Here is a 66,751-nt window from a genome sequence, read left to right as displayed (position 1 = left end):
GCTGATCACAACAACTCCCCCTTCTCTACACCTACCCAGACCCTGGTAAATTGTCCTCTAGTTTCTGACTCTATAAATTTGCATATTCTTGTTATTTTATATCAGTGAGAGCATACAGTATTTGTTCATTTGTTTCTGGTTTATTTAACTCAACATGATGTCTTCCAGGTTCATCCATGTTGTCATATGTATCAGGCTCCTTTTCATGGCTGAAGAATATTCCATTGTACGCATAAAGCACATTTTGTTAATCCATTCATTGCCTGATGGACGTTTGAGTTGCTTCCATCTTTTGGCGGTTGTGAATAATGCCTCTTGTTTAACATTGTGCAAATATCTGTTCGAGCCCAGCTTTCAGTTCTTTTGAGTATTTCCCTAGAAGTGGGATTGCTAGGTCATATGGTAATTCTATAGATAACTTTTTGAGGAACCACCCCACTGTCTTCCACAGTGGCTGCACCATGTTACCTTCCCATCAACAATTAATGAGTGTTCCTATTTCTTCACATCCTCCCCACACTTTATTTTCTTTCTCTTTTTTAAAAATAGTAGCCATTCTAGTGAGCGTGCAGTGGTCTCTCTCTTTGGCTTTGATTTGTATTTCCCTGATGACTAAAGCTGCTGAGCATCTTTTCATGTGCTGTTTAGCCATTTGGATATCTTTGGAGAAATGTCTCTTCAAGTCTTTTGTCCATTTTGTAATTTGGTTGTGTGGTAGTTTGAGACTGTAGGTACTCCAGAAAAAATCACATCCTTAGAGTTAATCCATTCCTGTGGGTGCGAACCTACTGTAGGTGAGCACTTTTGATTAAATCCCTTCAGTTAAGGACCTTTGATTAGGTGACTTCAGTGACCCAGTGTGGATCTCAATCCTCTTCATGCAGTCCTTTATAAATGGGATGAATATGGACAGACACACAGAGTAAAAGCCAGAGAAGCTCAGAGAGGAACCCACGGAAGCTGAGAGAGAAAGCCACAGATGGAGCAGCCAGGAGCCGAAAGCAACAGAGCCAGAGGAGAAGGCAGAGACGGGCAGACTGTGACAGAGGAGTCCAAGATGGCCGACAGCCATTCTTCAGGAAGAAAAACATCGCCTGAAAAGCCTTGATTTGGACATTTTCACAGTCTCAGAACTGTAAGCTTACAAGTTAATACATCCCCATTGTAAAAACCAACCCATTTCTAGTATATTGCCTTGGCAGCCTTTAGCAAACTAAAACAGTTTTGTTTTTTTTTGCTTTTTGTTATTGAATTGAACAATTTCTTTATATCATCTGGATATTAAACCCTTATTGGGGAAACAGATGTAACTCATTCGATTGGGCTCCCACCTACCACATGGGAGGTCTGTGGTTCAGTTCCCAGTGCCTCCTAAAGAAGATAGCAAGTTGGCATGACAGGCAGGTGCGACAAGCTGACACAAGAAGATGATGCAATAAGAGATACAAGAAGGAAAACATAATAAGAGACATAACAACAGGGAGCAGAGGTTCCTTGTGCCTCCTAAAGAGGACAAGAGAATGGCGAGCTGACATGACAAGATGACACAATAAGAGACACAAGAAGCAAAACATAACAAGAGACACAACAAAGCAGGGAATGGAGGTGGCTTAAACGATTAGCTGTTTCCCTCCCACATCGGAGGTCCCAGGTTCCTGTTGCCTCCTAAAGAAACAAAGATGACAGACACAGCAAGTGCAAACAACGAGGAGGTGGGGAGAGACAAATAAATAAAATAAATCTTAAAAAAAAAAGACCAAAAAAAGTCTATAAACCCTTATTGGATATGTGGGTTCCAAATATTTTCTCCCATTCTTTAGGTTGTCTTCACATTCATAATGAAGTCCTTTGATGCAAAACATTTTTAAATTTTGATTAAGTCCCATTTATCTATTTTTTCTTGTGCTGCTCATGCTTGGGGTACAAAGTCTAAAAACCATTGCTTGAGAAGCAGATGTGGCTCAACTGATAGAGTGTCCACCTACCATATAGGAGGTCCAGGGTTCGGTACCCAGGGCCTCCTGGCCTGCGTGGTGAGCTGGACCACACGCAGTGCTGCCGCGTGCAAGGAGTGCCATGCCACATAGGGGTGCCCCTGTGTAAGGGTGCCCCACGCACAAGAAGTGTGCCTCTCAAGGAGAGCTGCCTTGCAAAAAAAAAGCACAGCCTGTCCAGGAGTGGTAGTGCACACATGGAGAGCTGACACAGCAAGATGACACAACAAAAAGAGACACAGATTCCCAGTGCTGTCTGACAAGAATGCAAGTGGACACAGAAGAACACACAGCAAATGGACAGAGAGCAGACAATGGAGCGGGGAATGGGGAGGGAAGGGGAAAGAAAGAAATAAAAGTAAATCTTAAAAAAAAAAAGAAAAGAAACTATTGCTTTACTCAGGGTCCTGAGAAAGGTCCTGAGGATGCTCTCCTGTATTTTCTTCTAAGAGTTTTATATTCTGGTCTTATATGTAGGTCTTTTGATACATTTTGAGTGGTATTTGTATATGGTATGACGTATGGGCCCACCTTCATTCTTTTGCATATGGACCTCCAGTTTCCCAGCACCATTTGTTGCAGAAATTGTTCTTTCCCAATTGAATGGACTTGGCCTCCTTGTCAAAAATCACTTGGTCATAAACATAAGGATCAATTTCTGAACTTCTATTCCATTGGTCTATATGCCTGTCCTTGTGCCAGTACCATGCTGTTGTGATTACTTGGTTTTGTAATAGTTCTAGAATCAAGTCCTCCAACTTTGTTCTTTTTTCAGGCTTCTTTACCCATCCATATAAATGTGATGATTGGCTTTTCCATATTTGTATTTCTGAGATTGTGTTGAATCTGTAAATTGCTTTGCATAGAATTGACATCTTAACAATATTTAGATGTCCAATCCAAGAATATGAACTGTCCTTCCATTTATTTGTCCTTTTTATTTGTTTTAGCAGTGTTTTGTAGTTTTCTGTGTACAGGTCCTTTACAACCTTAGGTAGACATTTCTAGATATTTGATTTTTATTTGCTAATATAAACAATTTTTTTCTTGATTTCTTCTTCAGATTGTTTGTTTCTAGCGTATAGAAACACAACTGATTTTTTGCATGTTGTTCTTGTACCCTGCAACTTTGCTGAATTTATTTATCAGTTTCAGTAGCTTTGTTGTAGATTTTTCAGGACTAACTGTATATAGGATCATGTCATCGGCAAATAGGGAAAGTTTCACTTCTTCCTTTCCAATTTAGATTTCTTTTTTTTTTTTTCTTAACTGCTCCGGCTAGAACTTCTGGTGCAATATAGAATAACAGTGGTGACAGTGGGCATCCTTATCTTGTTCCTGATCTTAAAGGGAAAACTTTCAGTCGTTCACCTTCACCATTGAGTATGATGTTAGCTCGAGTTTTTCATGTACGCACTTTGTCATATTGAGGAAGTTTATTTCTACCCCTAGTTTTCTGAGAGTTTTTATCAAGAAGTGGTGGTGGATTTTGTTGAATGCCTTTTCCCCATTAGTTGAGGTGATCATGTGTTTTTTTTCCCTTTGTTTTATTAATGTGGTATATTACATTTAATGATTTTCTTATGTTGAAGCACCCTCCCCTACCTGGGATAAAACCCACTTGATGGTTCTTTTCATGTGCTGTTGGATTTGCTAGTATACAGTTAAAGACTTTTGCATCTTTATTCATAAGGGGCATTGGTCTGTAACTTTCTTCTCTTATACTATCTTTATCTGGCTTTGGTATTAGTGTGATGTGGCCTCATGGAATGAGTTAGGGAGTGTACCCTCCTCTAATTTTCTGGAAGAGTTCGACCAGGATTGGTGTTAATTCTGATTGGAAGGTTTGGTGAAATTCACCTGAGTAGCCATGTGCTGTTGGGTTTTTCTTTGCAGAGCGGTTTCTGATTACTGATTCAATCTCTTCACTAGTTATTGGTTTGTTGAAATCTTCTATTTCTTCTTGAGTCAGTATAGGTAGTTTGTGTGTTTCTATGAATTTGTCCATTTCATCTATGTTATGTAATTTGTTGGTATACAGCTGTTCATAGTATCTTCTTATATTATTTATTTTTGGGGCATTGGTAGTAATGCCCCCTTTTTCAGATTTGATTTTAGTTGTATCCTCTCTGTATTTCTTTGTCAATCTAGTTAACGATTTGATTTTGTTGATCATTTTGAAGAACCAACTTGTGCTTTTATTGATTGCCCCTGTTGCTTTTTTAGTCTCTATTTCATTTGTCCCCACTTTAATCTTCATTATTTCCTTCCTTCTGCTTGTTTAGGTTTACTTTGCCTCTCTTTTGCTAGATTGTCCAGCGGTGAAGTTAGGTCTCTGATTTAAAATCTTCTTTCTTTTTTAAGGTAAGGATTTAGAGCTAGAAATTTCCCTCACAGCACCACCTTTGATGCATCCCATAAGTTCTGGTATGTTATGTTTTCAATTTTCATTTTTCAAGATACTTCCTAATTTCCCTTGTGATTCTTCTTTGACCCATTGGTTGTTGAAGAGTACATTACTTAAGTCCCACATATTTGTGAATTTTCCCATTCTCCCTCTGTTATTGATTTCTAGCTTCATTCTATTGTGGTCGGAGAAGATACACAGCATGATTTTAATATTTTTTAATTTATTGAGAAGTGCGTTCTGACAAAACATACAGTCTATCCTGGAGAATGATCCACGTGCACTAGAGAAGAATACGCATTCTGCTGCTTTTGAATGACGTGTTCTCTAAATATCTGTTAGGTCATTCGAGTTTGCTATTCCTGTACTGATCTTCCGTCTAAATATTCTATACTTTATTGAAAGTGGTATATTGTAATCTTCTATTTATGTAGAACCATCTATTTTCCCTTTCAAATCTGTCAATTCTCCTATCTATTGGGGCTCTGCTATTAGGCACATTATTTATTTATAATTGTTACATCTTCTTGTTGAATTGACCCCTTTTATCAGTACATAATGACTATCTTTGCCCCTCATAACTGTTTTGACTTAAAGTCTATTTAATCTGATATTAGTATAGCTACCCCAGCTCTCTTCTGGTTATTATTTGCATTGTATATTTTTTCCATCCTTTCACTTTGAACCTACTTATGTCTTTGAATGTATGATGAGTGTCTTGTAAACAGCATAGAGTTGAGTCGTGCTTTTTGTTTTTAATCCAACCTACCAATCTCTGGCTTTTGACTGGACAGTTAATACATTTACATTTAAAATGGTACTTTTTTTCTGCCATTATGGTATTTTGTCTTTGTAAGTCTCACTTTTTTTTTTAAGGAGGTACCAGTGATTGACCCAGGGACCTCATACATGCGAAGCAGGTGTCCAACCAGTTGAGCTACATCTGCTCTGCTCATACATTTTTTTATTCCTAATTTTGCAGTCAAATAGCTATAACAGGATATCTTATTGCTGATTTAATTTGCCTTTATCTGATTACCAATAAGTTTGAACATTCTTTGCGTGTGATGCTTGGAAGAGATTCTGTTTTATTTTTCTCCTTGTAGGGAGACTGCTTTCTCAACAGCATCTACTAAACAATTCAACATTTCCCCATTCGGTTGCAAGTACCCACTTAATCATATAGTAAGTTTCTATATTTATAAATAGGCCCACTTGTGAGCTCTCTTTTTCTATTGATCTATTGATTCTTTTGTCAGGGTTTGGGCCAATATAACACTGTTTTATTTGAAATGACTTTGTGGCATGTCTTAATATTAGTAGGGCAAGACTCCCTCTTTACTTTTATTTTTGAATAAAATTAAAATTAATAATTTCTGGACCCTTATTTTTCCACATAAATTTTAAAGAATGCTTATTGAGTTCCTAAAAAATTTCAACTTATATTTTGATTTGGATTTCATTGAGTCAATGGGTCAATTTGAGGAATATTGCTATCTTTATACTTTCAAGTCAATCCCTCCAAAAACGTGAAACATCTCTTCCTTTATTCCAATAATCTTCTATATCTTTTATTAGTTTTAGGTTTACCCTATTAATGTCTGTATATTTTTGATGAAGTGAATCACTAAATAGTTATAGTTTTTATTGCTATTTTGAATGCTATATTATTATATTTTCCAGTTGATTTTGTCTGCTATAGCAAAATGCTATTAACGCTTTTAAGTTTACCTTATTGTTAACCTTGCTGATCTTTCTTATTAGTTTTTTTTTTTAGAAACTTACTTATTTCTCCCCTGCCCTCATTGTTTTGCACTCACTGTCTGCTCTCTGTGTCCATTCACTGGATGTTCTTCTGTATCTGCTTGTCTTCTCTTTAAGCGGCACCAGGAACTGATCCTGGGATATTCTGGTTTGGGAGAGAGGCATTCAATCTCTTGTGCCACCTCAGCTCCCTGGTCTGCTGCATCTCTTATTGTCTCTCCTCTGTGTCTCTTTTTGTTGCATCACCTTGCTGTGGCAGCTCTCTACGTAGGCCAGCATACTGCACAGGCTGGCACACTGCACAGGCCAGCACACCGCACAGGCCAGCACACCTGCGCAGGCCAGCACTCCATGCAGGCCCGCTCTCTGCTTGGGCCAACTTACCATGCGGGCCAGCTTGCCTTTACAGGAGGTCCCAGGAATCAAACCCTGGACCTCCTATATGGTCGATGGGAACCCAACTGCTTGAGTCACATCTGCTTCCCACTTATTAGTTTTAATACTCTACTGATTCTGTTGCTTTTTCCAAGACATCATCTACCAATAATAACAGTTTTATCTCTTCCTTTCTTATCTTTACCCTTATTGTTTTCTCTTTCCTTAGAGCTTTGATGGGTGTAATAGTCAGTCAAAGGGGTGCTGATGCAAAATACCAGAAATTGGTTGGTTTTTATAAAAGGTATTTATTTGGGGTAGGAGCTTACAGATACCAGGCCATAAACATAATTTCCATCCCTCACCAAAGTCTATTTTCACATGTTGAAGCAAGATGGCTGCCAACGTCCGTGAGGGTTCAGGCTTCCTGGGTTTCTCTCTTCCAGGGTCTTGCTTCTCTCTGGGTTCAAGGTTCCTTCCTTTCCAGAGCTTGTTTCTTCCTGGGCTCAGGGTTCCTCTCTTCCTGGGGCTTGCTTCTGTTTCCTCTGTGAGCTTACTTCCCGGGGCTCCAGCTTAAGGCTTCAGTATCAAACTCCAACATCAAAACTCCAACATCAAAAACCCTCAGTTCTGTCCTTCGCCATGCTTTTTATCTGTGAGTCCCCACCCACCAAGGAGTGGGGACTCAACGCCCTAATGATGTGGCCCAAACAAAGCTCTAATCATAACTTAATCATGCCCAGGTATAGACCAGATTACAAACATAATCCAATATCTATTTTTAGAATTCATAACCATATCAAACTGCTACAATGGGTTCTTCTAGTATTATGTTAACCAGCAGTAGTGATAGTGGGCTTCCTTTCTTCTCCTAATCTTAAATGGAATATATGTGCAATTTCTCCATTAAGCATATTTTTGGTTTTTGGCATATAACTTGTACTAAATTAAGAAAGTATCTTTCTCCTTGTTTACTAAGAGGTTTTTTCTAAAAATCATAAAGAGGTATAGCTTTATCAAATGCTTTTTTTTCTGTATCAGTTGAGATAATATGATTTTTATCCTTTAATCAATATAATAAATTATGTTAGATTTTTGCATGGTAAATTTTCCTTGAACACCTGTGATAAATCCCACCTGATAGTCTGTGATGGTTAGGCTAATGTGTCAACTCGGCCAGGTTATTGTGCCCAGTGGTTTGGTCAGGCAAGCACTGGGCTAACTGTAATACAAGGACATTTATGGGCTTTAGCCATCAGTGAGTTTACTGCACAGATGGCTGATTACATCTACGATCAACCAGGGAGATTGCCATCAGCAATGAGTGACGTTTTATCCAATCAGTTGAATGCCTTAAAAGAGGAAGTGATTTCAGCATTCAGAGAGAATTTCCCACTTCATCTTTGGACAGCCAACGTCTCCCAGAAACTCATCAAGGACCTTCGCTGGACTTTCATTGAAGCCCCTGATTTGTAGCCTGCCTGCAGAACCTGGACTTGTGCATCTCCATGGTCATGTAAGAGAGTCTTATAAAATTTCATACTATTTATAAATATCTCCTGTTGATTCTATTCCAGAGTACCCTAACTAATACATAGTCATTTTAAAATACATATATAGTTTTGGATTTATTTAGTTAATATGTTATTTAGGATTTTTTTTTTGCAACTACTTCATAAGTAAAATAAGATTATAATTTTCTTTTTTTTTTTTTAGGTAGCAGGGCCAGAGATTGAACCCAGGACCTCTTATATGGGAAGCTGGCACTCAACCACTGAGCCACATTGGCTCCTCTGAGTTGGTTTTCTCATTTGTTTGCTTGTTGTTTGTTTTGTTGTTGTTGTTGTTTTTAGGAGTTACTGGGAACCGAATCTGGGACCTTGCATGTGGGAGGCAGGTGCTCAACTGCTTGAGCCACATCTGTTCCCTTCTTTTCTTTAATTATCCTTATTTGGTATTAGAGTAATGGTCTACATGAATTGAAAATGTTGATGGTGTTGAAAGCATCCCTGGGTCTATGATTTCTCATGGTAAATCAATGATGTGGATTCTGATTACATTTTTTTTTTAAAGATATTATTTATTTATTTCTCTCCCCTTTCTGCCCTTCCCCCGTTGTCTATTTTCTATGTCCACTTGCTATGTGTTTTGTGTCCACTTGCATTTTTGTCAGGTGGCATGGGAATCTGTGTCTCTTTTTGTTGCATCACCTTGCTGGGTCAGCTCTCCACGTGTGCGGCACCATTCCTGGGTGGCCTGCACTTTCTTTCGCGCTGGGCAGCAATCCTTGCGGGGCGCACTCCTTGCGCATGGGGCACCCCTACACGGGGGACACCCCTGCATGGCATGGCTCTCCTTGCACGTGGCAGCACTGCACATGGGCCAGCTCACCACACGGGCCAGGAGGCCCTGGGTTCAAACCCTGGACTGCCTATATGGTAGGCGGACGCTCTATCAGTTGAGCCACATCCACTTCCTGATTACATTTTGACTTCTCAAATAGCTAGACTGTAGAGCAAGAAGATATTAATTATTTCCCGTGGGTGTGAGCTATATTTTCCTGTGTGAATTTATAAGTTGGCATTCTAGATCCTACCTCAGGCAGTTGTTTTAATTTCTCAGGTGGCACTTTCTAATCCTGGATAGTGAAAGATCACATATAACTGCCTTCCCTTAGATGACACAGTGTACTTGCCAGGCCTGGCTGTCCTCTACAACTTGCTTTATTTGCATCCTCTCTGGCCATTGTGATCACCTGTTTCTTTTCTAGGGGCTCATGAACACTCTGTTTAATAATCCATCTTAAAATTTTGCTGGCAAGCAACTGGAAACATACTGGTTTTGTCTTTTTACCTTCTTCAATACTTAACTATCTGCAATAAGTATTGATAGTTCTATACTTAACTATCTGCAGTTATAACCATGGTTTCTCCACAAATACTCACAGGAATTCTGCAAACAGCCCCTTTCTACCATATTATAGCATGCAACCAAAAAAAAAGAAAAAGGAAAGTAGCAAAAATCAAGCTGTCTTAGATAACTATCAATTTACCCATGCATTCATCCTCTCAACAAACATTTGTGACTTCCTGGGCAGAGCATGCTTCGTAGCATTTGAAAGAAATAGAACCCAGAGCTGGAGTGGTGCGGTGTTGGGGGAGTGTGTGGTAGATACCATCTACAAGAGGAAACAACCAGCAAACAGAACAACGGTATGACTGTATCACATTCACAGCCTGGATGCCAAATGCTTAGAGAACATCCATTCACTTGGTCAACCAAGGTTTAGTAAGAGTTTAATAGTTAGCACAAAATAAAAGAGAGCATGGTCAGTGTGAACTGGAGTTACTCTAGAAAAATTTCTTGAGAACAGCAATCTTAAAATTGGCGTCTTCATATCTCTAGGGGCAAAAGAACACTTTCGCGAGGACTCAAGTTCTAGTGTGACCGACCGTCCCAATGACTGGCTTGGTTTTAGCTCTTCAAGTCCTCCGAGGAAACCCCTCAGCCCCTGTGACTGCGCCTCGACTTCCATATTCCTTCCTTCCTAAAGTTGCTATGCCCGATATTTTGCCTGATTTTCCCACCACCTACCCATGAATAAGCGCCTTTCCCCCACTTTCCAGAAGCCACACCTCTCACCCATTCCTAATTTTATTATGACGAGTGGTTGCCCTGGAGTGGGAAAAGCTTCAGGGCACCAAGAAGGGAGACAGTTAGAAATATCAGTATCAGCAAAACCACCTTTAACCAGGCATGATAAACCCTTGGAAGGGCATCTCATCTTTCACTTATATATATTCTATTAAGGGCAAATCCTGGCATTGAAAACAAGATATTTTGGCCTTTGCTGGGATAGTCTGGATTCAGATTTGCTATGGAATTGAGCAGAGGTAGTCATGAGAAATTTTTTAATGACCTTGACTCTTCCATCCCTTGGCCGTTCTCTAAGGAAGCACCGTTCCTGAGGGGAGGGGAGGCCCAGCAGTGCCAATCACAGAGGGCGTCACTCTAGACCACAAGGCCTTATTTCATCCATGAGACGAACTCCAGGCAAGGCCCATGCCTGGTCTGTCAATTCATCTTAAAATTACAGTATTCAAACAATAAGGACATAGAAGACAACACTATAAACCAAGTAAGTCCAATAGTTATCTATAGACCACTCCATTCAACAATAGATTTTACATTCTTCTCAAGTGCACATGGAACATTCTCCAGAATAGGCTACATATTAGGTCATAAAACAACACTCAATATATATAAAAGTACTGAAATCATATAAAGTATGTTATCCAACTACATCAGAATTACATTAGAAATCAACAACCAGGCTAAATTTTGGAAATTCAAGAATATATAGATATTAAATAACACACTCCTAAATAATTAGTGGGTCAGAGAAAAAATAACAAGGGAAATTATAAAATATGTTGAGATAAAGGGAGGGAAAAAAGCCCCACACCATACCACAATTCATGGGATACAGCTAAAGTAGAGCTTAGAAGGAAATGTATCTGTGTAAATGCCTATATTTTTTTAAAAAGAAAGCTCTCAAATCAATAACTCAACCCTCCAACTGGAAGGAAATAAAGATTAGAGCAGAAGTAAATGAAATAGAATACAATTGAGAAAATTAATAAAACCAAATGTTGGTTCTTTGAAAAGATCAACAAAATTCGTAAAACTTTAGTTAAACTGACCAAGTATAAAAAGGAAGACTCAAATTACAAAAATAAGGAATAAAAGAGGGGACATAACTACCAAGCAAATAAAAATAGAAATGATTTAAAAGGAATACTATGAACAACTGTACACCAGCAAAAAGAGATAACTTAGATGACATGTACAAATTCCTAAAAAGACACAAATTACTGAAACTTACTCAAAAAGATGTAGAAGGGAAGTAGATGTGACTCAAGCAATTGGGTCTCGCCTACCACATGGAATGTCCCAGGTTCAGTTCCTGGTGCCTCCTAAGGAAGATGAACAAGATAGAGAAGTGACATAACAAGCTGATGTAACAAGGAGACACAATGAGAGACACAACAATCAAGAGTAAAGGTGGCTCGAACCATTGGATGCCTCCTTCCCACATGGTAGGTCCCAGGTTTAGTTCCCAGTGCCTCCTAAAAATAAGACGAGCACACAATGAACAGACAGAGCAGACAATAAGCACAAACAATGGGGGGGGGAATAAATAAACAAATCTTAAAAAAAGAAGATATAGAAAATCTGAAGAGAAATGTAATGAGATTGAATTAGTAATGCAAAAACTTCCACGAAGATGAAATTTGAAATCATGTTGAGTGAAATGAGCCAGACACAAAAGGGCAAATATCGTGTGATTCCACTGATATGAAATATCTGGAATAAGCAAATTCATAGAGATAAAAAGTAGACTTCAGTTAACCAGGAGCCGGGGGCAGAGGGGAATGGGAAGTTATTGTTTAGTGGGTATGGAATTTCTTTTTGGGGTGAAAAGAAGGTTTTGGAAATGGATGTTGGTGATGGTAGCACAACATTGTGAATGTAATAAATACCACTGAATTTACACTTAACAATGGTTTAAAATATAAATTATATATATATATTATCACAACAGAACTATATGTACATTATCATAATAAAAAAAATTAAACCCTCAAGATACAAACAAAAAAACTTCCCATGAAGGAAAGCCCAGGCTCAGATAGATTTGCTGGTGAATTCTACCAAATATTCAAATAAGCATTAATACCAATCCTTCCCAAACACTTCCGGAAAATAGAAGAGAGAACACTTCTCTACTCATTCTATGAGGCCAGTTTTACCCTGACACCAAAACCAGAAAAAGACATCACAAGAAAAGAAAACTACAGATCAAATCCCTTATGAATATAGGCTCAAAGATCCCTGACAAAGTACTAACAAATCAAATCCAGCAATATATTGAAAGGATTATACACCATGACCAAGTGAGATTTATAACAGGAATTCAGGTATGCTTAACACCAGAAATGCAATTTATGTAATACACCATATTAATAGAATAAGGGACAAAAATCATCTCAAAAATGCAGAAAAACATTTGAGAAAACCCAACACCCTTTCATGATAAAAACCATTTGGCAAATTAGAAATAGAAAGAAACTTCCTCAAGCTGATAAAGGGCATCTATGAAAAACACACAACTAACATCAAACTTACTGGTAAAAGATTGAATGCTTTCTCCGGAAACAAGATAAAGATGTCTACTCTTGTCACTTCTATTCAATGTTGTAGTGTAGGTTCTAGCAAGGACAGTTAGGCAAGAAAAAAAATTTTTAAAGGTAGGAGGATTGGAAAAGGATAAGTGAAAGAATCTCTATTAGTAGATAATATGATACTATAAATAGAAAATCCTAAGAAATCCACTAAAAGAACATGAGAACTACAAACATATTCAGTAAGGGTGCAGAGTACAAGATCAGTAGACAAAAATCAATTGTATTTCTATCCACTAGCAATAAACAACCAAAAATGAAGTTAAGAAAATAATTATATGAATATTAGCATTAAAAAGAATAAACTACTTAGAAGTAAATTTAACAAAAGAAGTTCAAGATTTGTACACTGAATACAACAAAATGTTGCTGAAATAAATTAAAGATCTAAATAAATTGAAAGACATCCCATAATAATGGATCAGAAGACTTAATGTTGTTCAGATAGCAGTTGTTTCCAAATTGATTTATAGATTGAATGCAATGCCTATACAAATTTCAGTTGGCTTTTTTGCAGAAATTGACAATCTAAACTTAAAATTCATATGGAAATATAAGGGACCCAGAAGAGCCAAAACAATTTTGAAAGAAGAAAGAGCAAGCTGGGAGGATTCACATTTTATGATTTCAAAACTTATTACAAGCTATAGTAAACAATTTCTTACTGGAATAAGGATAAATCAATGGAACAGAACTGAAAGTTCAGAAATAAACCCTTACGGGAAGTGGACTTGGTCCAGTGGTTAGGGCGTTCGTCTACCACATGGGAGGTCCGCGGTTCAAACCCCGGGCCTCCTTGACCCGTGTGGAGCTGGCCCATGCACAGTGCTGATGTGCGCAAGGAGTGCCATGCCACACCGGGGTGTCCCCCGCATAGGGGAGCCCCACGCACAAGGAGTGCCCCCCCGGAAGGAGAGTCACCCAGCGCGAAAGAAAGTGCAGCCTGCCCAAGAATGGTGCCGCACACACGGAGAGCTGATACAACAAGATGATGCAACAAAAAAAAGAAACATGGATTCCCGAGTCACTGACAGCAACAGAAGCAGACAAAAAGAAGAACACACAGCGAATGGACACAGAGAGCAGACAACAGGGGTGGGGCTGGGGCAGGGAAGAGAAATAAATAAAATAAATCTTAAAAAAAAAAAAGAAAGAAACCCTTACATTTACAGTTTTGGTAAGGAGAATAATGCCCTGCCTTCCCAAATTTTCACATCTAATCCCCAGAATCTGTGAATATGTTAGGTACACAGAAAAGGAAAACTAAGGTTATTAATCAGCGAACCTTAAAATAGGGAGATTATCCTGGATTATCCAGATGAGATCAATGTAATCACAAGGCTCCTTAAAAGTTGAAGAGAGTAGCAGAAGAATTCAGAGGCAAGGCAGATATGACTACAAAAGAATGGTCATAGAGATGTAACAGAGCTGGCTTTGAAGATGGAAAAGGGGGGCTGCAAATCAAGGAACGTGGAAAGCTGGAAAAGGCAAGAAAACAGACTCTCACAGAGCCTGCAGAAAGGAATGCAGCCCTGCCAACCTCTTTATTTCAGCTCAGTGAAACTCATGTTGGACATCTAATCTACAGATTATAAAATGATACATTTGTATTCTTTAAACCACTACATATGAGGTGATTTGTTATGGAGCAATAGGAAGCTAATACAATATCAGTTACTTTTTGACAAGGGCCAAAAAGGGGGAAAGAATAGTCTTTTCAACAAATGGTGCTGGAACAACTGAATATCCACATGGAAAAGAATGAAGTTGGATCCCTACCTCATACCATTTACAAAAATTAAATCAAAACGGGTCAATGACAGAGGAGCAGGTACAACTCAGTGGTCTGACACCTGCTTTCCATGGACAAAGGTTCCATACCTGGTACCTCCTGAAAAAAAAAAAGGATCAAGGACATAAATATAAAAGCTAAAATTATAAAAGTCTTAGATGTAAATACAAAGTAAATCTTTGTGATGTTAGGTTAGGCAATGGTTTCTTAGATATGACATCAAAAGCTTGCAAGAAAAGAAAAGAAAAAAGAACTGGACTTTATCAAAATTTTGTGCTTCAAAAGAGACCATCAAAAGAGTGAAAAGATAACCCACAAAATGGGAGAAAATATTTGTAAATCATATATCTGATAAGGGATTCATATACAAAATATGTAAGAACTCTTACATGCAACACTATGAAGACAAAAAAAAAAAACTAATTGAAAGATGGGCAAATGATTTGAATAGACCCTTCTCCAAAGAAGATAAACAAATGGCCAATAAACACACACACAAAAATACTCAACATCTTTAGTCATTAGGAAAATGCAAATCAAACCTACAATGATATACCATTTTGCCTCCCTAGGATTGCTAAATCAAAAGACAGGCAATAACGTGTTAGCAAGGAGGAGGAGAAGCTGGAACCCTCATACCTTACTTGTGAGATTGAAAAATGGTGCAGGGAAGCAGATTTAGCCCAATGGATAGGGTGTCTGCCTACCACATGGGAGATCCAGGGTTCAAACCCAGGGCCTCCTGACCCATGTGATGAGCAGGCCCACATGCAGTGCTGATGCGTGCAAGGAGTGCCATGCCACGCAGGGGCGTCCCCCACGTTGGGGAGCCACACGTGCAAGGAGTGCGCCCTGTAAGGAGAGCCGCTCTGCACGAAAAAAGTGCAGCCCACCCAGGAGTGGTGCTGCACACACAAAGAGAGCTGATGCAACAAGATGACACAACAAAAAGAGACACAGATTCCTGGTGCCACTGACAAGAACACAAGCGGACACAGAAGAACACACAGTGAATGGACACAGAGTAGACAACTGGGGGAGGGAAGGGAGGAGAGAAATAAATAAATAAATAAATAAATACATCTTAAAAAAAAAAAGAAAAATGGTGCAGCCAATTTGGAAGGGTTTGTCAGTTCTTTAAAATGTTAAATATAGAGTTACCATAGGACCTAGCAATTCCACTCCTAGGTATCTACCCAAGATTTATAAATGAAAACACATGTTCACACAAAAACTTGTACAAGAATGTTCACAGCAGCATTATTCATAAGTGCCAAAAACCTGAAATGATCCAAATGCCCATCAATATTGAATGGATAAAAAAAGTGTGGTTTATCTATACAGCGGGATATTATTTGGCAATAAAAAGCAATAAAGTACTGATACATGCTACAACATGGATGAACCTTGAAAACATGCTAAGAAGCCAGACCCAAAAAATCTAATATTGTACGATTCCATTTTTATGTAATGTCTAGAACAGGTAAATCCATAGAAACTGAAAGCAGCTTTGTGGCTGCCAGAGCCTGGGAGGAGGGAATGGGAAGTAACTGCTAAGGGGCACCGGATCTTTTTTGGGGGAACGAATATGTCCTAAAATTAGACTGTGGTGATGGTTGCACAGCCCGTTGAATATACTAGAAAATATTGAACTGTACACTTAAATGGGTGGATTGTATGGTATGTAACTATATCTCAATAGAGCTGTTAAGAAAACAGTTACTAAAACCTAATAAATATATGCCAAGCAGGGAGAAGAAGCCACTGCTCAGAGAGCAGAGGAAAAAGGGGAAGCTGAGGGAGGCCCAGCCCAGGAAAGCTCTATGGCTGGTGAGAACGAGGACATGAGGAGGTAGTGGGGGCTCGACAGTGTATGGGTGCAGCACAGAGGCGGGGCTGAGGGCCCCAAGTGCACCCAAAACCTTTGCAGGCTTCACAGTTTTGGCAAGGGCTGGCCTTTGCACACTTTCTGGAGATTCTATGACATCAGCACCCAAGCTGTGTGACACAGGCACTAGATGCCAGGGAGAACTGCCCCTAGGGAATGGGGCCCCCAGCTCCCAATGGGGCTGGCGGCCCGCGCCGCCCCTTGCACAAAGTCCCAGTCTCCTAGAGGCTTTGCACCTACTCGTCCCACTGCTACTCCCGCTGCTGCTGCTGCTGGGTGCGACAAGCCATCCCAGCCACCAGGCTGAGGCGGAGGCCTTCGGCATCAGCAGCAAAAGGGGTCAGGGGAACCAGAGTGGCCCAAAACCAGGATGCTTGCAGAATCCCTGATTCAGGCTGAGAACGGAGATCTGTAACACGGAGGACTTCTGCTTGGCTGAAGCAGGATTGAGGACAAGGTTCAGACAGAAATCTGGGTCAGCCTGAGTTTAGGGTGACAGATGCCAGGGGCAGAAGGAGCTAGATCCACAGTTGGGCGACTGTGTTCTTCTCTCTTCCAGGTTCCCTCATCACTGAAGTGCTTGATGAAACAACAGCCCAGAGGAATCCTCCCTGGTAAGAGCTCAGGGTACCAGGACGCCCTCAATTCCTGGTCCCATCCAGCTCCCAGCCCCCAAGTCCACTCCACCCTCTCTCACTTTCCACTCCTCTCCTTCCCAGTTCTGACCTTCCCTGAGACGTTTTGCCAGCTCTTCTGATCCTAAAGACTAATGTGGATTTAGGGCCTTGGTGAGCTCAGCCTGGAAGTAGGCACACAAAGCAGATAAAAGTCCCCCATGAGAAGTTCAGGGATCACTGCAGTCCTTCTAATTCCCAAAAATGGAGAAATGGCTCTAGAGCTGAGGTCAAGAAAATCACAGATCATAGACCTGAAACCTAGGACAGCTAGAGACCACCTTGATCAATCCTCTCAATTGTGGAGGGAAAAATGGGGCTGGAGAGGGTAAGTGATTTGTCTAAAGACATTGCAAAAGCGAGGAGCAGAGCAGGAATGGATCCATTCACCCATGGTCTTGGGCTCTGTCTCCTCCACAGATCTTATAGGCTATGTCTTCTCTGCCCCATCCAGAAAATCACTGCAGCCCCACAGCTCCCAAGGGACAGCTCCAGCTCTCCGTCCTCATCCACCCCTCACCAATGGCTGACGGCCAAGGAGTGAGGGGCTGAGCTTCGAACCACGCTCCTGCCTGAGCACCCCAGAGAGCCTGGTGCTCTAGGGACAGGGGTCTCCCTGGCCAGCTGCCAACACCTGCTCTGGGCTGGAGCCACACTCTGTGCCCAGAAGGCGGCCTTGATTTCTCGGCCACGACCAGCCTCAGAGACACTGGTCCTGCCCCTGCCGGGTCTCTAATCCCTGGTGCTGTTGTTCCAGTCCTTTCTGGATTCAAGGCAATGTTGCCTCAAAACAAGGACAAGGCGCTGCTACAGAACGCAGTGTCTGGGCCGCCCCCTGAGGGCCTCTCACCACGTGTGGACTCCTGTCCCCTCACCCCACAGCCTCTGTCTTCTCCTCAGTCACGGCTGTCCTCCCGTTTCTCCTCCTCCCCTCAGTCCTGCCTCCCCTGCTATCCTCTGCCTCAGTCCCACCCTCTCCATTCACAGTTCTACTCTTCTGACTCAAATTCGGACTCTTTCCTACACCCTTACTCTTGTTCTCTCCCGAGTTCCCCCACTTTCTTTCACCAGAGTCCCCCCTCCCCCTCCCTCCTGTGTTCCTTCTCGCCCCCTCACACGCCCTCCTCGCCCTCTCAGCCCCAGAACTTCTCTCTCCCCCACTCCCGCTGCCAGGCTCCTTCGCACCCCCCCCAAGACGGAGCTAGCTCCACCCTCCCTTCCCCGAGCCCCAGCCCGTCTTCTCCTGGGGCCCACTCCAACAGGGAGACATGGCCCTGGCATCAGTACAGAGACACCGGGGTCCCTGGGGGGGGAGGGGAGTGCGTGGCAAGCAAGAGGGACCCTGCGGAGTTCAGGGACCCGGGGGCCCTGGCCCACGCCCTGGTGGTCCAGCTGGGGCACCGCCGCATCGCGCACGACCTGCAGCTCCTGCTGTTGCAGCGCCTGTGGCTAGGCAAAACCGGCCAGGCCCCCGTCGTGGAGTATCCCATATGCCTGGTGTGTCTCCGGCCCCGCAGCCCCTCCTGCCCCATGCCCAGGTACCGGACTGGGCCCAGGCTGCTTGCTTTCCCCCAACTACTGCCCTGTGCACAGGGCCAGGAGTCGGGGCCGCTCCGCATAGGAATTGGCTTCGGCCTCCGCCTGCCTCGGGGCCAGGCCAGGGCCTTGAATCTGTTGCCAAAAAGAAGGTCGGAGCGAGTGCAGCCCCAGGGCGGGGCCACTCAGGCCAGTGGGCATCCAGCCCGGGCATCTCAGGCCCCAGCCACGCGGTCCCCAACATTTCCAGTGGCTCGAGCCCAGGCAGATCCAGCCCCAGGCCCACCCTCGCAGAACGGGAGCCTCAGGTCTCCAGGCCTTCAATCACCAAACTCCACCCGCTGCTCAGGGTCTCCACCCCAGGCACCAAATCAGGCCCCTGCCTCCCCAAAGCCCAGGGCTTCCCCTGTCCCAAAGAGGCCTGCCTCTCCAGAGCCCTTTCCCCAAAGGTTTCCATCCTAGTTCCAGAGCCGCGGAGGCTCGCTGGAGCGCCCCCTCCAAACCCAGCCCTTCCTGCCAGGCCCCAGATCTCTGGGGGCCCCGGAGATACTCTGAAGGGCTGGCTGGCTGGGGGCCAGGCCTCTTCTCCAACCTTGAACCCTGGGAGCCCCTTGTGGAGTCTGCTCTCTCCTGGTTGAAGAGGACCAAGGACACAGGGGCCTCATCCAGCCTTCTGTGTATCCAATAAAGCCTGACCCTGCAAAACTTGTGTTTGTATCCTGCTGAGCAGACCGAATTGTGGCTGTACCTACAAGGGCGCCAGTCCCCAACAGGGCCCTCTGAAGGGTATTCAGAGGAAATGGGGGGGGGGGGGGCCAGAAAGCCAGAGCCATGTCCTTGAGGAGGGCAAGGACCCACGAGGTCTGAGCACCTGAGATGTACAGAGCTCTGCCAGGCCCTTCCCAGGGAAGTCAACTGCCTGGCACAAATTCTGTCATCCCCAAGATGAAGCGACTGGACTCATTCCTCTGGATGCACCTTGGGTAAACGCAAACGCCTGCTGAGGCAACCAGTTCTGTGAGCAGGGGCTTCTCCTTGCAGGGAAGGGCGTTCCTAGCAGCCATTCACAGGGGAATACGCAGGTACTAGGAGACCAGAAATCCTCAGGACCCCCCAGTCTGCTGGTGCAGGAGTGGGAGTGGGAGCGTGACGCCACAAGAAAGGTATTGGGAGGCTCCCACCGATGCCACCCGTGGATGACAGGTGTTTTGCTAAGGTGGACAGAAGAGGTTTCCTCTTAACAGAGCAGATCCTGGGTTTGAAGCCAGGGTTGACACGGTTAAATGACAGTTTATTGCCAACACCGCCCTTCCCCATTAAACTAAGACTCAAGGATGCCCCCTCGTTGACCTGTGACAAGGCCGGACAAAGACCCTCCACATTCCCATTCTTTGCCTCATAAATGCCCAGCTGAACTGTTCGTGCCCACTGACCAATTACAAACAAATGTGCACCGCGCTGCTTAAGCGTCTCTCCTCTCAGACCTCTGAACTCTAAGGGCGCCTCCCAGAAAACAGGCTGCTTCAGCATAAAATATTCTCTGATCTGCTCACGCCAACCTCTCATCCACTTCCCTACATCCTCTGTAAAGGAAAACCTTTGGGGCCTAATTCTTATTGCAAAAGATTCCTCTCCCGCTATTGGAATGGTCCCTTTCCGCCTTACAGTAATCCTTTTGAATAAAGTCTCTCCTTACCAAACCCGGGTTTGTTTTTTTACTAGACTTTTGTCTGATTTTAAAGTCCGTACTGCCTCTATAAGGCAAGAGACGCGGGTGGCGCGTCGCGGATCTGGTGCGCGACCTTGGGCAAATCAGTTCCTCTCTGGGGTAAAAGGGGACGGCTACGCGAGTGTCAGCCTATCGCCTTCGAAGCGACAACAGCCCGAAGCCAAAGAGCTCTTTACCAAAGGTTTAGTAACCTTCACCAGCCCGAATCAATTCCCGTAACCACCACGGACGCGCCTTTGAATGAGGGGCGCGCCCCTCCAGGCCCGCACAGAGACAAGGGAGTCTGTCGTCACAAAGAGGCGACGACCCAGAATCTCGGTGCCGGCGTTCGCTCACCCCGCGGCCGGCTAGAATGCTGACGCGTAGTTGCTATGCTGCGCGTGCGCGGAGCAGGTGCGCGTGCGCAGTGTGTGTATAGGCGACGGGGAGCGGGTCGTAGTTAAGCGACTCGGAGTCCTTCGTGTTGTTAGAGTTTTGTCTCGCAGGTGTAAGAGGAACCGGGAGTGTTCCCGGCGGCGACTGGACCAGGCTCGGCAGCGGCCGGGGCGGGAGTCGGAGGCCGAGCGGGGCATGTCCCGCGGGCCGCGCTGCAGGTGGTGAGGAGCGCGGCGGACGGGATGGGCCGGCGCCGGGCGCCGGAGCTGTACCGGGCTCCCTTCCCGCTGTACGCGCTGCAGGTCGACCCCAGGGCGGGGCTGCTTATCGCTGCGGGCGGTGGAGGCGCCGCCAAGACAGGCATAAAGAATGGCGTGGTGAGTGCGCGGGCCGAGGGCGATTCTGGGGTGGCTGGGGGTTGTGGGGGCGGCCGCAACGCACCTGCAGGCTTTGCCCATCCTCCGTGGGGATCCCTGGCAAGCCCGGCGCTTCGGCGCGATTGTCAGCCGAGAACTAACACTCCGGGCGGGTCAGACTACTAGGGTAAAATGAAAACCTCACGCAGCGCTGCGTAGGCAGGGGCGCTGCAGCTCCAGGGGTCTTAGCCTGTCCTTTTCCGGGGAAATCAGATGGACGTGTGTGCCCTCTAGCAGCAGCCCGAGTTGCGCCTTTGGCCTTAAGGCCAGGTTCCTTCACTTTTCTGAGCCTCACTCTGTTGTTCTGTAAACTGGAGGTAATAATCCCAGCCCTGCTTGCTAGACAGATACAGATAAGGCCTGAATAAGATAAGGACTCGAGAAAGCCTCCCAAACTGGAAAGTTCAGCAAGCACAAAGGTCAGGCATCAGACTAGAGGGATGAAAGATTGCCCTTGACTTGCCTTGTGATCACCCTGAACCTCGCTCATCCTGGTTTCCTCTCCTGCAGCACTTTCTGCAGCTTGAGCAGATAAATGGGCGCCTGAGCGCGTCCTTGCTACACTCTCATGACACAGAGACCCGGGCCACCATGAACTTGGCACTGGCTGGTGACATCCTTGCTGCAGGACAGGATGCCCACTGTCAGCTCTTGCGCTACCAAACCCATCAGAAGAAGGGCAACAATAAGGCAGAGAAGGAAGGTGAGGAATCCCCTCTAGGGTTAGATGAGTCCAATCATTCCCAACCCGGTCCCTCTAAAGAAGTGTGCCTGGAAGGGGGCTATGATCGTGGGCTGGTAACTGGATATTCACGTGCCATGTAGAGAGAAGCCCAGACTACAGTGGAAACTTAGAACCCAGCAGGCTGTTTGTGTTGCAGGTTCCGAGGAGCAGGGACCTCGACAGAGGAAGAAGACTGTCCCAGCACAGCAGAAAGCTGGAGCTGAAACCCACCAGGAGGGGGTTGAGCTCAGTGTCGAGAACTTGCAGGCTGTGCAGACAGACTTCAGCAAGGATCCGCTGCAGAAAGTTGTATGCTTTAACCACGATAATACCTTGCTTGCCACTGGAGGGACGGATGGCTACGTTCGTGTCTGGCAGGTGTGGTTTTAGGGGGTTGAGGAGGATGAGTATCAGGGGCAGCAAGCCAAAATTGTGAGACGCCGAAGGGGGGGTTGGGGAAACTTGTGAGTGAGGCCTGTCGAGTGTGACCGTGATGAGAGAAGAGGGGAGGAGATCATTGTGCTCTTGCTGGGTACCTGGGCTAACCGTGGTAGGGCTCTGGCTGCAGGTACCTAATCTGGAGAAAGTTCTGGAGTTCAAAGCCCATGAAGGGGAGATTGAGGACCTGGCTTTGGGGCCTGACGGCAAGGTGAGGAGGTGGCTGATGGGGGTGGACACAGGGAGAAAGTAGGCGGTTTATGCTGCTTGCCCAGTACGTGGATTGATCCCCTAACTCCTGTCCTTGGAATCTTTATTCCTGACTAGTTGGTAACTGCAGGCTGGGACTTTAAGGCCTCCGTGTGGCAGAAGGATCAGCTGGTGACACACCTGCAGTGGCAAGAGAATGGACCCACCTTTTCTAACACGCCTTATCGCTACCAGGCCTGCAGGTCTGAAGACCCTAGGGAGTAGCTAAAAGAGGCAGAGCCCAGATGTGGTCGGGGGAGTGGGAAAAGGTGCAGGGGCAGCTGGGAAGGACTGTGGCCTCGGTGGATGTTAGCCCGGGCCTGATGAGGTTGGGTAGGACCCAAGGAGCTGAGCGGCCCCTTTCTGCCCCACCCCCACCCCCAGGTTTGGGCAGGTTCCAGACCAACCTTCTGGGCTGCGACTCTTCACGGTGCAGATTCCCCACAAGCGCCTGCGCCAGCCCCCACCCTGCTACCTCACGGCCTGGGATGGCGCCACCTTTTTGCCTCTTCGGACCAAGCCATGTGGCCAGGAAGTCATCTCCTGCCTCAGTGTCAGGTACAAGGCTTGGCCGGATATGCGGGTGTGGTTGGCAAATGAGGGTCACGGCACGGGCCTCCAGGGCAGTGAGCACTTTATTGCTTGTTGCAGTGAATCGGGCACCTTCCTAGGTCTGGGCACCGTCACTGGCTCTGTCGCCATCTACATAGCCTTCTCTCTCCAGGTAACGGGGGAGGTGGGCACAGCCCCAAGGGCTCTTTGGGGTCGGGACTCCAGCCTGCCTCTAACCTGAGTATGCAGGAAGGAGTCTGGCCCAGTCTGTAGGGGGAAAGCCTCCTGGGGGCAGGGGACTTGTTTCCCAGCGGGAGGGTTCCCAGCTGGGCTCCCCGTCACTAGTTCTCCCTCTCTCCCCAGCGCCTCTACTATGTAAGGGAGGCCCACGGCATTGTGGTGACAGACTTGGCCTTTCTACCTGAGAAGGGCTGTGGTCCAGAGCTCCTTGGCTCCCACGAAACTGCCCTGTTCTCTGTGGCTGTGGATAGTCGTTGCCAACTGCACCTGTTGCCCTCACGGCGTGAGTCACGGGGGGACGGGAGATTGGGGGGGTGAGGATAGAGGGGGGAGATACCACTGCACCTTCAGGTATAGCAAAACCTTGCTCCCTGGAGAATGGGCTGCTTGACTGTACCATCCACTCCCTGCTTGAGTGGCACAGGTCGAGGGTCCTGTTCTTCAGACCGTGAAGCCCTTTGCCTGCTGATGTCTCCCCTCCCCTCCCACAGGGACTGTTCCTGTGTGGCTGCTGCTGCTGCTATGTGTCGGGCTCATTATTGTGGCCACGCTGCTGCTCCAGAGTGCCTTTCCAGGCTTCCTTTAGCCTCCTGCTCCCTGGGAATCGTGGGTCTGGACACTGTCACCTTTTAGACCAGAGTGGAGGCCTGGACCCCCTTTGCTCACTCCATGTGGGCCCACAGCTGGCGCCACCCCTGGTGAGACTGATGGGTATTGACCACCTTTCCCAGTTAAAGCTGGGCTGTGGCCTCGTGACTCTTTGTCCTGGGAACCCTGCATTCATCACCTGCACATCCACCCAGGACAGTGGTGTGAGAAGCCCAGGCCGCAGTGCCTGCCTCCTTCCCTCTGCCAGCCAGAGGCTCCAGTCGAGCTTGTCTGTCTCCAGAAATATGTGAAGATGCCCAAGCACCTGGAGGCACTGCTGTCCTTCCTGCAGAAACGAACTTCTCTTGCTGTCACTGCCTTGTGGCTAGCTGCTAGCATTTGCTGGATCAAAGACTGGCCTGGGACTTGCTGTTAGGGAAGGAAGGGGCAAAAGAAAGACCAGGTAGGAATTCATGGGGTAGTGCCAAGGCAGCCAGGCTAAGGATGCAGTACGTTCCTGGATAGTCTACCGCAGCCTTGAGGAAAAGGAAAATGAACCTCAGCCTGTTAGGAAAAACTGGTATTTAATAAACAAAGGAAGACTGAACTAAGACCCCAAACAGTGCTCCTGTCAGCTCTTGCCTCCCTCAGAAGATGGGAGAGCCCCGAGGCTCAGTAGGTCCTCTGGGTGCTGGAAGACGGCCCTGGTGTACTGATGCAGGAGGCGGCTCATGTAGCAGTGCTGCCAGGGGAGCAGGCCCTCGAGGAAGCCGAGGTGCCCGCCGTGGGCTGTGATGAGCAGGGCAACATGGGGCGAGTGTTGGGCAGCCTGGAGGGGAAAGGCTGGGAGAGGGGGCAGAGAGAAGGTCAAGGGCCCTGGCCTTTCCCGAGGGCCCAGGCTTTCACTTGGAGCTCTCGGTCCGTTTACCCCGAGGCCCACACCTCAGCACTCAGGCGCTCACCGTGAGCTGGGGAAAAGGGGTCATCTGCTGCATTGAGGCAGAGCACAGGGACCCGGATGGCATCTACCTTGGTTCTTGGGCTCGCTGCTTGGTAATAGGCAACACAGTCTTGATAGCCAAAGGCCACAGCTGTGTAGCGCTCATCAAACTGGCGGATTGTGCGGGCCTGGAGATGGTAGAGGGGAGAGGCTGGGGTGACGTTAGGAAATAGGAAGGCCTTAGAAGTAATTTGGGGGAAAGGGGGAGTGGTTGAAAACCTATACCTGTAGCACAAAGTCTACATCCACCACCTTTTCAATCGCCCTCCTGTTTCTGCAAGAGAGCCGGTAGAGATTTGGAGTGAAAAGACTTTAATCTTCCAAAGCCCCCTACCACACCCAACCTTCCTCCTGGACTGGATCTAGAGCCCCCAGCCTGTGTCCTACCTCATGAGTGAGGAAGCCCAGACGCAGAACTGACCTGAGCACAGGAGAACCTGGCATGTCTGTGGGCCGGGCTACCTGCCTGCTGCTCCCTCCCCACTTGCTAAGAGCCTACCTGTCCACAAATTGGCAGAGGCCAGCAGTGATGTGCCGATTGAAGAGCCATGAGTTGAGCGGAGTTTCCAGGGAGCGAGTAGTTGCAAAGGAGTCCCAGCATGCAGACAGAGTCAGTGCTGCTACCACTCCTGCAGCCTGCCCGGCCTGTGCCAGGTAGTTGAGCACCAATATCCTGCGGGGTTGGACCAGTGCCATGGAAGAAGGGTTTGCCTTAGTCAGTAGGAACAGAGGGAGAGGATGTGAAGGAGAAAGATGGCCTTTGGGTGTAAGCCGTGCGGCCTTACCCTCCAAGAGAGATGCCCACAGCCAGCAGTGGAGCTTGGGGGTACCGGTGCCGTATGTGGTTCACAGTGCTCTCCAGATCTTCGGTGTTGCTGGCACAGAAGGCCCTGGGGGTCTGGGGACAGACCGGGTCATTGGGAAGGGAGGGAGGGCCTCGTCAGGAGGCAGACAAAATGGAAGGGGAGGTGGGCCGAGCCCCAGGGCTAAGGAGCGGTGATGGGGGTGGGCTGGGGGCTGCTGCTGGGGGCTGGGAGGGAGAAGGGACTCACCCGCAGTTCTTCCCCACGGCAGCCTCGGTTATTGAGTACGACTGCCCTGCGGCACACGGGCTTGTCTTAGCCGGAGCCTCGCCCCGAAACTCCTCTCCCCACACCCGTGTCTGAACTGGCTGCCTCCTGCCCCCATTTTCAGACATTACCCACCACCACGTGGGCTGTGCCCCCCCTTACCTATAGCCAGCCCCCAAGGCTTGGTTAACTAGGTCCAAGATATACGTTGCCTGGCTGCTGCCGGTGATGCCGGGAAGCAGCAACACGATGGGCTGGGTGGCGCGGTCGGGGTACTGACTGCTGCCATGCTGGTCAGCCCAGTCCAGCAGGAGCTGTCCTCCGTCCGGGGTTGGGAGGACTTCACTGGGATGTTGGAGAGAGGGCACACAAAGGCGTGCTCAGGAACTTGCACTTCACAAGTTTTACCCCAAGCTCTACCCACAGGCCAGTCATAGCTTGCCAGCGGCAGGAGAGCCTGCTGCCTGCCAAGCAGTAGCTGTTAACTAGGGGCAATGGGGACACAGAGGGCTGAGATCACCTGGTGGCCGTCCAGCTACACAGTCCTCCCATGTGCCCGCTCTCAGTCTCCTAACACTGAGGCAGGTGGGGCAGCGATCACTGTCTTAACAGAGGCAGACAGGTAGGGGGCCCCTGGCTGCCTGGGCTTACCGTTCACCCCTTCTGTCTCTTCTCACCTCCTGTAAGAGACTAAGGGCCGAGGCTGCACAAAGACCCCAAAGATGGTTTGTAGCCGCCCCTCGACACACCACGGTGTAGGGTAGAAAGTCTCCACAGTGACTGGGCAGTGTCGCTCCAGAAAGGCCAGAAACCGGGGCCCAGCCACTAGCCGAGGTCTCTGTAATCACACAGCACAACCTGCCTCAGCCCCTGGCTCTTGCACCCAACCCCAGACGGAGTGTCTCCCTCTGCACAGGCCAGCCTGGAGGGCACTGCTTGGTCCCAGGGTAAAAGAAGTCTGGAATGGCCAAGTCACCTCTAGTAATAGCCAGAGGCCCGAAGAACCCTGGAGTGTCACCACTCCAGAACTGACCCCGCACTGGCTCAGAACCGGGGCCAGGAGCTGCTGCAGCTGACTGGGTGCTGGCTACTGCACCCAGCCATCCATGACCCATACCCAGCCTGGAGAGAGGCAGGTAATACAAGTGGAAAGTAAACAGTGCCCAGTTGGCCCCGGCAGGGGCTGGGATTCTGGGCAGGGACAGGAGGAATGCAGCACTGTTCTACTTGTGACCTTTGCCGTGCCGTCTTCCCAAGACCACTGGCCGCTCTGGCTTCTGACCTCAACATCCCGTGGGCTGCAAATTCCTCCTGTTCCCGAATGTTAGTGCTACTTGGCCCCCCGCCCTTAGACCATCCTTTAAAGAAAGGATAAATCCTCAGCTGAACAGATCTGTCTCTTCCTCCATTCTGGCCACGGGGAAGGCAGCAAGGATTGGCTGGCAGGGACAGATGAGGTCAGTGGGCGCTCGGTCCTGACTTCGACCCCTGCGGCTCGGTTCGTCTGTCTGGACATCTAGGGCCCTGAGAGGGCCGGGCCGCCTCGGCTTCTGAAGGAAAAGTATGCTGTACGAAACCAAAGGCCTCAGGCTCACTAAGGAAACCGTTTCTGTAGCAGGCCCTAAGATCTGGAGGACCAGGCTGCGCTCCCTTCTCAGTCCCAGTACTAAAAGGGACTGGGCAAGAGAGGCCACGTTGGTAGGGTGACTTGTACCCTGGTCCCTAAGCCCTAGAATACTAATAGCCCTGCTTCCTTGGGTGCTCTCCGCAGGCACTGGGAAAGCACAGCCTTATGAGGTGGATATTCTATACAGTTAAGTGCTTTCTCCACAGCCACACAGTAAGGGAGAAGCAGGATTGACTACTCTAACGATACTGCCTCTAATACTAGCAGTAACATTTGAGTGCTCATTCTTCGCCACGATTTGACCCCATGATCTTCACAACAGTCCCTCGAGGTAGGAACTTGTCAAAAGTCCCAAAACCCACCAAAGGTAGCAGTGGCAATGCTGGGGATTCGCACCCAGGTCTGTCTGATTCTAGAGCCTGTGCTCTTGGACACTATACTAAATTGCCAAGATATTTGAGTAATCAGTTTTTAAATCTTTGGTCAAAAACTCAGTAGCATAGAACAAGGTGCTAATAAACGAGTCCACAGGGTTGGTTTGTGAAGATTAGGTGGTTTCATTTTAACTCTAATAAAGTGTTTCATGACTCACTCTTGAGAATTAACATGCCATTGGATGAATCAGTACCAATTCATCACTGCTGCTGAACAATCCAAACTCCATATCCTCAAGGCCTCCAGAATTGCACTTTTCCTGCATTTTAACCAGTATTTGGAAGTCAAAGAAGGGTTTGGAGTAAAAGGTGGCAGGGGTCTCTAACTTCTCTGTGGCAAGTAAAAGGAAATAGTTAGTTAGGGCTAGTTCTGGTCAATATTTGGGGTCAGACCTCAAAAAAAGGAAAAAGGGTCTGTAATGACTGGCTTTTCCACATCAGACATAAGGTGAGGGTTGTTACTGAGTATTGTGAGGTTTTGGGTTTTAATTGTTTTAAGGAAGACATTTTATAAACAATACATGCTAGTGTAGAAAGCTCTAACAATACAGAAAAGCCTTGGTAACATTAAAATCCCCTCTAGATCTTTTAAAAGGAGGACTTGAATCAGTAGGTTTCTTGTTAGACTCTGGTACCTAGAACAGAGTTTAAACTATTTAGCTTTTTCTAGATACGCAAATTATGTATTTTATTCAACTTTCAGTGAGAATAAAATCTCCCAAGTTCGTGAAAATCAACCTCTTTAGACTTCCTCATTGCACTAATCATGGACAGTCTAGAACTTGAAACAGGGCTGAATGGGCCAGGACAGTTACGGAGTCTCCACCAGCTCTGAGCTAAGCAGGGACCCTCAGCCTGCCCTTAAGGGGAGCGAGGTGGCCCTGCTGGTGCTGGGGGTTAGCGACCACCCCACGGGCCTCCGGTCCCTTCATTCAGTGCCCCCAGACCATCTAAAAAGGAAGGCGTAGTGCGCACGTCTCCCTGACACCTCAGGGTGCCTACCACCCCACCTTCCCCCAAGTGTGTGCCCACTTTCTAGGCAGCAGCAGCCCTGCAATGCCCTGCAGGCCCAGCTGGCACGGGGAGGGCGCGGGCTGCGGAGAACAAAGCAGGCAAAGCCCGGCCTCTCCATTTGCTGCGAACCGCGCAGTGGAGCCTAGCTGGAGGAGCACGAGAGGGAGGGGGCGAAGGGGAGGGGGCGGGGGCGGGGTCACACGACGTCAGAGTGCACCTGGAGCGGCCCTGCGGGCGACCCAGCCGTCCCCGCTCCGGCAAAGGGCTCGCCTCGGGCGGGAAGCCGCGCCCGAAACCCGAGTATCCGCAGCCCGCCGGCCGGGGCGCTGGGCCCGCACCCACCTGGGGCACACAGGCCCAGTAGTAGCCCATGTAGAGGGCAGCGCCAAGACCCAAGAGCAGACAGCAGGACTCTGTCCAGGGGCCATTCTGGAGGCCCAGGGCTGAGGCCAGCATCGCTCCCCGGCTCTCGGCTCGCTGCAGCTCCGGGACTTGAACCTGTGCGCGCGCAGGTGCTCGCCGGGCCCCGCGGGGGCGCGCGGGCTCGGGGACCCAAGCCCCGCCCCTCTCCTGGGCGGCTCGCGGCGGGGGGTGCGCGGCCGGCGGCCCGCGCGGAGCCCGCCCCGGGGCGCCCCGGAAGGCGTCCCGCCCGCGGCCTCGGCCTCGCGGCTCGCGCCCGCCCGCCTCCCCGCTTCCCCTTCCCGGTCAGGGCGGCGCCACCCGGGCCCGGGCCCGCCGCGGCCGCCATCTTGGTGAGGGGCGCCCTTCGCGCCTTCTCGCGGGGGCTCGTCCAGCCAACGGGCCAGGGTCCCGCGGCCACTCCCACCCAGGACGCCGCCCTTCCGGGGCGATAAGCCGCTCCGTCTCCCAGAGCACGAGCATTCCCAGCGACCCCAGACCAGGCACAGCGCTCACGCGGTGACACCCTGCAGCGTCCCCAGTGACACGCACGGCCGCACGCACGGCTTCCAGCCCTTCAGTGGGTGGCGGGACACACAGGCGCTCACGCCCACTAGGCCTGAGGCCCTCATCGCACCCCAAATATTTACTCATCACCCGCCCTGTCCCTGGCCTGGAGCAGCTCAGAGAGCCTGTCCCTGTCCTGGAGGGGGGTGGGGGGTGGCGGTGGTGGAGACAAATAAATAAGTCATTTATTCCCGCGAGGGCTTTCCACCTTGGCTGCCCAAGAGAATCCTCTGGAAGGAGACTCCCGGCGGGCGCGGGTGCAGGGGTGGATGGCAGTGCCAGGCCACGGGCTGGGGAAATCCGGGCAGGTTCCGGGTGGAAAAATGATGCATCCAGACTCAGCTTGTAGAAGCTGGGGGGCTGGGAGGACCTCAGTTCCTGAGGGGACCCGGGGCTTCGAGACTGGATGGTCATGTGGGTGGTGAGGGAAGCCAGGTGAGCAGGTGACCGCATGGGCAGGTGGGCCGTGAGGGCGCGCCCCGAAGAGCTCAGGCTGGCAGTAAAGGAGACCCGAGAAGAAATCACTGGCGAGGGAGCCGTGGTGGCGCCCGAACCCGTGTGCCTGTGACCCGAGGAGGCAGCAGGGTGACCTCAAAGGCTTGTCACTGCGACGGCGTGTGGATGGGAAGGAGCTGGAGGAGAGGGAGACGCGGAGGATTCCGGGGAGCCAAGAACCTCTTCAAATAACCAAGTCCCGGGGCCAGTGAGCAGGTCCTGCCCCAGTGGAGGGACTGGCCACTGGCTCCGCAGCGTGGCGCGCGCTGGCGCTCACACACACACACACACACACACACACACACACACACACACTCCTCCTCCCCCCCACACCCCACCCTGTCCTCCCGCCCCGACCGCAGGGAGGCCGCCCGGGGGCGGGAGGCGGGGAGGCGCGGAGAGCCGGGGAGGGGTGGCGGGTCGGGGAGGGGTGGCGGCTGTCCCCGGGCTGCGGCCGCTCGGGACTCTGCCCCTGGCCAGGGCGGCGGCTGCCGCCAGGAGGGCGACGTGGAGCGGCCACGTGGAGCGGCCCGGGGGAGGGCCAGGCAGCGGGAGCCGAGGCGCGGGCGGCGCAGCGCCCTGCAGCCGCCACGAAGCCAGGCCCCCGGCCCCGCGCGGCGCCGCCGCAGCAGGTGGGTCCGAGCCCCGCCCCAGGCGGACGGGCAGGGGAGAGGGCGGGCTGGGGGCCGCCGGGGACCCGCGCCCATCACAGCCCGCGGGGCCGCGCGGGGCCGCGGGGCGGACGGGCACAGGGCTGGGAGGGTTGGGGGCCCCCGGGGCCGCGGGGCAGGGGCCGCGGCGGGCGAGGCGACCTCCTGGCCTCGGGGTGCGGATCCTGAAAGCGCAGTCCCTCTGCCCCTCCTGCGGCTTGGGCGCGGCAGGAGCGGTGGCCTCCTCCCCTGACACCTCTTGGGAAGAGTACATACCTGAAAGCAGGTGGAGTGAAGGGGCTTTGGATACCCCAAGTGCTTCCGCCAGCCCACCCAGTGTCTCTTTTGATGCTCCAATAGCCCCGGGGGTCTGGGGGGGTGGGTGGCCTATGGGAGTTTCATGGGCATTTGACAGATGAAGATTTGGGGGAAGGGTTGGGGAGGAGGAAGCGGCTGACCCCTGGCTGTCACCCAGCTACTGGAAGAGGCAGGACAGAGCCTAGCAACCAGGTGTGGCCTCTCTAGCCACACCGTCTCCCCTTCTCAGAGTGGGGGCCTGGGAGACACAGGGGGCCCCAGAGGCTATATAAGGGGGAGGACTCAGCAAAGAAGAGCTTCCCAACTGTTAGACTTAGCCAGAAATAGAACCACGCCTGGCGAGGTACAGGCTCCCCTCCGGCGATGATTCAAGGAAAAGGCTGGCTATACTGAGGCAGTGGAAGAAATTGTGCACTGGACAGGAAATTCCACAGAATAACCTTAAAAGATCCCTGCTGCCTCCTAGAGTCCCTGAAATACGCGAGGAGCATCCATCTGTTCACTGCCAGCCACTAGCCCTCGTACCCCATGGTGCCCTCCCCAACCTCCTCTTATTCCCATTTACAAATGAAGATCCCAGGGCTTAGAGAGCTTGGAAACCCCGCCCAGGCCAGACGTTCCAGAGGCAGGATTTGATCGGTGGTCCCGGGCCAGGCCTCTCCTTCCACGCGCTGGTGCAAAGGCTCGGAGAAATACGAGGCCAGGTAGTCACTGTGGCATTGTGAGTGTGTGTGTGACATGAATAACTTTATTGAATGACATCAGATTAATGTATCAGTTGTAGTGGCTTTCATGTGGTCATGAAGTGTAAAGTATATTTATGTACATTACAGTCATGGAAAAGGTTTAGGGATGTTCGTATTTGGAGAGCAGGCATTTAATAACTGCTTTATTTCTGTTGCTTGCTGTCTCGGTTTGCCAGGGCTGCTGTAACGAAGCCCCACAGAGTAGTTGGCTTAACAAGCTCGTGCAGCCTCATGGTTCTGGAGGCTAGAAGTCCAACGTCAAGGTGTCCCAGGGCCACGCCTCCTCGGAGGTCCGCCGGGTTCCGGGGGGGCTCGCTGGCAACTGTGCTCAAGCCCTGTCTCCCTCACAGGGTCTCTCTCTGTCTCTGCATTTGTCGTCTGTATCTCTGCTCAAATTTCTCTCCTTATAAGGACTGTGGTCATATTGGATTAGACCTCATTTTAACTAATCACACCTTCGAAGATCCCGATTATAAATTTCACTTGTACAGAACTGGGGGTTAGGACTTGAACATGTCTTTTTTTTCCTTCCATCTGGTTGCATCATTGTCTTTCTGGTGCGTGGCCTCGCCTGCCCGCTCTGCACCGCACGGGGGGCCTGCGCCTCTCCCCTCCGTGCAGGTCTGAGATGCCTTCAGTTTTTCTTTCTTTTTTTTTTTAACCCAGAGGTCCTGGGGATCAAACCTGGATCCTCTGTATGGTAAATAGGAGCTCAATTGTTTGAGCCACAGCCTCTTCCCTCAAACATGTCTTTTTTGGGGACACACTTCAATCTGTAACATTTACAAACTTTTGTAAGTGCTTAGAAATGTGTAAGCGTGAACAAATCACATTCGACCAGGGGTTCTTAATATGCTTTGTTCCATGGACTTCTTTGCCAGTCAAGTGAAATGAATACTAATGTAATTTATTTATTGCATACATTCATAAGTGAAGGAAATGGTAGATTTCAGTTAGAGATTAGAGAAAATAAAGATAATAAGTTGATTTTTTTCAATTCAAGCTCATCAACCCCCTGGAATCTTTCCATGGGGGTCCATGGACCCTGGTTGAGAACCTCTGCTTTAGTACAACCTCAGAAGAGCCGCACTGCCTTACCCTGCCTTTCTTTAAACAGTGGAAGTGGAGTAGCTATGTCAAAGTTGCAACCGTTACTTCAGAGCAAATTACTTGGATGACTCTAAAAGTTTACATGCAATTCAGTTGTGTTTTTTTTTAAGATTTATTTATTTTTTATTTCTCTCCCTCCCCCCCCATTGTCTGCTCTCTGTGTCCATTCATTGTGTTCTTCTGTGTCCACTTGTATTCTTGTCAGTGGCACAGGAAATCTGTGTCTCTTTTTGTTGGGTCATCTTACTGCATCAGCTCTCCGTGTGTGCAGCACCATTCCTGGGCAGGCTGTGCCTTCTTCACACAGGGTGGCTCTCCTTGTAGGAGCTAAATCCTTGCATGTGAGGCTCCCCTATGTGGGGGACACCCCTGTGTGGTATGGCATTCCTTGCATGCATCAACACTGCAGATGGGCCAGCTCATCACATGGGTCAGGAGGCCCTGGGTTTGAACCTTGGACCTCCCATGTGGTAGGCAGACACTCTATCCTTGAGCCAAATCCACTTCCCTGCAATTAGGTTTTTAAGGTGGACAGCAACTAGAACACTAAGGCTCTCAGGAGGGCCCAGAATATTCCAGGTTGAGAGTGGGACAGCTGGAACAAAAGCACAGAAGAGCAAAGGAAAAAGCTTCCTGGGAGATTGTGGTAACCCCTGTTTTGGAGCAGAGTATCAGCCTAATGGAGTGCTAGAAGATGAATCTAAAGAGGTAATAATATCTGATTGTAGGAGGCCTGAGTGCCTAGGTCAGGACTCTGGGCTGTACTGGAAACAGGGAGCCATTGAAGGTTTTGGAGCAGTGGTTTTCCAGCAAAGGACTATTAATCCAATGTGGGTATAGAGGGTGTTTTCATAGAGAAGACACCAGAGGCAGGGACAACTGTGAGAGACCACTGCGTTAATTTGTGCAAGAAGTAATTCATCATCCACTTAACATTCACTATAACCTTGTGAGGTAAATATTATTCTCCCTATTACGCAGGTAAGGTAATAGCCAGAAGTTTAGTGAAGATAATTAGCTTGCCCAAGGTCACCGAGACGGTCAGTGGTGGAGGTAGGATTTGAACCTAGATCTGGTTGGGTCCAAGCTCTGTTTCCTGCCTACTACACATACAGACGATTCACCCACATATGAGGCGAGTGATTCTTACAGGAATTCATCAAGATTGGCGAGGGCCCTCTGGCAGCAGGCGCCCTGCACGGCCCAGGCTGCACGTCTGGGCTGGTGTGTTCCAGCTTCTGTGACTGCCCGAGGAGCCACCTCAAAACTCTACGGCTTAAAACAGCACCATTCTCTTGGCTTCTGGCTCAGCAGTCTGGCGGGGTTCAGGAGCCAGCCCAGTCCTTCTCCACTCAGTGTCGCCTGGGGCCGCGCGGAGGCTGGGGGTTGGAGTCATCTCAAGCTTTCCCCTCTGGCTTGTCTGCTCCGGGGAAGATTCGAGCAGCTGGAGGCTGGAACGCCGGGGCTCCTCGGCCGTCTAGGTCCCTATGTTGTTTCTCCACGTGGTCTCTCCAGCATGGTGGCTTCAGAGAAGCCAGACTTCTTCCCTGTGGCTCGGAGGGGCTTGCCCACAGGTCAAGAGAGGGAGGGAGAGGGAAGGAGGCGGGAGCCTCATCACCGCACCCTGTCTACTAGCCCCGAGTCAGTACGTCTGGATCAGATTCAAGGGGAGGGGAATTAGACTCCAGCGTCTGTGGGAGGGAGTGCCCAAGAATTGTAGATTTGGAAAACGACCACCGATGGCCTAAGGAGTGAGGACATTAGTGGGATTTGAGGGGTGCTTCCCCTCGTGCCTGAGCAGCTGCCGTTAGATTCATTCTCTGGAATTCATAAATGTCTTCTTTTAAAAGGCAAAGGCTAGTGGCTGAGGACACGTGAAACCTGGGTGATTGGTTTTGACAGCTCTGAGGGGTTTTAATTACTCCACTGCCGCCCGCCTGCCCAAGGTCCTGGCAGTGAACAGATGGGAAGAGGAAAGCAATTTGGGGGCGTCCCAGGTGGGCAGAGCAGGAGGGGTGTTAGGTGGGAAGCCAGTGCAGATCATTCAGGGAGAGTTCTGGAAGGGAAAGTCTTTATCATAGACCAGGCGCTCTGCGGGCCGTGTCTTGTCCATTTCACTCTCATTAACGCTATGAGAAATACGGTCATCAGCTCCGTGTGACAGACGGATCTTAGAGATGCAGAAGAGTCTCTCCCCAGGGCGTTGCAGAGCCGGGATTTTAATTCAGCAGGTCCAAGTGTAGGCTGCATTTCCTTACACCTTGGGCTCTACCACCTATTCCTTAGCAGTTCTGTTTCTCTGTCTCTTAATCATCATTTTAACATTTGTATCTTTTCTATTTATATATTTTCAAACCATAAGAGGAGGAGTGGGGGTAAGGCTAAATAATTGTACCTGAGACTATCAGCTCAGTTAAGATAGTCCCGGAGCAGATGTGGCTCACATGGTTGAGCGCCCGCTGGCTGGGTACCCGGGGCCTCCTAAAAACAAAGTCACAAACAACAAGCAAACAAACCAAAAAACCCACTCAGAGGAGCCGATGTGGCTCGATGGTTGAGTGCCGGCTTCCCACATACGAGGTCTGGAGTTCAATCCCCAGCCCCCGTATGTCAAATACATAAAAATATAAAAAATAAAATTAAACACAAAGAAGAGAATATATTAAAAAGATAGTATCTCATACATATAGGGGCCCAATAAATAGTAAAGAAATCAAGGGTGTTTCTTCTTATTCTATTTTCACACACCTGCTCTACAGACTGCCCCAGTTCCCTGTGTCACTTGACATCTGCTGTCGCTTCCCGTGGTACCTTCTGGGCGCCCAGTCCCAGGGTCATCCATACCTCCTGGCACCCTCCCGCTGGCCCCTTCCGTCCCGCTGGCCCTCAGCCACTTGGGCACCAGCTGGCTCCCTCCCTGCCTACACAGCAGCCCCAGGAATGCTCTGAGACATAAAGAACCTGGTGAGGCTGCCTCCTGGCCCATCCACCCGACCCTCCTTCAGCCTTGCTTCCTGACCACTCAGGCCACGGTGGGAGCAAGGCCTTCTCCGGAATCTTCCTGGAGGCTGGGCCCAAATCCTGCTGGTCTTGGCCTGCCATTCCATGCCTACCAGGTTTTCAAGGAAATTTCCCTCTTCAGTCCCCTGCTGAGGCCCACGTAGCCCCCAAACCTGGCCACATTCCTGCCAGACCACTGTCATGCCTCTCATTGAACTTGACTTATGGTGTCAAGTTTAAACTTTGCATGAACTCAACTCTGCTCATTTTTTTTTCCTTTCCAACTTGTGAGTTTGGAATATTTGCCATTGGAGATGATTTGCTTTGCCATGACCTAAGTCTTAGACATGCAGCTTATTTCCTTAGCTTTGACTAATTGTAATAGTACAGTTATAAATACCTTTAGAATTTCTTTGCCATTTGTGCGCTTCCTTTTGTAATTCTCAAAATGCTATGGTTAGGCCAAAGTTTTATGACAATTAATAAACATATGCAGATCACGCCCTAAAAACAGTTTGGACAGGTCTACAAGCAGCATAGATTAATACGTGCCAGTTTCTTTAACGGTGATAGGATTATTACAGTTCTCTATTTCTTCTTCACCAGCTCTGCTTTTAAGCATTTCTAAGAGAGTGGTTATATCCTCCAAGTTGTCAGATATCTGCTATTTCTGTAATTTTGTCCCCATTTTCATCCCTAATATTGTTTCTTTGTGCATTTCTCTTTGTTTTTAATAAAAATGCCAGGTTTGTCTTTTATTAGTCTTTTTAAAGGAACAACCATTTTGCCTTTGTTGCGCTTCTCCATTGCATTTTTTTTATGGATTATTTTACTTATTTCTCCCCACTCCCTCGTTGTTTGCACTTGTTGTGTCTGTTTGTTGTGTGCTGGTCTTTCTTTTTAAGAGGCACTGGAAACTGAACCCGGGACCTCTGATGTGGAAGGGAGGTACCCAATCGCTTGAGCCACCTCTGCTCCCTGCTTTGTTGTGTCTCTTATTATGCTTTCCTCATTTCTCTTGTTGAGTCATCCTGTTGCATCAGCTCGCTGAGCCCACCTGTCGCATCAGCTCATTGTCTCACTTGTCTTCCCTAGGAGGTACCAGGAACCAAACCCTGGACCTCCCATGTGGTAGGCAGGAGCCCAATTGCTTGAGCCACATCCACTTCCCTCTATTGTTATTTTTTTTTTTTTAAAGATTTATTTATTTATTTATTTAATTTCCCCCCCTCCCCTGGTTGTCTGTTCTTGGTGTCTATTTGCTGCGTCTTGTTTCTTTGTCCGCTTCTGTTGTCGTCAGCGGCTCTGGAAGTGTGGGCGGCGCCATTCCTGGGCAGGCTGCTCTTTCTTTTCACGCTGGGCGGCTTTCCTCACGGGCGCACTCCTTGCGCGTGGGGCTCCCCCACGCGGGGGACACCCTGTGTGGCAGGGCACTCCTTGCGCGCATCAGCACTGCGCATGGCCAGCTCCACACGGGTCAAGGAGGCCCGGGTTTGAACCGCGGACCTCCCATATGGTAGACGGACGCCCTAACCACTGGGCCAAAGTCCGTTTCCCATATTGTTATTTTTTATTTCTTCTCTTCATTTCAATTTCTTTAAGATTGTTCTGGTTTTCTAGCTTCTTAAGTAGGAAGCTAAAACTCCACTTTTAGTTTTTCTTCTCATATAAACCTTTAAGTCTCTACATAGTTCCTCTAATACTGCTGTATTAAATATCTTATTTTGATGTGTGTTTTTCCAGTATTTCTAATTCTAAGTATTTAATGATTTCCATTATGATTTTCTTCTTTGACCCATTAGTTTTTAAGTATGCTTTCTAAATTTCAAAAAATATAGGAATTTTTACATCATTTTTACTATTGATTTCTTATACCATTGTATTTTGATCATATAACATAGTGTAAGATTGATTCTTTGCTATTGATTGAGCATACTCCATGGCTACTACTTGTCAGTTTTTGTTTTTTGTGGGCCAGCTCACCACACAAGCCAGCTTGCCTTCACCAGGAGGCCCTGAGCATCAAACCCTGGACCTCCTATATGGTAGAGAGGAACCTAATTGCTTGAGCCACATCTGCTTCCCTACTTGTCAGTTTTTATTAATATTCATATGTACTTGAGAAGATTGTGTATGTATTCCCTAAGTGACTGAAGTGAGACTTTGTATATGTTCATTCGTTCAAGCTTATTAAATGTTTTATTCAAATCTGCATTCTTACTAAATTTTAGTTTACTTAATATTTCAAATATTAGTGAGGTGCATTAAATTATCCCTGCATAATGGTAGATTTGATTTTTCTCCTCGTAGTTATACCACTTTTTGTTTTAGATATTTTCTGTTATTAGGGACATACAAGTTCAGAATTATTATATCTTCCAGGGAGTTAAAGTTTATATCATTTCATAATGACACTATTTTATCTATAATGATGCCTTTTACCTTAAAGTTTATTTTGTCTGATGTCAATATAATTAGACAAACTTTCTTTCGTCTATATTGCTTTACATATCTTCCATCCTTTTATTTTTGACCTTTCTGTGTTACTTTTTCAGTCAGTTTCTTGAAAACTGCACACAACTCTGTGTTTTATTTCCCTTTTGATAATCTCTATTTAACTGATGATTTTTACAATTTATATTATGATTACTAATAAACTTAGATTTATTACTACCATCTTATTTTATGATTTGCATTTAATGTCTTCTTTTGGGAGGGTGTCTTTTCTTCTCTTTTCCTGTCTTCCTTTGGATTGATTTTTTAAAATTCCATTCATTTTTTTTCTCTACTGGTTTAAAGTTATACAACCTATTTCTGTTTTACTAGTGGTTATCCTTAAAGTTTTAACATGCATATTTAACAAAGCTAATCAGTATATTTACTCTCTTTCCAAATAGCCAATCTCTTCCTCTATGCTATTTTTGTCCAATACTGTGTTTCAATTTTCCTTTTAAGCCCCAAATATTAATATAATTATATTGTTCGACAGTCTATTTAGATTTCCCCATATAGTTACTGATTTCCTTGCTCACCAATTTTTCCTTGCATTCCATCCGTCCATCTGGGATCATTTCCCTCTTTTTTCTGAAATATATCCCTTAGAAGTTCCTTTGGAATATTGATATGAAATTCTCCAAGTTGTTATCTAAAATTGTTCAGGTTTTTTTTTTTCCACCTCATTCTGGATAAACAGTTTTGCTGAGGATAGAATTCTAGGATGGCCATTATCCCACCTCTCTCAGCAACATGAAAATTAAAACACTACCCTAGGGAAGCGGACTTGGCCCAGTGGATAGGGCATCCACCTACCACATGGGAGGTCCGCGGTTCAAACCCCAGGCCTTCTTGACCCGTGTGGAGCTGGCCCATGCGCAGTGCTGATGTACACAAGGAGTGCCCTCCCATGCAGGGGTGTCCCCCATGTAGGGGAGCCCCACAGGCAAGTAGTGCACTCCGTAAGAAGAGCCGACCAGCACGAAAGAAAGTGCAGTCTGCTCAAGAATGGCGCTGCACACACAGGAGAGCTGACACAACAAGATGACGCAACAAAAAGAAACACAGATTCCCAGTGCCACTGATAAGAATAGAAGCGGTCACAGAATAATACACAGCGAATGGACACAGAGAGCAGACAACTGGGGGGAGGGGGGAGGGGGAAAGGGGAGAGAAATAAAAAAATTTTTAAAAATCTTTAAAAAATAATAATAATAAAATAAAACACTACCCTACAGTGTGCTGGCAGCTCTGCTGCTATGAGAAATCATCTCTCAGTCTAATTACTCTTCCTTTTAGGTATTTTCTTTTTTCTTCATGGCTGCTTTTAAGATCTTCTCTTTTTCTTGATTTTCTATAATTTTAGAACAGTGGGTTCAGGTGTAAATCTAATCTGTCTGGGATTGTTGGACTTCTTGGTTTGAATATTAGTATTTTGTAACATACTGGAAAAATCTCTACTATTATCTCTTGCAATACTGCTTCTACCCAATTTTGTCTATTATCTTCCATGTGACTTAACCTTTGTTTTACATTTTCTATTTCTTGGACTCAATGTAATACATTCAGGATAATTTATCCGGATTTATTTTCCAGTTCATTAATTCTCACACTGACTGTGTCTAATCTGTTTAACTCACTCATGGCAGTTTTAAATCGTTCTTTCCTTTTTGTTTGTAAAAGTTGTATTTGGTTCTTCTTCAAATATGTTTGGTCATTTTTAGGTTCTCTTTTTCTTTCTCATGGTTTTAGGCTTCTCTTCAAATTCCTGATACATACTAAATATACTTTATATTTTATGTGTGATAATTCTAATATCTTTAGGTTTTGCTGGCTCTTCCTCATGGTGCCTTATTTCCTTGTATGTTTATGACTTTTTGCCAGTGAACTCATGTTCCTTGGAACTTTATTTATGGCACTTCTTTGAGGCCTGGATTGAAGTTGTGTTCCTCCAGAAAAAATGTATGTTTGCCCCTGTCAGACAAGGGGGAGGACTGTCAACCAGGGACCATTTCAAAATAAATGATCTACTTTAGGTTTTCCAGCCTTCAGACCCACATTAGAGTAGGCTTGTCTTTAGTTCTCAGGAAAGATTTTTTTCTCCCTTCTACCCAGCAGCAAGGTCAAGATAGGCAAGATTCTTTCATGGCAAATTTACTTTTTGTTCATCCTTATATTGAGAATATATCAATAGCTGTTTGGAATCCCAACTTTACAAAGAGAATCTGCTCCTAGTCTCTCCACTTTGGTGAGCCCAGGTTTTATCTCCGGTCTCCTCTGTTGCACACAGCTCTCAGAGTGATAGTTCAAGATCACCTGGGTTTAGTTTAGCAGGTATTCCTAGGGCAAAAGCTGTAGAAAACAATTAGGCAGTTCTTCAAAAAGTTAAATGCAGAATTTTCATATGGCCCAGCAATTCCGCTCCTAGGTAAATACCTGAGAGAAATAAAAATGTGCATCCACACAGAAACTTGTACACAAATGTTGGGAGCAGCATTAATCATAATGGTCAAAAGGTGGGAACAACCCAAATGACCATTGATGGGTAGATAAGCACATCCATGCACATCCATACAATGGAATATTATTCGGCCATAGAAAGAAATGAAGTACTGATAGATGCTACAAACTGGATGAACTAAAAAACATTTTATGCTAAGTGAAAAAGGCCACACATTGTATGATTCCTTTTATATGAAATATCCAGAATAGGCAAATCCATAGAGACAGAGCAGATTAGTGGTTACCAGCTGGTGGAGTAAGGGAGAAACGGGAGTGAGTACTTAATCGGTGTGGGGCTTTCTTTTGGGGTGATGGAAATGTTTTGGGACTGGATAGAGGTGGTAGTTGCACAATATTGTGTGAATGCCTCTGAATTGTTCATTTTAAAATTAATTTATGGTCTATGAATTTTACCTTTAAAAAAAAAGCTGCCTTCAAGCTCACTTTTCCTCGAGGATTACTGTTTTCACTGTGCTTTTTGTATTCTGAGCATTTCCTTACTTGCCAACTCAGTGCATTTGAAAAGATCATTTTTATCCAGCTTTCTAAGTTCTTTTCACTGGGACATGGACTATCATACTCCTAGACATGGAGAGCTGGATATTGTTCTGGTCTGCTCTCTCACTGTGATGTGTCCCTTTGAGCGCCCCAGGCTGATATGGAGATTTCAGTTCTGCCCACGACTTTGTCATCTCTCCTGGGCCCAACAACTAAAAGCTCAAGGATCCATGTCGCCAGCCGATTTGGGGAACACCCTTGGGGAAGCTGTGACATCAGCGCCCATTTGGCCACTGGAGAATTCTCTTACATTCTATTGCACTTAACTATGCACTTATCATGCACTCTTCTTCATTTTGTAATAGGAGCACTTTCCCCAGAAGGTCTAGTCTGCTATATTGCTAGAAATAGAAATCACCAACATTTATTCTGGACACCAACAAATTATGGATACTCGCTCTACCTATTGGACCCAGAGGCCAACATGGAAAAGTAGGAACGTTTCTAGGGCTCTGGAAGCTTCACCTTCTTGTGAACCTCATCCTCAATGCAGCTCAATGCAGTTCCCACTGTACCAGACCTGTGATCTCGGTCTATCTTCCCGTCAGCCAGATGCACACATGGGCTATTCCACATCGCTTAGGAATCTGGTGTTCCCCTTTCCAGTGGTTCTGAACTTACTGTGGTCAGGGAGCTCTTTGGGAATCGACTGAAATCTACCAAATCTTTCCCCGTAAAATACGGTGCCAGCCAGAGGGCAGGACGCCATTTCCACAGGCTTCTGGACCTCTGCTTTAGACCATCAAATGTTGGTTGACTTTTCTTCCTGGCGATGGGTTTGGGATCTCAGACCTCAGCTTTGGTGGACTTCTGCTTCCTCAGGAAGTCACAGTGGACAGACACACGCCAGGGATTAGACAGACAGCTCTGCGCTTGGTGCTTTCGATAGTGCCTCTATATTTTACTTTTGTTTTCCTATAACCCAGCAATTACTTTTGCCCGTGGGCCTACACAATGTAAGCTTAAGGGGAGGTTTTCGGGGTTTGGGTGTTGTGTGTGTGTGTGTGCTTATAATTGTTTTGTTTTGTTTTTGCATTTAGTAAATAGCAATTCTGAGGCCACTGTCGTCTTGACCCTGACAGGTCTGTCCCGGCGTTTAGACCTGGTTTGCTCTTCAGTGGGTAGTCCATAAATGCAACAGAACCATCTGCCTGCCCTTTGCCTCTCTAAGTCTTGGCCTTTTTGTGACTCCCTTTGTTTCTCAGCTGAGCTAGTTTCCTCATCTGTAAGATGAGTGGCCTGAAGGAGCTGGCACAGATTTAAACTGGACCGGGGCTGGTAGTGGCAAGGGGCGTGGGGGTGCGGGGAGGCCACGTAGGAGGTGGCTCCTGCCTCCAGCGCCGCTTCCGCCAGAGCAGGGCTTGTCTGTGCTGTGCGCGCCGGCTGCGGGGCGCGCAGAGCTCCGCGCGAGAGCCAGGGTGGGCGCCGCCGCCGGGCTGAGCGCCGATGTCCGTGGGGGGCGCTTCCCCGGAACAGGGGTCCTGTCAGGGAGAGGAAGGCGCCCCTGTGGAGCCGGCCCCCATTCTCGTGGCATCACCCCACCCCGCACCCCCACTCTGTTGCTGGTTGCGCTTCCAGGAAGGATGGCGTCGTTGACCGCGAGCCTGTTGCTGCTGCTGCTGCTGCCCCCGGGCCAGGCTGCGCCCAAGGATGGCACCGCCAGGTAATGGGCTCGGGAGGCGGGGCCGCGGGCTGGGAGCGGCAGGGCCTCCCGGGAACCTGCGGGCGTGGCGGGCTCCTCTGGGCGGCGGGAGACTGGGGTGCGGATCCACCCACCCCAACCTCCCGCCTGGTGCCTGTCGGAGTGGTTCCGAAAGAGGGCACTCGGGACCCGTGGGCTGGGCTGGCTTGGAATCAGGGAACTCGGTTCCCCGGGGGGTGGGGAGTGTAGGAGAGAAGCAAGGGGCTAGAGAAAGGCAGCCCCCATGTCAAACCTGAGAGCAGGGACCCCATTAGCATGTCATCTCTGCTTCATTGGGATCTCTTCCTCGAGGTTTTAGTTACTAATTGTCTGCAGTGGGCATGCTGGGTCGGAGTGGAGGCAAGATACAGGAGCAAGGGCTGGCAGCAGTGACAAAGCGGCTGTGACAACTCCTGCCAACTCTCTCGTGTCCCGAGTCTGGATGGATTTGGGCAGACGGGTAGCCCTGTCCAGAACTGGGAGCAAACCTTTGAGCTTTAAACGCTGACCAAGAGACCCTGAGCAGATTAAAATTCCAAATCGAACATATATGCCTTCCGCTAGGGGTGGGGGGAAGAGCAATTCTGTGTTTTGGAACAAAGAGCGGGTCTGTAAAAACTGGGCATTGCCACCAGGCACATCAGGCACCTGCCCCTCGGTTCTCAGCGTCCAAGCGGAAGAGTGGCCGGATCCCCACTCTCCTGCCACTCCCTGGGCTTTCTTGGATCTCCAGCTGGTGTGCAAGATAGGGCCTCACCTGGCCTCTGCCTAACCTGGTTTTTCTATTTGGGTTTTCTTTAAAATCTAAGTCAGGCAGTTGCAAAAAACAGTCTCTGAGGGAGTAAGTAAGATTCTGCTTCCAAGGGGATCAGAAGGGTCTACTCCCCACCAGGTTATTTCTTATTTATCGCCCGCCCCCCCCCCCCCCCAGTTGTCTGCTCTCTGTGTCCATTCACTGTGTGTTCTTCTATATCTGCTTGCATTCTTGTCAGCGGCACCAGGAATCTGTGTTTCTTTTTTTTTTTTTTAAAGATTTATTTATTTATTTAATTTCCCCCCCTCCCCTGGTTGTCTGTTTTCTGTGTCTATTTGCTGCGTCTTGTTTCTTTGTCCGCTTCTGTTGTCGTCAGCGGCACGGGAAGTGTGGGGGGCGCCATTCCTGGGCAGGCTGCTCTTTCTTTTCACGCTGGGCGGCTTTCCTCACGGGCGCACTCCTTGCGCGTGGGGCTCCCCCACGCGGGGGACTCCCCTGCATGGCAGGGCACTCCTTGCGCGCATCAGCGCTGCGCATGGCCAGCTCCACACGGGTCAAGGAGGCCTGGGGTTTGAACCGCGGACCTCCCATATGGTAGACGGACGCCCTAACCACTGGGCCAAAGTCCGTTTCCCTGTGTTTCTTTTTGTTGCGTCTTCTTGCTGTGTCAGCTCTCCATGTGTGCAGCGCCACTCCTGGGCAGGCTGCGCTTTTTTCACACTGAGCAGCTCTCCTTACAGGGCGCACTCCTTGCACGTGGGCCTCCCCTATGTGGGGGACACCCCTGCGTGGCACCGTGCTCCTTGTGCCCGCATCAGCACTGCACATGGGCCAGCTCACCACACAGGTCAAGGAGGCTCTGGGTTTGAACCCAGGACCTCCCATGTGGTAGGCAGATGCTCTTTCCATTGGGCCATATCTGCTTCCCTCCCCACCAGGTTTTGGGAGTTTGGGGGAGCAGTTCCTCTTGGGTCTGGGGAGGGAACTCTACCAGGAGCTTGGGGGTGGAGGGCCGGTAGGCAGGGCCTGCAGGGAGGCCATTTGCAAGGCTGGCGCCCCCTCCCTCCTCAGGCTGGACCCTGAAGCACCACGGCCCCTGCCCAACCCCTTCCGGCCTGGCAAGGAGCAGCTTGGGTGAGTGCACTGGGCCGGGGGCCGGGGGCCGGAGGGTCGGGTCTGGGGCGGCGAGCTGGGCGCCGCCCCTGGGGCTGACCATCTGCTTTCCTGACAGTCTCCTGCAGAGCTACCTCAGGGGCCTGGAGAGGATGGAGGAGGAGCCGGAGCACCTGAGCCGGGAGCAGGGTGAGGGCGGGCTGCTGGGTGGCGGGGCCGCCCGCCGCCTCCGCCTGCCCCGGCGCCGCTCCTGACCCAGCCTCTCCTCCTCAGTTGTCCTTTACCTCTTTGCCCTCCACGACTACGACCAGAGTGGGCAGCTGGATGGCCTGGAGCTGCTGTCCATGCTGACAGCCGCTCTGGCCCCTGGAGCTGCTGCCTCTCCCGCCACCAACCCAGTAAGCTCTGCTTGGGGGGCAGCCCCCTTTTTCCCACGAAGGAGCCTCCCCTCTGCCCCCGCCTCAGGGCTTTGGTCTTCTTCCCAGTGAACCCCCTGTAGAAGGAGGGCTCAGAGCCTGTGCGGCGGGGATGGGGTGGAGGGTGGGCAGAGCTCCTGAGAGAGTCCCTCTGGTCACAGTGGACCCCTTGCTGACTCCGCTCCCACAGGTGATCCCGGTAGTGGATGAAGTGCTCGAGACCCAGGATCTGAACAAGGATGGCCTCATGACCCCCGTGGAGCTCATCAACTTCCCCGTGGAGAGCCCCCGACACGCCGAGCCCCAGGAGCCTCCCCAAGCTGTCGGGAGGCAGCCCCCGCTAGCTAAGAGCCCTTCGGGACAAGACATGGCAGAGTCCCCGAGTCCCAGAGAAGAGGCTGGGGGACAGGCGGAGGTCAGAAGGGAGTCCTTAGAACCTGTACAGGGGGCCAGGGGCCCGGCCGAGGCGGGAGGAGAGGCCCCAGGTCCTGGAGGGGAGGCTGGGCACCAGGCAGAGGCCAGGGGCACCGGAGAAGCAGAGGAGCGTCCAGGGGAGACACTGGAGCCTGGAAAGGCCCACCATGACTTGGAGGTTCACGCCATCCAAGTGGAGAATGACGAGATATAAACCTCGAGGATCTCGGCTTGCACGCCTGGGGGCCTGTGTCAGAACCCACGCCCCGAAAACGTGGGCTGTGTCTGCTGCAATGGCGATCACCTAGGTGTCCCCTTCCTGGCCCCAGCCGGGAGGCAGGTGTTTCTGTGCAGCTCAGGGAGATGCTAAGTTGGGGGGCGGCTTTAGGGGCCAGACACCCAATAAAGACGGGAATGAACTGACCCCCCTAAGCCATCGCTCCACAGCTCCGCCTTGCCAGATGCCCACAGGGGCCCAGCGGGTTGGGGGCTGGGCAGGCGTCTCCAAGGGACACGGATTTGGCTTCCCCAGGGTTCCAGGAGCCTGGGGTGCTGAGACACAGCAGAGGTGTTAGGGCCGGGCCACCGCCAGCCGCAGTCAGCCCTGGGAAGAGAGCTCAGGCTTTCCCCAGGGCCCAAACAGGCACCTGTTCCTTCAGACACCCAGCGCCCTCCTGCAGCTCAGGGAAGGTCCTTCTGTCACCCTGGATCTGTCACACACACCCCAGTCATATTATTGACTTCCATTTATTAAGACGCCAATACACCTTAGGTGCCGTATCATCTGATTTTATCCCCACAACAATTCTCTGAGTCAGGCAGAATTAGTGCAATTTTCGGAAGAGTAAATGACTTGTCCAAGGTGACACCCTAATTAAGTGGCAGATTTGATTTCAGGCCTGTCTGCCTCCAAAGGCCCTGCTTTTTATCACCTCCAATGGCCCCACCCACCCTACCCCAACTCCCCTATTGGAGTTGACCCCTGACCCCAATACACCTATCCTGCCGTCCTCGTCCTCGAGGGACAGCAGCACTCTCCCGGGTCACCTCGGTGGCCTAGGCGTGCTCTTAATTCCATGGCAGGACCCAAGGGTGGGGCTTTCAGGCCTTGGGAAGACTGGACTGGGAAGGCCCCACCAAGTCACGGAGCCCACTCCCGGCCATGGGCCGTCTGCTGCTCAGCCACATGGACTCCCAGGTCCCGGGGCTGTGGGAGTGCAGCTTGCACGCAGCACAGGAGTCCAGGGGCGCTTTCCTGCCGGCTTCTGGCTCTTTGGAAGGCCCGCTGGGGTGTGGGGAGGTCTCTCGCCCCTGTGGCTCCTTTTCACCGGGAAGGGCTAGGCTGCTGCACCGAGCCAGGCAGCCTCTCTGGGCAGGGAGGTCAATTTGGGAAACAGAGGAAAAGAGGGGCTGCAGCGGCAAAGCCCCAGGAGTCGCCAGCGAGAGGAGTTCAGACATCCGGAAGGACAGACAGAAGGAGGGGCAGGGTTCTGGGGGAGGAGATTTATTTGCTGCGAGGCCCTGCAGGGTGAGCTGGAGGGGGGGACGCAGGACCCGGGCAGAGCCCTCCGCCCCGGGCCTGCATTTCCCCGGGGAGCCAGGCAGCCGGGAGGCCGGCCTGGACAGAGGGGGAAGGCGCGGTGACAGCCAGGGGCGCGCCCTGCAAGGAGGGGGCGAGCCAGCGGTCCCCGGCGGGGCTCTCACACGATGCCATCGAAGCCCTGCAGGCCACACTTCCTGCCCGCCACCTGGCAGCCAAACCGCAGTGCCTCCTGCATCTTCTGCCCTGCAGGGAGGGCCGGCAGCCGCTGTCAGCCTGGACGGCCGGGGCAGGCTGCAGCCCGGGCCCGCCCGCGGGGGCACTCACCCTGGGAGAGGCTGAAGATGACAGCAGCGTTGAAGGTGTCGCCGGCGCCCAGGGTGTCCACCAGCCGGGGCGGGGGGAAGGCATCCGAGTGCAGCAGCCGGCCGTCGGGACCCAGGGCGTCGGCGCCCTCCTCGGCCCAGGCGCAGACCAGCCACGCCCTGCAAGGTGCCGCTCAGCGGGGGGTGGCAGCCCGCCCGGCCCCCGCGGCTGTCCCCCGTCCCCTCGGGGCAGGCCCCAGCGTCCCGGCGCCCCCCCCCCCCCACTCCCAGGACCCCCTGCCGGCTGGCCCCAGCTCACCCTTTCCTCACGCGCCCGTACAAGCCCCTCAGGGCGTCCGCCGCTGCCTGGAAGCCCAAGTGCCGGGCCACGTCCTTGCTGACGAACACCTGGCGCGGTGGCACAGAGGCCGGCCGTCACCTCCGGCTCCAGCCCCAGCTCGGCCCCTTCCCCCGCCCGTGTGGTCCCGTATGATAACGGGACTCAGTCCCCAGCACAGAAGCTGGCTGCCGGTCCCACTGGATCATTTTTAAACCTGCTCAAGACAGGCTAGACACGGGCACTGCGACCCTGAACCCCGGTCTACGCTAAAATGGAGAGAGCCTCGAGCGCCACCTTGTGGTGACGCCCACCACTGCCGGCTTCCACGTGCTTTCAGGAGCAGACCACACCCCACACACAACTGTGCCCCCACAGCTGACTGCTTCAACTGCAAGATAAAGGGGGGTTAGGTAGGGGTCCCCAGCTCCCTCCACGCCAGCGACGCTTTAAAATCATCCAGGGGAGTCTTGCTTTTTTAAAAAAAAAACACCAATGCTTAGGCTCTACCGCCACCCATCAAATAAAACACGAGATGGTGGGCTCAGGCACCACGTGCCTGGAGCGAGACGCTGCAGCCAGGGCTGGGGACAGCAGGCAGGGGGGTTTCTCCCCAGCTCGAGCTCCGATGCAGTTCCATTCGCACCCAGCCCGGCCCCGATTTGCCTCCTGCAAGCCCCCTTTTCACCCCAGCACAATTCCCGGAACCTGCCACCCACTCAACTTGGAAGAAACCTCAGACAACCGTTCCATCTCTCATTTTACAGAGGAAAAGGCAGAGGAGGCCCAGCGTGGAGAAGCGTGGCTGCCGGCTGTGGCCCTGTCCGAGCCTTCTGGCGTCCCTCATGCCAAGGCACCCAGCTAGGGGCGCAGAAATTTCACTCCTTGGCCACTGATGAGGCCTGGCTCAGAGTCCAAAGCTAGGGGCCCGGCTCTTTGCTCTACCACCCCAACCCCTGCCTTCTACCCCCACCAAGCCAGGGGGTGCCATTCTAAGTCCCCAGATTAGCTGCTGCGCTGGCCACGGCCAGGCGAGGCCACAGGGAGCACGCACCACATCTCCATAGCCAAACAGCTGGAACAGCTCTTCCCGGGGCTTCTCCACCTCCACGGACATCTGGATCCTCTGCCCCAGAGGCTGCCTGGAATTGTGCTCTTCTATCCGCTGCAGCATCTTGACTTGCTCGGAGGCGTTCCGGCCCTGCGGCGGGGAAGGGCAACTCAGGGCCAGCCGGGCACTGCCCGGCCCCTCTGGCTCATGCTTCCCTCCCTGCTGGCATGCTGGGTGTGGAGGGAGAGGGGCCAGGGAGCGGGAGACTGGAACCCCATCCTAAGCACAAAATTCTAGAGCCGTCGTGGACCTGGAGAGCTAATCCAGCAGCACTCCCTGTTTTGCAGAGGAGGAAACTAATGAATAACAGAGATCCTCCTAAGTGAGGGGACTGGGACCAGAACTCAGGATCTCCCCGGGTTTCCTCCCACCCACACTCCAAAACCTCTCTCTTAGAATGAAGAGTCTAGTTCCCTGGATTTGGGGGCCAGGTCAGGTCCTCTCGTACCTGCTCCCCTGAGCTAACAGGTCAGGGTAAAGCAGGCTACACCGCAGGCTACTGCCAGGGGCAGCATTGAGGAGGTGGGCAGCCTGGAGCCCACTGTGCCTGCATCCCACTGTGTGACCCTGAGGAAGCCACCCAGGCTTTCTGGGCCACCTGAGAATGCAAGGAAGGATGGAGAGGGGATGAGGTGGGTTGGATTCGTTCGTTCAAAGAAATTAAGGAAGGAAGCAGATTCAGCTCAATGGATAGAGCGTCTGCCTACCACATGGGAGGTCCAGGGTTCAAACCCAGGGCCTCCTGACCCGTGTGGAGCTGGCCCACATGCAGCGCTGATGCGCGCAAGGAGTGCCCTGCCACGCAGGGGTGTCCCCTGCATAAGGAGCCCCATGCACAAGGAGTGCACCCCGTAAGGAGAGCCGCCCAGCACGAAAACAAAAGAGCCTGTCCAGGAGTGGCGCCACACACACGGAGAGCTGACGCAGCAAGATGATGCAACAAAAAGAGACACAGATTCTGGATGCTGCTGACAAGAATACAAGTGGACACAGAAGGACACACAGAGAATGGATGCGGAGAGCAGACAACTGGGGGAGTGGGGGACAGGAAAGGGGAGGGAAATAAAAAATAAATCTTTGAAAAAAAAACACTAAGAAGGCAGAACACATGCAGGGGGCTGGCAGGCTGAGCCCCTCGAGACACAAATAGGAGGAGGGCTTGCCTCAATGTGGATCCACTTGAACCGGCTCAGATCAACCTTCTCAAAGTCCTCAGCGGATACATCAGGCAGGTTCCTAGGCCACAGCAAGAAGGGACAAAAAAGAAGGGGTGTGGCGAGGTCGGCCGGGCTGCTGGGACCCTGGGCATGCACTGCCTGCAGCATAGACAGAAGCTGACCTGCCGGCCAGTCTCGGGCCCTGCTCCAGGAGAGGCCCTGGCCCGGCCTCGGCTCTGACTGCTCCTTGCCCCACTCAGTTCCGCCCACGGGCTCTGAGGGCGATTCGCTAGGGTGCCCCCCTCCTGCCAGTCGATCCTGCGTCTGAGACTGAGACTATCTAAGGGCAAACCCAGCTGCAGCCCGTGTGCTCTGGGTGCCTTGAAACCATATCTCCCAGAATGCCCTGGGAGCTCCAGAGACGACACTTCCCGGCAGTCCCTTTGCCAGACGCACAGGAAGCACACAGTGCCCTGGCAAACCGGCAAGGCCATGGCCGCACCGCCGGGAGCTTGGAACAGGTCCCACTCACTTGTGGCACCCTGGAGTTGGGAGCTCACCAGTGGCACCGCTGTCCTGAATGGGGCAGCTCTGTGTCACCACCCTGAGGCCAGGCTCGGCAGGGGACGATGACTTTATGCTCTGTTGGCGTAGGTGGAGAGGATCTTCCTCGACCCGCCCCTAGGGTGCAGCCCCACTGCGGTGGCCCTTTGTCCACTTAAGTGGCTGTGTGGCCTGGGCTTCGGGTAAAGGGGCCACACCCCCTGCCTCCCAAGCTTGCTGCAAGGGCTGTCGTGCGTGTGGCCTGAGCGGAGACCGCACGGTCCTGAGGGATGGTCGCTCAGGGGTGACGGCCGGGATCGCCCAAGCCGAGCACAGACACCTGTCCACTCGCTCACGGGGACATACGGAGCCCAGCGGCCACTGGCCAGAACGCTTCTCCCGCGGTGGCGGCCCCTCTCGCCTGGCTAGCAGGGACAGCGTGACGCCGGGGCAGCTGGCACGGGCCTCACGCAGCACCTGCCCGTTCTATAATAGATTTCTCCGTCAGCTACACCTCTGGGATTCTCAGGAGGGACCTGGGAGGGTTGAGCAGGGCCGAGGCCTCTCCCGAGCGGCTGGGGACGCTGTCCCCAGACTGGCACATCAGGTGGCCCTGTTCTGCTGACCCACACATGGCCCTCCCCTCCCCTTCAGCAATGGTGGCAAACCATGTGAGCCGCGCTTGGCCTGGCTTCCTCCGCTGGGACCTCCACTCCAGCACCCGAGCCCTAGCTCCCCGGTGCCATGCTGCAGGCAGGCAGCTCCGGGGCTGCCCCCGGCCCCACCCCTCTGCCCGCAGAACGATTCCCCACACCCCCACCCCGCCCGCTGATTGGCCCATGAAGAGGAATCACGTCGCAATTACGTTTCGTGCCGGCCTGCCCCTGGCATTGACCGAGGCCAAGCCGGGCAGAGCCGAGTCCCTCCCTGCCCACCTCGCTTCTCCCCTAATTGAAAGCGGTTTCAAAATCACCGGAGAGGTCAGCCCGGGGACAATTTCGAGAGGCCGCCGGGGGCGGGAAGCAGTCGGCGGGGTGCGGCGGGAGGCGGCCAGGGGCCTTACGTGTCGAAGAGCAAAATGGTCCGGGAGCCATTGGCGCTGTTGACGATGCAGCAAGAGCAGGGGGTCTCCCCCGTGCTCTGCCAGGCCACCTGAGACACGTCCACGCCCCGCCGCCCGAAGTCAGCCACCAGGAAGCTTGGGGAGGGGGTGGGCCCGAACCAGGGAAAGGGCAACGAGACACAGATTAGAGCCTATGCGTGGCCGGGACCCGGGGTGGGGCACATGGGGCCTTGGAGAGAAGCAGGGTCCTGTCCTGGGAGCGTGGCGGCGGCGGCAGCTGGCCAGGTGCAGACAGGTGTACGAACCTGTAGGCGTGCAGGATGGTGCGGCTGCCGCTGGCCTCGTTGATGATGACCGTGGAGGTGGGGACGGAGCCCCTGGTCTGAGGGACCGTGTAGCGTAGGTCCACGGAATAGCGGCGGAAGTCGTCCAGGACAAAACTGCCAGGGCGGGGTGACCCGGGGGGAGGGGCGGTGTGACAAGGGTTGGGGGACTGGAGGGGAGCTGGAGGGGGCACCAGGATCCTTGAAAAGCTGGGGTGCAAACAGGCAAGGGCTGGGAGGGCACCGGAAATCGCAGGCCCGCCCTGGAGGCAGGCCCCGCTGTGCGGGGCAGCGGGAGGGGCGGGGGGCACGGCCCAGAGCTGAGCGGGAGGAAGGCCAAGGGGCACTGCTTGGGGACCTGCCGAGCCAACGCCAGCCCCGCCCCCTTCTTTCACAGGAGGTCTCAAACTGGAAAGGATCTGCTCAAGGCCACAAAGCGGGACAGGGGGAGACACAAGGCTAGGACCTGCACCCTGTTTGAGCCAAGCAGGCGGGGGGGGGGGGGGGGGGCCCTATGGCCTGGGGGCTTCATGCACGGCCTGGGCAGAATTCATAAGTCATCGCCAAGGTGACGTGACATCTTGATCCTGAGCTGCCCTCCACTCGTCCCCGTGGTTCTCTTCTCTCTAAAGTCCCTTCAGGACTTAAGGTTGTGCTTCTTCTCTTTCCTACACCTGCCTCCATGGCACCCAGCTGGAAGTGGCTCGGCCTTGGAGGGCTGCTAGCACCCTCTCCTCTTGCAGCAGGTGACCCTCCCGGGAGATCAGGGGGCTCCAAGTGCCTGACGCCCCTCGACATGGGCCTCATTCAAGGCTCTTTCCCAGAATCCCTTCTAATCAGTGTGAGCCCAGCGGGGGTCCCCTCCGGAAGGCTGCTTCAGCAGAACAGCTCCCAGCCCACCCTAGAAGGACACTGCTGGGTGCCTAAGAATGGAGTTCCCATGCAGAGAGCCATCCTGGCTTTTCTCATGCTTTAAGCCTGGACAAATGTGTGGAAAGGTGACAATCGGGACATAAATCCTTGTCTTTCACCTCAAGGATCTTTTAAATAGCAGCTTTCCCAGAGCGTGGAAAACAGGGTTGGGTTTGCCAAATAACCTTTTGCACCCACAGTGCCTGACACGTGGCGGGCGCTCATGAAATGTTTGTTGAATAAACGGGCAGAGTTGTGCACCGCCTGCCCGTCTACGATGGCTGCGTAAAGCAGTTTCTCTGGACGAACCAAGGGCCCCACTCCTGCCCCCAGCTGGGCACGGTTAACAAGGTGCTCTGATCGGCCTCGGGCCCCGAGCCCCTCTGTCCCATGCCACAGGGCAGGTGCTCTCCTCCTTTCTCCTCTTGGGGCCAGTTCTTCAAGGCAGAGTTTGGAAACGGCCCAGGTGGCAAGGCCCCAGCAGTAGTGCCCCCTCGAATCGGGGTTCAAAGGGCTGGGCTTCACAGGCCAGTGCCCACGGTGGGCAAAGTGTGGGCCTCTCCTCCTGATAAGCACATGCTTAAGTCAGCAGTGCCAGGGGGCAAAGGGCCCTTGGGTCCCTGCAGCAGCCAACACGGAGAGCGCGCGTGGCCCACTCAGGGGCCGCAATCGTTAACAGCCCGTGAGCTGCGGGACACGGGCCCCGGGCCCTGCCTTGCAAGCTGGCTTCAGGGCACCCTTGGACAGGGTTTTCTAGCTGCTTCAGGGGCCGGTGGGGACGTGAGCTCTGGCCCTGCTCCCTCGCCTGGGAAATTATCTGTGGGCCTGGCCCCTGGGAAAGGGATTTGAACCATCCCTGAGGGAGAGGCGGGTACAGCACGTCCCTAACCGCCTCCTTTCTCTGGCACAGCCAGGATAAGGGTCTGAGAGGGGCCAAGGCAAATCCACCGCAGAGTCTGTAGGAAGCAAGGAAGAAGGCAGGGAAGCTCAAGCAGGCCCGAGGGAGTAGCCAAGGCAACAAACTGTGGAAAGGAAACTTCAACAGGAACAGTGTTAGCTGCCGCAGGAGGTCTGGGATGGCGGTTCTCCACGCCGCCCCCCTCCCAGCCCTTCTCCTGGCCACAGACCAGTTCTTCTGCCCGCCCGCCCAGGGTGGGGACTTCCCTCCAGGCGGCCTCCCGGGGCTCCCTCCTCCACTCACTCGGCAACGTGGCCGGGGGCCAGCGAGCCCATGAAGGCGCAGGGGGCGCCCAGCAGGGAGAGGACCGTGCAGGAGTTGGACGCGTTGCCGCCGCGCTGCCATCTCTGCGACAGGCACCTGCAAAACACAGGGAGGGTCACTGCAGGCCCAGCAGGCCAGTCCTGGGGAGGTGGGGCCACCCACAGTCCTCTGGAGCGGGCCCCACGGGATGTGAGAGCCGGGAGATGCCCCTCGGAAGGCAGCGAGGTTGGCCTCCCACTTCCCAGCCCGGGCGGCTGGGGCTCCGAGAAGGGCAGTGGCCCGGCCGAGGTCTGTCAGCCAGCCCAGCTCCAAGCCAGCTCACAGCAGCCATCTCTCTCCTTCCACCTCTTCTCACGGTGGGGGGGGGGGGGAACTACCCGCCTTAAAGGACTTGGCTAACTTGGGGTTCTGTCTCCCCCGCTAGCTGGACTGCTCCCGGGGGCTGTTCCTCCAGCCTCCTCCTTGGGGGCTGTAGCAAAACTCTCACCCCAAAGGTGTCAGGCCTACGACCCACTCCTGTCTTGGAAAGCTTCCCGCAGTATAAACTACAGAGGAAAATGAAGGAGACAGGGGAGCAAACCCGCAAACTGTGATCATTTAAGAAGGGTACCTTTGAAGGTGTCAAAAGTTAAAAAGATTATTAGGTGAAGACTAGTTTTTCGCCATCTTTACTGAAGATCTCACAAAGGGAAACTAAGTCAAGATATATCTGGAGGACGACGTGTTAGTCAACTACAATAAGCACTGTAGACAAAGCATTTCGTGATTTTTCCTTTGTGCTCCACTAATGCCGTGAGGTAAACAGTACAGGTTATTTCCATTCTTCCACGTCCAAACAAAGCAAAGAAAATGGTGGCAACTTGCAATAAAAGAGCAACAAGAACCGAAGAGCCACTGGTTAAGAAAAATAACTCAACCAGAAATATCAGGCTAAGGTATATTTGCACCCGAAACTTAATCCTTCAGCCTCCTTCCGCCTTGGGGAAGGAGGAACACAATCTCCTTAGAAAAGAAGCACACTAATTGGTAAAGAGTCAAACATTTTTCAAGCTATGCAGAGGAGGGGCCTAGAGGAGTGTGACTTGCACAAGATCACATCAAGAGATCTGCCGATGGCAGAACCCAGTTCCCTGACTTCCAAAAACCCACTGCTATTTACTCTGCATTTTCTAAAGGGAAAGTAGTTAGGTCCTGGCTTTGAGGAGACTTCTGAGAAAGGGTATGGAATTGTACTCTGTGGAAACCTTTCCAAGCCAGCTTCCTGCGCAGAAATGTTCCATTGAGCACGAGGATGCTTTCTGGAAGGCTCTCCTTGGGGACTCTGGGAGGTAGGGGCCAGTCCTCAGGGGCCTGGCGAGCTCCAGGTGACAGCTCCTGAGAAGTCCCAACTGCACAGAGCCCTGAGACGCGGGGGATGGGACACCTGGGAAGGACTGGGGGCCCACTCAGGCTTGCTCTTCTGCAAGGCACAAGCCCGGGAGCCGGATCACGGGAGAGAGAAGACCCTCCGGACAACCCAACTGTCCTCTGCAGAGGGGCGGAGCCACAGGTCCAAGGGAGCGGGGACAGACCCTGAAGGGCAGGGCGAATGGAGAGCAGTGGATATTTGGGAAAGGTCTATTGAGAGAGGCGCCTCACTCAGGACCCACCTTCTGAGCCAGCCCCAGGAAGCTAGCAGGTCTTCTTACCCTAAGCCCCCAACGTTAACAAAGCCTAAAGGCAATGGGACGGCAGCCCTAGCAGAGAGAGGCACTCTGGGTCTTTCTCACGCCCTCCACAGTCCTTGGAGAACTCATGGCCCCAGAATTTCCCCCAGTCTCCCGAGAGAAAGCCTCCCTCCCCGCAGGGCACCATGCAGCTGGGCTGACCTTGGTAGGTGACCTGCGTAGGTCTGCCCCTCCTCCACTGTCCCTGCTGCCCTGGCGGGAGCCCTAAGCTCTGGCAAAAACCAAGGGTCGACCCCAGGCGCCAAGGACAGCAGCAAAAGCAACAGGAAGTACAAGAGACGGGGGAGGTTTGGAGCCGCTGGCCTGGCAATAGACTTGAGTTGTCACTGCTCCTCCACCACTAATTAACTCTGTAGCCTTATAAAGCGTATCCCATTTCCCCAAATCTTTTTCTCATCTGGAAAAAAGAGTATTGGCTGGCCCTTACATACTTTGCGTGGGCTGCCCCGAGGAAAGTATGTGGTAATGTACGTGCCACTGCTTTGGGGACTGGAGAAGCCTGAAGAGTGTCAGGGTCCCTCCCTTCACCCAGCCAGCGTCTTGCCAGAGCTCAATCTTGAACTGCCTTTCATTCAGTTCTCGGCTGAAGCAAATTGAGGGCCAAGGAGCAAGTCTTCTCAGTACCCTAAGCACTACACAGCCCGTGTCCCGTCCCGCAGCCATCCCTGCAGGGGACTGCACGGTGCACAGACAAGAACTAAGGATGCTTTCCACTATGTTGTTCACTGACCTTTGTAAAAAGGATTTCTGGTAACTCCTTTTGGAATTTAGCACCAGGGGAAAGTTTGGTGCCTCATGAACCCGCTCCATGCAGACCCTACTGCCTCTCTGAATTTGCTTCCAGTGCCTGCAAGCCCTGAGCTACAGCTGAAGCTCAAATACTACGGTTTTAAATGTTCTTTGAATGGTCTAATTGCACTTACCTCTATAAGCTGCCTTAAATCTTTTTAAAAAAACAAATAGCTGTGATTTTATAGATCTATACTATTTAGTAAATAAAATGAAAGTTGAGGAGAGGCAAGTGCATAGGTTTTGGAGTTAAAAAGCAAGACAAAACACAGGTCCTGCACCTTACGAGCTGTGTGCCCGTGGATAAACGGAGCCTCTATTTGCTCATCAGTAAAATGGGGATAGTGACGCCTGACACAGTTCCAAGGTGCGCATGGGAATTGCCCAGCACAATGCTATCTGCGCCTGGGACTTACTAACTCTTCTCTCCCGCGAGAGCCCCCCGGCTCCACTGGCAGAGGCCACCGGCTCCCGGGGCTGGGCTTCCTGGCCTCGCGAGGGGACCTTGCAGGCGGCTCTGCAGCCTGGGCTGCAGCGGCGCGGGCGGTCTCCGAGGGGCCCGGGCGCCCCTACCTGCGGTCCGTGTCCTCCTCCGGGTACCTGTCCACCACATTGATGATATCGAGCACCACGAGCCCCACGCACAGGATCTGCTTTTCTGCCATGAGGCTGCTCGCGGAGCCTTCGGCCCGCCCGGCTGCCGGGGAGCTTCCAGGCTCCGCCTCTTCTCTCGCCCGACCGAGTCCCCACTCCCGGGGCCTGCCCTGGCTCCTCCTCCGCCCCCGGGGCTCCTCCTCCCGCGGGAAGGTGGGGTGCGGTGCCGGGAAGGCGGCAGGGGCCCTGTTCCCGGCGCCCGGCGGCCCCAGCTCGTCCGAGGTTCCCTAAGCGGGTGACGGGCCCTGCAGATGGCCAGTTCCCTAAAGAGTCACGCGGCCTGGGAACTAACGTCTGGCTCTTGAGAGCGCAGCGAGCGACCCCAGGGACGCCAAGACAAGGCCCAAGAGACGTGCTATCGCCCACCCCTGCGGACCCCACTCCCGCTCGGGACCTGGGGGGTGAGCGCGCCACCCGCCTGCAGCCCCGCCCTGACACCGACGCCGCGCCCGGCCCCGCTGGTGGAAGGCGACAGTCACGTGACGGCCCCCCACGGCTACCTGGCTCCAGCGCCCCCTGGTGGCTGGCCGGGGAAGGTCCCAGCGGCCCCGAGCGCGCGCGCCCCCAGCGGCCCGCACCCTCCGAGCTGCGCCAGTTGCGCGCAGCCTCCCCCGACCTCGAGGATCCCCCAGGCCGTCCCCTGCGCCCTGCTGTCCACCCTGAACACATCCTGGAGCAAAACTGCTTTGGGTGGTTTTGTGGGGTCTTTTTTAGAAAAAAAGAAGTGTCTTTTTATTCCTGAATAGTTTAGGGTGGCGGTGATGGCCCATCCTCTTCCGGAGAGCCCTGGAGCCCAGGACATTGGCCTCGAGGGTCGGTCGAGGGAGCCAAATTGCGCGGGTCGGCTCCTGCGCAGTCCGGGCCCGGGAGGGGGTGCTGGAGCGGGCAGCGATCAGGCCAAGAGTCAGACGAGGGGACCCCGGCGTGGCCCAGGCGTGCGTAGGGGAAGCTCTGGGCGTCTGTACCGCGGCGGATCTGGGGTGCCCACGTCGGCGCCCCGTCCCCGGCGGGGTCCCGGAGGAGCCCGCCGTCCCCGCTGCCTCTTCAGGGCGTAGACACGTGGGAGCAGTCGGTCCCGGAACCCCCGCCCCCCCCCACACACACACGTCTACGCCTGGTCCAGCTCCAGGTCCCCGTAGAGCAGGGCGCCGCTGAAGATGGTGAGGGGCTCCTCCGAGTGTGCCAGCTGCCCCATGACCAGGTCGATGCAGACCGTGTCCCCGGCCTGCAGCGGCAGGATGAGGCTGAAGACGCCCAGGGCGCCGGGGCTGGGCTGGCTCTCGGCCACCGGCTTGTTCTCCAGGCCCTCGGGCTCGTAGCCCCCCGAGTCTATGCGGGCCACGCCCAGGTTGGAGCGCGACAGCACGGCCTCCACCTTCTCGTGCCGGTGCCCGGTGAGCACCGCGCTCAGCAAGTAGCGGCCGGCCAGGGGCGCCGTGAACACTCCTGGGGACAGGGGTGGCGGTCAGCAGGGAAGGCAGGTGGCCGGGGGGAGGCCTCGGGGAGCCCACCCGGAGCTCCTAGGCTAGGGAGGGGCCGCCTGGGCCTTTCCTGTCTATTCCACTGGAATGTAGGCTCCGGGAGGGGAGAGGATTTTGTCTCTTTTGTTCCCTGCTGCATCCCCAGCACTTGAAACAGCCTGGCCAGAGTTGGCGCCCCCTAAAGATCTGTTGAATGAATGACCCCCGCCCCCTCCACTTCCAGCCCCAGCTGGGCTGAGAAGGAGGACACAAAGGAAGGAGCAGGGGTCTCCCCAAATCAGGGAATGGAAAGATCCACACTGTACAAAGAGGCAAAAAGGACAACCTCACCCATTTCCCACAAGCGCCCAAACCCACCCCTCCCAGGCTCACCTGTCTCCGGGTCATAGTAACCCCCGTCGTTGAGCAGGACTCTGTCAAAGGGCACTGTGCCTGGCTCAGAGCGAGGCAAACTTAGGGCAGCTGAAAAGGCCACCCTGGGCACATAGGCTGCCGGTGCCCCTTCCACTCCTGGGGGGCAGGTGGGTGTGAGGGTAAGGTACTCGGTGCACAGCCGCCCAGCCCCCGTCCCCTCCAGGATCTCTACCCCTTGAGGCCTTCCGTCCCCCACCCCTCGTTCAGGCTCTGCTCCCTTCAGGAGCCCACGAGAAACACTCACCCTGCTCCCCTTGGGGACCTGTGGAGAGAGAAAGGGAGCAGAAGTCACCCAGCAGACAAGGGCGGAGGCTCCTGCTGTGCTAGGACTGCGAAGCAGGAAGGGGGCACCAAGGAAAGGAGGCCCAGGCGGGGTCCATTCTGGTGGGCCTTGCACCCTGGCCCCAGCCTTTCACACCCCAGGTAGTCCTTATGGGCCTGACACCCCCATCCTAGGGACAGCAGTGAGGTCCTATCCAGTGAGCCAAATGCAGTGACTGGCCCACCCCCAGGCACTTCCCTCCCACTCGTAGCCACCGAGGACCCCCTATTTCCCACCCCTTTCCCCTTCTCTGTCGGGTTCCAGCCAGGGTACCCGGGAGGTGGCAGCCCTGGCTGCAGCAAGGGTCCCGGCCCACATACCTGGAGGTCCCACAGGCCCTTCTTGTCCATCCTTGCCTGGAGGTCCTGGTGGTCCAGCCGGGCCGAGGGGCCCCTGCACCCCAGGAGGCCCCGGGGGCCCAGCCTCGCCTGCTGGCCCTGCAATAACGGAGCTAAGGTGAAGGAGAGCCGTAAAGGGGGTTTCCAACAGACGAGGAAAGCGGTGGCTCCATGGACAGGGCAATGGGTGAAATGAGGGGCTTTGCAAGTCAGTTGGGGAGAGGGGACTCTCGCTGGATCCCTAGCTCCCCAAGCAACACACCACCTGCACCCCAGGCCTATCCGAGCAGCCAGAGGGAGGGCGGGAGCTGGAACATTGGATCCTTTCTTGTAAAAAAAAAAAAAAAACTATAACCCATGGGACAGAGGTTGGGGCTGCGATACATGCAGGACAGAGCAAGGAAAAAGGAGATGAGCCCCAGGCTGGTGGTGGTGGGTGCGGGTGAGAAAGGGCTTGCAAAGGGTCCCCCCCCCCCCCATGCCTCCTCCTGCCCTCTCACCGGTGAGGTCCCTCAGGCTGAGCTGGTGCAGCTGGTCCTCCAGGAGCAGCAAGGAGCTGTTGAGGGCCCCGAGGCGCCTGCCCAGGCCGGCCTGCCCCCCCAGCAGCTTCTCCAGCAGGGCGGCCTGCGACTGGCTGGTGCTGTTGGATTCCCGGAGCCCGGCCCAGAGCCCGGCCACGTGTCTGGAGAGGCCCTCGCGCAGCCCCTGCAGCCCCCCGGCCACCGTGTCCAAGCGCTCGCAGACGCCCTCTAGGCGGCCCAAACGCCCCTCCAGCCCGGGACACTGGCCGGCCGGGGCCTGTCCCTCCTCCAGGCGCCGGAAGCGTTCCTCACTCTCCGTGGCGTGCTCCGTGGCCTCCTGCTGCAGCCTGTTAATCTCGGAAATGATGCGGTCCTTGGTGGCCCCCAGGTCAGCCAGATCAGCGCCCTGGCCCTCCACGGTGGTCTGGAGCTCACGCAGGGAGTCATTGAGGGAGCTGAAGGTGAGGATGACCTCAGAGAGTTCGCCCTGCAGGGCCTGCAAGGCTGAGCCTGAGCTACCGCCGAACACGCTGAAGCCGTCCAGGGGCCCGCGGCTCGGTCCCCCTCCGCCAGGGCCGGCCCCGGGGCCCCGCGGGGGCAGCAGGGGGCAGGAGCAGCGCTCCACGCCGTCCCGCAGGCGGCCCAGCTCCTCCTGGACGCCGCCGCAGGCCCCGCAGCCCTCATCCCCCCGGCCCTGCAGCAGGCCCTCCAGCTGGCCCAGCCGGGCCGCTGTGAGGTTCAGCCGCAGCGCCAGCTCTGCAGCCGCCTCGTCCTGCGCATCCGCGCGGCCCTGGAGCCGGCCCACGGCACCGTGCAGCTGCTCCAGCGCGGCCTGCTGGGCCTCCCCAGCCGCTCCCACCTTGTGCAGGCCCGCGCCCACCAGCCGCAGCTGCCCCTCGTTGTCCAGCACCCTGCGCTCCAAGGCACCAAGGACCTCGCCGCCCTGGGAGTCCTGCTCCCCAGGGGCCCCCGAGCAGAGCTGGCCACATGCCTGCACGGCCCCCGCCACCTGCTCCTCTAGCAGATCCAGCCGCCCACCCAGCTCCCCGCTCACGTTGGCCAGTGAGCCCTCCAGCATCTGCAGGCGGCCCCGGCCCCCAGGCCCCCCAGGCCAGCCCTCTTCCCGGTCCTCCAAGGGACCCAGGGTGGAGTTGAATTGGTCCTCCAGGCGAGAGAGGCGGGAGGCCAAACTGGTATAGCCCGGGGGGTGGCCGCCCTGCCCGGCTGCTTCCCCCAGCTCAGCATCCCGCCGGCCGCTCAGCACCATCACCGAGCCGGCCACGACATCCAGCCTCCGCTCCAGCTCGGCCAGTCGCCGGCCCAGCTCGGGAGGGCAGCAGTCCTGCGGGGGCCGGCGGGCCCCGGCCTGCCCGCTGAGCTGCCGCTGCCGCTCCTCCACCGAGGCCAGCAGCTTCTCCAGGGCACGCAGCCGCTCCCTGTCCTCCTGCTGCTGCCTGCGGAAACCGTCTAGCCCGGCCAGGCACACGGAGCAGGACTCCTGCAGCCGCCGCTCCAGCTCCCGCAGCGGCCCGTCGCCGTGGCCAGGAGGCCGCGGGGCTGGTTCCAGGGCCCCGCCGCCGCCCTGATGGTGGTTGAGGTGGCCCAGCTCCTGGTCGTGGCTGGAGACGCGGTGGTCCAGGAGCTGCAGCTGCTGCTGGATCTCGCTGAGGGTTTCCTGCACGCCGGGGCGGGCGGCCGCGTCGGCCAGCTGCTGCCTCCCATTGAAGGCCGTCTCCACTGCCCTCTGCACGTCCTCCGCCAGGCGCCCGCTCAGGCCCTGCAGGACGCTGCCGAGGCCCTGCAGCTCCTTCGTCAGGCTCTGCACCTGCTCCTCCAGCTGCTGCACCTTCTCTGACTCCCCGGGACCTGGGGGGGGGGGGCGGAGGACAGAAGGCAGAGGGGCTGGACCTCAGAGCTCAGGGCCTGCCTCCCAGGCCCACCCAGCTCCATTCAGAGGGGGCCTCGACTGAGTCGGCCACCCCTTAGTGGGGTGATTCGGGCAAGAAAAGAAGAAAGGAGTCGCCATTCCCTAAATACCTCCAGGCCAGATTTGTGCCGTAGCGCTTTCCATCCTCCTCTCAACAACTCCACTGGGCAGGTACCATCAACTCTTCCCATTTTATAGATTAAAAAACTGAGGACCAGAGATTGTGGGTACCGGGGCCCAGGTCCTCTGTCTGACCACCCAACCCTTTCCACTCTCCAAAGTTCCTCTCAACTTTCTGGAAACTGTTTCCGCCGTCTGGGAATGGCGCTATCTGTTAAGAGGAGCATTATGGGAGCGGTGGAGACGGGCTAGACACCGCAGGATGGTTATTACTGGCAGGTGTGTCCCTCACACCACAGGGACAAACAAGGCAAGCCTCCTGGGGCCCTGCCTGGGTGGTCAGGGCTAGCCGGAAGTGCCTTTTCCCACCCTGACAGCGACTGCTATCTCTCTAGCAGGAAAACACAGCACATCCGGAGTGCCTGGCACACAGGCGGGGAAGGCCAGCAAGGGGGACTGCTGCATTCTGGGACCCGCAGTCCCCAAAGGCCACAGAGGGGCCTGGGACCTGTAGTCAGCTGCGGTGCATGCTGGGACTTGTAGTCTCCCCTCTCCTTCCCCCGGGACCCAGCTTCTCTAAGGAATCCCTTCTTCCTCCCGCAGTGCTTCCCAGCGAGGAAGTGTCTTGGCCACACGTGGGCGCGTGTGAGCACGTGCTCTCGCTGCTGGCTCACTTGCTCTCCGACACACACGTACGCACACGTACTCAGGGATCTCACTGGCGGCCGGCGGCCCCCTTCATCTGACTCAGGACACAGGGATTTTCCCTGGGGAAACTGTCCCCGGTGCCCCTGCAGCTTGCAGGCTCACCTTCTCCCCCGAGCCCGCTGAGGTGGCTGCCCGCACTGGAGCCAGACAGGTTGGGGCGGACGGGCCGAGGGCGCGGCGTGGTGGGTGCCGGGCCCAGCGCGGGGGCAGGGCCCTCGCCGCAGTCTTCGCCCGTGAAGCCCTGGCAGCACCGCCACTCCATATCCGTCACCGTCTTGTAGGCCACACGGTAGCGAGGGCGGAGGAAGCTGCGGTACCTGCGGGGGTGGGGGAGTGTGACCCTTTAGTTCCTCCCTGCACTGTCAGGGGCCCTGGCCCTGGCCTCGGAGATGAGCAGCTGCTGGTGGCCAAGGCCTGTCTTTGGGGCCCCTGAGTGTCCAACATGCGGCCTCTCTCAGTTGACAGCTGTCAGCCTGTTGGCCAAGGGCCAAAGACCTGCTCTTCCTCCCACGGACGAGGTGGCACTTGGGAGCTGGCAGGACAGTCTAAGGGACCCTGCCCTCGGGGTCCCAGCAGCTACACCACGGCCTCAGCATCACCAAGGCTGCCTGGTCCTGCCCCTTGCTACCCGGGTTGGACAAAATCTGAGTTGACCCCCCCAACCTTCTGCCCCAGCCCACCCCCCAGCGCGGGGAGCTCACGTGATGCTGCGGGGACACTGGGGCTGGCCCCAGCCACAGGGCTGGTAGTCGGGTTTGATGAAGGTCTCCACTCCATCCTCAAGGACACAGCTCACTGTCCGGGTCACCACGTAGGCACACCAGTTCCTGCAGGCACAACCCCACCTGGGCCAGAGGGCCAGAGACACATGTGCCCGCAGAGGGCCTAGCGGCTCCCAGAGGGGCTGGGGGCCGGGCAAAAGATGAAGGGCCTTGGGGACCCGTGAGAGCTGGGGCTTTGGCAGGGACACCCCCCCTCCCACGCTTTCCTGTGCACCAGGAGCAGAGAAAGACTTTTCAACGAGGAGAGGGGGCGGGATGGAGACCCACAACCCCAGAGCTCCGTCCTCGTGGCTGTGGGGTCCTTGGGAGTCTCACGTACTCAGTTGTGTCCCTTTCCGGCCCTGCCCCAGTCCCCAGCTTGGTGGGCTGTAGGCAAGTCGGCCAGCGGGTGCCTGTGGGTGACCCTCTGGATGGCGGCTTGCCCCCGCCCCGCTGCTCAGGGGAGAGGACACGGCAGGCCCGGCTCAGGGCACAGAATGAGCCGCTGCCCCCTGGGGGCTTGCCATTCTATACTCTTGACCTCGTTCACGCCGGCCTCCGAGCTGTGTCCAGCTGGAGAGCCGAAAGGGGCAGAGCGGCAGTGGTGTCAGAATTATGGATTACTGGACAGGGCCAGGGAAGCCCTAGAAAGGGACAAAGGTCTGCCCGCGGCCTCTGGGCTGGGGGCACCCCCAGCCGCTGTCAGCAGCGCCTGGCCCGCGTCCCCCCGGGTGGCTTCCCTGGGCACCTAACCGCAGGTGGGGAGGATCGGGGTGCCCACGTGTTCGGGGGACCCCTCGGGAAGGTGAGCATGTGAGGAGCCGGCTGATGGATGGCTCTGCTTTCCCCACCCCCCCCCAGCATTCGGGATCCAGTCCCAGGGTGGGGGCCAGGCAGCGCCCACCCCCACGTTGGCTCTTCCCACCCACCTCCGGCCGCAGCAGCCCGGGCCCAGCATCTTACCTGTGGCGGCTGGCGGGCCGGGGGTTGCTTGGGGCCTGGGGCCCCCCAGGGCTGAGGGCCCCGCCGCCCCCCGTGTAGAGGCTGTAGCCCCGAGGTGGGTAGCTGGCGGCGGCCGCCGCCGTGCTCAGCAGGCAGCAGAGGTAGCAGCTCCAGAGGGCGCGGGGGGCCATGGTGGGGCGCTCGGCGGGGTCCTCAGAGGCACATCCCGGCCACCCGCCGGCGCCTCGGGCCGGCCCCAGGGGTGCCGCGGCTCGGCGGGACAGAGCGCGCCGTCCCAGTCCCCCGCTTCCTGTCAGCGGCCAAGCCCCACGCCGCGCCACCCCCCGGCTGCCCGGCCTGACCCCTCTCCCCCTCCTCTCTCCAGCTCCTGGGTGTCCCTCCCTCGTGCCTTCTGCTCCCCTCGGCTCCACTTCGGAGGGGAGCTTGTACCCTGGGCCACCCTGGCCTCCTGCGCCTGGTCCCTGCCTGGCTCGGATGCTGCTTCCTGGGCCCCCGCCCCCCTTGGCCCAGCTGGCCCTCCTCTGCTCTCTGTCCTTTTCCCCCCCCCCCCGATGGCCGGCTCCCGGGGTGACAGGGCTTTGCCCCTGTGGCCGTTCAGAGGCGCAGGAGTGGCTGCGGGGCGGGCCCTGGCCTCCCGCCGCCCTCCCCTGCCTACTCCCCTGCCTACTCCCCTCCCTTCCCCCCCTCTGGCTGGCGGTCCGGCCTCCCCCTCCTCCCCCCACCTCTCCAACCATCGTGCGCCACATCTGCTTCTTGTTAACTTCGGGAAAGAGCGGGGGAAAAAAAAAGGAAAAACAGAGCAATGTGGAGTTGCGGCCGGGCCTGGGGCCAGCCTCTCAGACAGGCCACATGGAGCCGGGGCCAGAGCTGGGGAGGAGGCCTGGGGCCGGTGGCTTAGACCGGGAGCAGGAGCTGCCGCCCTCCTGGGGGCAGGAGGGGAGAGGGGAGGCCAGGGCTGTCAACCCGAGAGCTGGCTTGTAGGGCTGGGCAGGGCATGGCTCACCATCTAGCCCTGCAGCCCCCTTTGACAGATATGAGCATGGAGGCTCAGAGTGGGGGCGTGACTTGTCCAAGGTAACACAGCAAGTCAATAATCAGGCTGAGATGCCCAGGTCAGGCACTTGGGAGAAAGAAGAAGGAGAGAGAGGGCTCCTGGGCCAGCGAGG

At 53.2% G+C, this 66,751-nt stretch overlaps 6 protein-coding genes across 15 annotated transcripts; 3 read left to right on the top strand and 3 right to left on the bottom strand.

The window, feature by feature from the left end:
* Positions 1 to 16,616: 16,616 nt before the first annotated feature.
* PRR30 (proline rich 30) lies at positions 16,617 to 19,380 on the top strand. 4 transcript variants are annotated; one of them, XM_004451491.2, is made up of 3 exons: positions 16,617 to 16,922; positions 17,025 to 17,079; positions 17,594 to 19,380. In XM_004451491.2, exon 3 carries the CDS (start codon positions 17,917 to 17,919, stop codon positions 19,135 to 19,137), a length of 1,221 nt encoding a protein of 406 aa, XP_004451548.1. In that variant the 5' UTR covers positions 16,617 to 16,922; positions 17,025 to 17,079; positions 17,594 to 17,916; the 3' UTR covers positions 19,138 to 19,380. The 4 variants fall into 4 exon arrangements, with proteins under 4 accessions (XP_004451548.1, XP_058143657.1, XP_058143659.1 ...); XM_058287674.1 differs by having other exon boundaries at positions 17,560 to 19,380; XM_058287676.1 differs by having other exon boundaries at positions 16,617 to 16,940.
* Positions 19,381 to 20,795: 1,415 nt separating this feature from the next.
* On the top strand, positions 20,796 to 24,597 carry PREB (prolactin regulatory element binding). The gene is made up of 9 exons (XM_004451461.5): positions 20,796 to 21,156; positions 21,706 to 21,898; positions 22,077 to 22,297; positions 22,488 to 22,568; positions 22,685 to 22,809; positions 22,991 to 23,164; positions 23,258 to 23,330; positions 23,522 to 23,681; positions 23,890 to 24,597. The coding sequence occupies exons 1-9, from the start codon at positions 21,022 to 21,024 to the stop codon at positions 23,982 to 23,984; spliced, it is 1,257 nt and encodes a 418-aa protein (XP_004451518.1). The 5' UTR covers positions 20,796 to 21,021; the 3' UTR covers positions 23,985 to 24,597.
* On the bottom strand, positions 24,554 to 29,693 carry ABHD1 (abhydrolase domain containing 1). Of its 2 annotated transcripts, none has more exons than XM_004451459.4 (9): positions 29,474 to 29,693; positions 26,734 to 26,894; positions 26,219 to 26,401; positions 26,039 to 26,084; positions 25,772 to 25,884; positions 25,486 to 25,659; positions 25,212 to 25,260; positions 24,949 to 25,114; positions 24,554 to 24,829 (listed from the first exon to the last, which is right to left on the bottom strand). In XM_004451459.4, exons 1-9 carry the CDS (start codon positions 29,585 to 29,587, stop codon positions 24,618 to 24,620), a joined length of 1,218 nt encoding a protein of 405 aa, XP_004451516.1. In that variant the 5' UTR covers positions 29,588 to 29,693; the 3' UTR covers positions 24,554 to 24,617. The 2 variants fall into 2 exon arrangements, with proteins under 2 accessions (XP_004451516.1, XP_071068015.1); XM_071211914.1 differs by lacking the exon at positions 29,474 to 29,693 and adding an exon at positions 28,276 to 29,237 and having other exon boundaries at positions 26,708 to 26,894.
* A 1,360-nt stretch (positions 29,694 to 31,053) lies between these two features.
* On the top strand, positions 31,054 to 46,770 carry CGREF1 (cell growth regulator with EF-hand domain 1). Of its 2 annotated transcripts, none has more exons than XM_058287755.2 (6): positions 31,054 to 31,224; positions 43,548 to 43,632; positions 45,476 to 45,538; positions 45,636 to 45,706; positions 45,791 to 45,915; positions 46,124 to 46,770. In XM_058287755.2, exons 2-6 carry the CDS (start codon positions 43,553 to 43,555, stop codon positions 46,559 to 46,561), a joined length of 777 nt encoding a protein of 258 aa, XP_058143738.1. In that variant the 5' UTR covers positions 31,054 to 31,224; positions 43,548 to 43,552; the 3' UTR covers positions 46,562 to 46,770. The 2 variants fall into 2 exon arrangements, with proteins under 2 accessions (XP_058143738.1, XP_071068016.1); XM_071211915.1 differs by lacking the exon at positions 31,054 to 31,224 and adding an exon at positions 32,164 to 32,264.
* A 308-nt stretch (positions 46,771 to 47,078) lies between these two features.
* KHK (ketohexokinase) lies at positions 47,079 to 58,482 on the bottom strand. Of its 5 annotated transcripts, XM_058287750.2 has the most exons (9): positions 57,950 to 58,482; positions 54,840 to 54,956; positions 52,709 to 52,843; positions 52,404 to 52,538; positions 50,804 to 50,876; positions 49,584 to 49,730; positions 48,512 to 48,600; positions 48,215 to 48,372; positions 47,079 to 48,133 (listed from the first exon to the last, which is right to left on the bottom strand). In XM_058287750.2, the coding sequence occupies exons 1-9, from the start codon at positions 58,039 to 58,041 to the stop codon at positions 48,048 to 48,050; spliced, it is 1,032 nt and encodes a 343-aa protein (XP_058143733.1). In that variant the 5' UTR covers positions 58,042 to 58,482; the 3' UTR covers positions 47,079 to 48,047. The 5 variants fall into 5 exon arrangements, with proteins under 5 accessions (XP_058143733.1, XP_058143734.1, XP_058143735.1 ...); XM_058287751.1 differs by lacking the exon at positions 52,404 to 52,538 and having other exon boundaries at positions 57,950 to 58,480; XM_058287752.1 differs by lacking the exon at positions 52,709 to 52,843 and having other exon boundaries at positions 57,950 to 58,478.
* Positions 58,483 to 58,721: 239 nt separating this feature from the next.
* Positions 58,722 to 66,225, bottom strand: EMILIN1 (elastin microfibril interfacer 1). The gene is made up of 8 exons (XM_058287749.2): positions 65,586 to 66,225; positions 64,563 to 64,688; positions 63,964 to 64,178; positions 61,086 to 62,972; positions 60,568 to 60,684; positions 60,170 to 60,187; positions 59,884 to 60,021; positions 58,722 to 59,476 (listed from the first exon to the last, which is right to left on the bottom strand). Exons 1-8 carry the CDS (start codon positions 65,753 to 65,755, stop codon positions 59,139 to 59,141), a joined length of 3,009 nt encoding a protein of 1,002 aa, XP_058143732.1. The 5' UTR covers positions 65,756 to 66,225; the 3' UTR covers positions 58,722 to 59,138.
* Between the last annotated feature and the right edge of the window lie 526 nt (positions 66,226 to 66,751).

Source organism: Dasypus novemcinctus, chromosome 25, assembly GCF_030445035.2.
Source record: "Dasypus novemcinctus isolate mDasNov1 chromosome 25, mDasNov1.1.hap2, whole genome shotgun sequence".
Classification (NCBI taxonomy): Eukaryota; Metazoa; Chordata; class Mammalia; order Cingulata; family Dasypodidae; genus Dasypus; species Dasypus novemcinctus.
Note: the sequence above shows the minus strand (reverse complement) of the source record. Positions and strands in the feature narration are given on the sequence as shown.

Bases quoted from the DNA above. Each gene is read 5' to 3' on its own strand.
- PREB (XM_004451461.5), top strand. From the start codon at position 21,022: ATGGGCCGGCGCCGGGCGCCGGAGCTGTACCGGGCTCCCTTCCCGCTG. The intron at 21,899-22,076 runs GTGAGGAATCCC...TTTGTGTTGCAG, and splicing joins CAATAAGGCAGAGAAGGAAG to GTTCCGAGGAGCAGGGACCT. The intron at 22,298-22,487 runs GTGTGGTTTTAG...CTCTGGCTGCAG, and splicing joins GCTACGTTCGTGTCTGGCAG to GTACCTAATCTGGAGAAAGT.
- CGREF1 (XM_058287755.2), top strand. From the start codon at position 43,553: ATGGCGTCGTTGACCGCGAGCCTGTTGCTGCTGCTGCTGCTGCCCCCG. The intron at 45,707-45,790 runs GTGAGGGCGGGC...TCTCCTCCTCAG, and splicing joins GCACCTGAGCCGGGAGCAGG to TTGTCCTTTACCTCTTTGCC. The intron at 45,916-46,123 runs GTAAGCTCTGCT...CCGCTCCCACAG, and splicing joins CCTCTCCCGCCACCAACCCA to GTGATCCCGGTAGTGGATGA.
- EMILIN1 (XM_058287749.2), bottom strand. From the start codon at position 65,755: ATGGCCCCCCGCGCCCTCTGGAGCTGCTACCTCTGCTGCCTGCTGAGC. The intron at 62,973-63,963 runs GTGAGCCTGCAA...CCCCCCCCCCAG, and splicing joins CAGCGGGCTCGGGGGAGAAG to GTCCCGGGGAGTCAGAGAAG. The intron at 60,685-61,085 runs GTGAGAGGGCAG...CCGTTATTGCAG, and splicing joins CAGCCTGAGGGACCTCACCG to GGCCAGCAGGCGAGGCTGGG.
- KHK (XM_058287750.2), bottom strand. From the start codon at position 58,041: ATGGCAGAAAAGCAGATCCTGTGCGTGGGGCTCGTGGTGCTCGATATC. The intron at 48,601-49,583 runs GTGCGTGCTCCC...CCACCGCGCCAG, and splicing joins TGTTTGGCTATGGAGATGTG to GTGTTCGTCAGCAAGGACGT. The intron at 48,134-48,214 runs GTGAGTGCCCCC...CCCTCCCTGCAG, and splicing joins CATCTTCAGCCTCTCCCAGG to GGCAGAAGATGCAGGAGGCA.
- PRR30 (XM_004451491.2), top strand. From the start codon at position 17,917: ATGTTGCCTCAAAACAAGGACAAGGCGCTGCTACAGAACGCAGTGTCT.
- ABHD1 (XM_004451459.4), bottom strand. From the start codon at position 29,587: ATGCTGGCCTCAGCCCTGGGCCTCCAGAATGGCCCCTGGACAGAGTCC. The intron at 26,085-26,218 runs GTAAGGGGGGGC...CGTGTGCCGCAG, and splicing joins GCCTTGGGGGCTGGCTATAG to GGCAGTCGTACTCAATAACC. The intron at 25,660-25,771 runs GTAAGGCCGCAC...CCAACCCCGCAG, and splicing joins GTGGGCATCTCTCTTGGAGG to GATATTGGTGCTCAACTACC.